This window comes from Cornus florida, unplaced genomic scaffold, assembly GCF_030987335.1.
Source record: "Cornus florida cultivar Cherokee Brave unplaced genomic scaffold, ASM3098733v1 CherokeeBrave_3.0.0_Hap2_Chr03, whole genome shotgun sequence".
Classification (NCBI taxonomy): domain Eukaryota; kingdom Viridiplantae; phylum Streptophyta; class Magnoliopsida; order Cornales; family Cornaceae; genus Cornus; species Cornus florida.
The window spans coordinates 24,480,802-24,552,890 of record NW_026775573.1 but is presented as its reverse complement, the minus strand read 5'-3'; the positions used below and the strand labels follow the sequence as shown (position 1 = coordinate 24,552,890).

The window sequence follows — 72,089 nt, the reverse complement described above, 5'->3', positions numbered from 1 at the left end:
GGGCTTTCCATTGATTTCCAAGCTTAACCTTGGGAATACATTTTGTTCCCCTCATCCTTCTCTTCATAACCCTAGAAGGGTTTACCATTTTGTGCTTGCTAGCCTTGGATTCAAAAGGAACAATCTTCTTATGAGGTAGGGGGTGTTATAATTTATTTTTCCAAGTGATTTTACTTGCTTTTGTATGAGATATAAGTTATATACATGTCTTATATTAATTCGAGAAATTAATGATGTATCTTAGTTTACTTATAACTCATTTTAGACTTGATATATGGCATAGCTATGACTTGATCTTTGTTGTATGTTAATTTGGGGTGATTTAAATGAATTTTCAAATCTAGAGATTAAATGGATTTAATTTGATTTAAATTCTAGTAAATTGTGTTTTACTTGTATTCCATTTTAGACTTGATATATAGTGTGACCATGACTTAGTGCTTGATATATATTAATTTGAGATAATTCGAATAACTTTTGAAATCTAGAGATTTATTTAAGTTTTATGTAATTAAATTCTATTTAATTACTCCATTGATGTAATTAAGTTTTGACTTGATATTGGTGATTATCATGATTTAATCTGTGCTATATATTAATTTGGGATTATTTGAATAACTTTTGAAAATTAGAGATTTAATTAATTAAAATTAATTAAATTCTACATGATGATGTCTTGTTCATTTTGCTCTTTTGATTTGATATATGTAATGAGCATGCTATGTTGTTTAACATATAAAAATTTGAGGTTATTTGAGTTTGATTTGAAATCTAGAGAATTTAATGATTTTTGTTTAATTAAATTTTATCTAATGGTTCCATGGGCCTAATTGTGTTTTAGAAGTTGTTTCTATATTCAAATTATGGACTTAGACTTGTTGTATATCCACTTGGTTATGTTTCGAGCATAGAATAACATTGGTGTTATATTTATATTCATGAGAGCATGCTTTCTTTATGGATTATATTGTTGCCTTATGTAATGAGTTGCACATTTTGTATTTGACATCTTTTCATGCCATAGTAGTTGTGGACTTAGAGCGTGTATTGTATGTGTTTCAAAATTCGGTTGTGCATGGTAGATAGTTGATTATCTTGTATATACATGTTGATATATATACGTTGTTGCATAACTTGTTGATTTTGGAAACTTGGGAATATCGTTGTTTGGTTATGGCTAGGACTTGGTTCTAGTACGGGGAATTGTCCCTCTATATAGTCTAGTGCGCACATAGGGAGGTTTACCATAGGCTAGTAACCCTAAAGTAACCAAGGTGTCGGCCTGATCCGACTGATGTCCAAGTGTCCACCTTGTTTGATTTCGCATTTTATTTCAAGTTGATAACTAGATGATATCGTAACTTGTTGTTCCTTATTTAATTTCCCATTTTAAGTTTCAAGATGTTAACTTTGAGAATTTGTGCTTTACGTGTTGTATTGTAAGTCCCAATGTTGGTTAAATTGCATTGATATTGTGATTTGTGTTTATTGTTCTAATGTAGCCTAGGACGATTCCTTAGACTCATTGGCACATAAACGCTAGGTGGCATGACCCACTTTAATTGTTTTTGTATCTTAGATTGCAAATTGATGATTTTGAGGATCTATATCTTGTTGCGTTGTATAGCATGCTTCTATATTATTTAATTGCGTAAATATTGTAGTTTATACTTGGAATGCTTTGAAGTAGCTGAGGATGATCCCTGAGTCTCACCCTTAACATAGACGTTAAGTGGCATGATCTTTTTGAACCGTTGCACGATAGTCTAAAAATCTGTAAGAAATCGATTCTATGCATGCTCATTCTCTACGAGTAAACTTGTTTACTCACCCCGAAGTTGCTGGGGGTATTGATCAGGTACAGGATTCAAGATTGGAGATTTGCACTTGCCTTGGGAGGTTTGAAGATTTGAAGTTTCTTTTAAAGCATTCTTGTTCACATGCAAGTGTTAGCATGTTTAAGTTTTACTTTTGATGTTGTAATACATAATTAGGTTTAATATGCCATTTTTGCCTTATAACATGTAAAGTGTACTTGGATACACTATTTGGGACCTATTTGATATGTATGACATGAGGCCAAGGGCCACAAACCTTAAAGTTTAGGTGTATGCATTTAAATTCCAAGCCTTACCTTTGAAATGTAATTATTCTAACTTTGAGGTTTAACATGTGAATTGGAGTAAATGTTATGTAATGAGGCTATAGGCCATTGTAACACATTTCAATACTTAAATTATGTTTATTGGCATGCTTACATAGCTTATAATCTTGTTTTTGGACCACATTCATGTTGGGGTTTGAGTCTTGGGTGAAGCCTCAACATTTCATGTTCATAACAGGTCATTCAGCAGCTTTTCGAGGAGTTTTGGTCGTTCGAAACTCCATTTTGGTCGACCAATGGCCTTAGTTCGGTCTACAAAACCAACCAACCCTTAAAAACTTGTTTTCAGAAAGCATTCTGCCCAGTTTTGTCGACCGAAACTCCACTTATGCACCCACCTTCCAGATTTTGTTCCAGCACTGAAGTTCCAACTTTAAACGGCCATATCTCCTTCATTTCTAACCCAAATAGGGTGATTCTTGAGCCTAAATTCATAGATTTTGAGTCAGATTTCCAATGGTACCAATGAAATTCTCAGATTCCAATCATAGTGAGAGTTATTCCTGTTTTAGTAAGGTAGGGTCAGTTTTTGCTTAAACAAGAAGACTTTTCGCGAGTCAAGACTGTGACGCTATATGCGTGGAAAGGAAACGAGATCAATAATAACACGAGTTATTATGATCGAATGCAACTCACAGTATGAATGTACCAAATAAGTAGCATGTCAATGTATGCAACATACGGTCATGCTAAAGCAATCAAAGAAAGTTGTTTAAATAATTAAGCATTTAAACAAATAAGCGTACATGTCAAACAAGAATGCTTTTAAACACATAAGCATATAAGTACAAAAAACATATCATCACACTGAGCATGTCATCAAAAGACACATAAACATGTTATCAAAAAGCATGAGAACACATCAAAGCCAATCAACAAAAGCATGAAATGCACCCAAAACCCATCATCCAATGTATTCAAACCTAGGAGTTTTGATACCACCTGTAACGAACCGGGTTTTTATTCAACCCGGTAGGTAAGTGATGAACCGAGGATTGACCCGTTAACGGATCCAGATGCAGAAGCAAAAGATGAAACCATTGTCCTTTGAGATATAAATCATCTATAAGACACCAATGTGACCTTCCATGAAGTCACAGAAGTGAAAGATATCAAAAGAAGAAACTAGAGTTAAAACGGGTTAAATCTGTCAATTAAGGGCAAAATGGTCAATTCACAATCAAAAAGAGAAAATTGACTCAAAGCAAGTCAAACAAGGTGAATACAACCTAATCTAACCATTTCACAACATTCCAAGAGGTTCTAAGAACTTCGTATAAGAATTCCCACAAAACGCCCTTCCCCGGTGAACGTAGGGTTGTAGTATCCGTTTGGCGAGATGAGACGTAGGCCACGGAGGCACTATTTCATCTCATTTGTTTTGTCTTTTTGTGATATGGTTATGATGGTGTTGGAGTTGTCGGTGTCATCTCTTAGGACTTTATAGTGGTCTTGACGCCATGATGTCATTGAGGTCTTTGTTTTTAGCGTCATGGGACGAAGAGTCAGGATTGATGCGAATCCTTCATTGGGGAGTCAAGAGTTGCTCTGTGAGCTTCAGGGCGAGGTTCTCATGTCTTGTTTTCTTAGGGCGATGGTTTCAGGATTTAGATAAGTGTGTTGTCTTAGGATCGTTCTTGTGTTGCCTCAGACAGCTCTTACGAGCTATGGTTGGGATGTGAGTGGTTTCGTGCAATTAATTACTCTCCCTTATCTTTGGAGACTTGGGGCGTTGTGTTAGGGTTTCGATAGAATCCTGCAGAGTTCCTATTGAACTCGTTGGCATCTTGGTTTAGGGATTTTCTTGTTGATGTCTCATAACGGTTAGTATTGGGGCTATCCATGTTGTTGTCTTGTTTCGTGTGGTGTTGGGATTTCATCAGGGTATGAACTGGTCTTGGGAAAAACTTGCTGACCCTATGTTTAGGAGACCTTAGTAGTTGTTTGGGGAGATGGTTCCTTTCCTCGTAATGAGAGATTGGACTCATCCAGGTTTTATGTTACGTTTTATGCGTGGTGTCTTTTGACAGGCATTCCATTCATTTATTTTGATTTTACGAACTTGCCATTTGTATGATCTTCTCTACATGTTTATAAGCCCCACTATTTTCGGGCATGCCTTCAAAACATGTTTAGGATTTATGACTATGTGGTAGTTATATGAGGATGTATATGATACGTTGCTTATACAGTATCTGCTTACCATGTTTATGCTATTGGTGGCGTATAGCGCGTCGCTATTTGTTTAACCTTTATGTGATAGGTGGTTTATTTGGTTTACCTTAAGTGTACTGTGTGTTTAGTACTATGATATTATTTGATCTATGTCATTTAATTTTGCGAGCATGCACTATGTGAGTATTTGGTTTATACTGTTTTATCTTTCCTACACTTATGTTGGGGTTTTTGTGACCTTGGTCGTCGGGATTGTCATGAGTGAGCTACGTAGAAGATTTGTGTTTTGAGGATTTTAGTTGTCCACAATAGGGATTTTGACCCAGCGTTTTGTTTTCTGTATGTAGCCTTACGGTAGGTCTACTTTAGATTTGTGCTTAAGGTTTCGGTTTTATAGGTCTAATCCATTGGCTTGAGGGCACAGACTCGTCAGGCTGTGGATTCGAGAATGGTGTTGTTGTTATTGCATTTTCAGATGTAGGGTTTGTTAGTACACTAGCGTCAGCGATCTAAAGCCTTAAGCGTAACGGTGTTAGTGACATTGTTGTTAGAGTTTTGGGATTTGCTACCCCAACTCTTGCGAATGCCTGGTTTCCGTAGTGCTCTTGGTAATGATCATTCTCGACATTGATGTCATTTGTGTTGAAAAGTTTCTTTCTAAGTTGATCTGTTAGGGCATGTTATGAACTAGTGCCTTATACTGTCATACTACTTTACTGACGAGTAAGTGTGGGCGAGTTTTGGTCATTATTCGTACTGCCATATCATTCTTAGCCATCTGTCATGATTTGAATTTTCGTTGTCTTGAGGATTCTCTCGGTGATTGACATTGAGTTAATATACCGATTCGTTTAGGAAGTGTCACTCAGTTCTTGGTTTTTACATTCCTTCGGATGACCTTCAGGCTTTCGAAGTTATCCTTTCACACCTTATGGTATGTCATTTGGTTTGATCTTGCTTTGATCTTGTCCAGTTTCCTTTTGTCTGTTCCTAATTTCGACGACGAAATCTCTTTAAAGAGGGTAGGTTGTAATGACCCAGTCATTTTTCTTCCTTTCATTTTCTCAGATTTTCACGGATATTTTTTGTTTCCGTTGATCTTTTCCTTTCTAAGTTCTGTTTCTTGTCACTTAGTATCATCTTAGGTGCTCGGGGATGGTTTCCAAGACTCTTTTCCTTGGATTGACAACTTCCTCTGAGGACCGAGTCATTTCCGCATTTTCACTTTTCGACACTATTCATCTTTCGTCTTTTTCTCGGTTGTCACTTTGTTGGCATAACCTCACTTTTCGTGTTCGGATTTGATTTCCATTTTGCATGCATCCACGATATTTAAATTCCATGCCATGTGTATTTTCACTTTTGTAGAAAAGCATGCTAAGTGTTTATTTTTCTTGTAAAGGGTATAGATGCATAACATTTTCGTAATATTATAAACTTTTGGGGTTTTAGTGTAATTAAATAAAGTAATTGTTTTTCGTCTTAGGGACCATTTTGTAATTTTATTTAGAAGATATTTTCAAAAAGGACCTTTTTGTAATTTCTGAAAAGTGTGACAAATGTCACACTCTCATTGGTCCACTTGTTGACATTTGTGTGGAAACACTTTGATGCCTTGGATGATGAATATGGAGGGTGGAGATTCACCCACTTGTTGGCCTAGGATTGGTGCACTTGTTGGCTTAGATGGTTGACAAGTGTAGACTTGAGATTAAGCCTAGGATGGAGCCTTGGATTTGTGACAAGTATAGGCTCACAATTAAGTCTTGCAATTATTTTTGGGCCACTTTGGGATTATGGTTTTAAAGGAGGGTTTTTGTGCAATTGACCAAGACTTGTGTATGTTGACTATGGTGTAAGATCACATAGTGAGTGGAGGATTTCTAATTCCTCCACTCATACTTCATCTCATTGTTTCATTTCCTTCCTCACCAAAAACCCTAGCCTCTATGGATGGAGCTTGAAGTCTTAGGCCTTGACCTTGATTTTTGAGGGCCTTTCATTGATTTCCAAGCTTAACCTTGGGAATACCTTTTTTTCCCCTCATCCTTCTCTTCATAACCTTAGAAAGGTTTACCATTCTGTGCTTGCTAGCCTTGGATTTAAAAAGAACAATCCTCTTGTGAGGTAGGGGGTGTTATAATTTATTTTTCCAAATGATTTTACTTACTTTTGTATGAGATATACGTTGGATTCAAGATGAACAATCCTCTTGTGAGGTAGGGGGTGTTATAATTTATTTTTCCAAGTGATTTTACTTGCTTTTGTATGAGATATAAGTTGTATACATGTCTTATGTTAATTTGAGAAATTAATGATGTATCTTAGTTTGCTTCTAACTCATTTTAGACTTGATATATGGCATAGCCATGACTTGATCTTTGTTGTATGTTAATTTGGGGCGACTTAAATGAGTTTTCAAATCTAGAGATTAAATAGATTTAATTTGATTTAAATTCTAGTAAATTGTGTTTTGTTTGTATTCCATTTTAGACTTGATATATGGTGTGACCATGACTTAGTGCTTGATATATATTAATTTGAGATCATTTAAATAACTTTTAAAATCTAGAGATTTATTTAAGTTTTATGTAATTAAATTCTATTTAATTACTCCATTGATGTAATTAAGTTTTGACTTGATATTCGTGATTATCATGATTTAATCTGTGCTATATATTAATTTGGGATTATTTGAATAATTTTTGAAAATTAGAGATTTAATTAATTAAAATTATATAAATTTTACATGATGATGTCTTGCTCATTTTGCTTTTTTGATTTGATATATGTAATGAACATGCTATGTTGTTTAACATATAAAAATTTGAGGTTATTTGATATTGATTTGAAATCTAAAGAATTTAATGATTTTTGTTTAATTAAATTCTATCTAATAGCTCCATGGGCCTAATTGTGCTTTAGAAGTTGTTTCTATATTCAAATTATGGACTTAGACTTGTTGTATATCCACTTAGTTATTTTTCGAGCATAGGATAACATTTTTGTTATATTTATATTCATGAGAGCATGTTTTTTTTATGGATTATATTGTTGTCTTGTTTAATGAGTTGCACATTTTGTATTTGACATCTTTTCATACCATAGTAGTTGTGGACTTAGAGCATGTATTGTATGTGTTTCCAAATTTGGTTGTGCATGGTAGATAGTTGATTATCTTGTATATACATGTTGATATATATACGTTGTTGTATAACTTGTTGATTTTGGAAACTTAGGAATGTCGTTATTTGGCTACGGCTAGGACTTGGTTCTAGTATGGGGGATTGTCCCTCTATATAGTCTAGTGCGCACATAAGGAGGTTTACCATGGGCTAGTAATCCTAAAGTAACCAAGGTGTTGGCCTGATTCGACTGATGTCCAAGTGTCCACCTTGTTTGATTTCGCATTTTATTTCAAGTTGATAACTAGATGATATCGTAACTTGTTGTTCCTTATTTGATTTCCTATTTTAAGTTTCAAGATGTAACTTTGAGAATTTGTGCTTTACGTGTTGTATTGGAAGTCCCAATGTTGGTTAAATTGCATTGATATTGTTATTTTTTGTTTTATTATTCTAATGTAGCCTAGGACGATTTCTTAGACTCATTGGCACATAGATGCTAGGTGGCATGACCCACTTTAATTGTTTTCATATCTTAGATTGCAAATTAATGATTTTGAGGATCTATATCTTGTTGCATTGTATAGTATGCTTCTATATTGTTTAATTGCGTAAATATTGTAGTTTATACTTGGAATGCTTTGAAGTAGCTTAGGATGATCCCTGAGTCTCACCCTTGACATAGACGTTAAGTGGCATGATCCTTTTGAACCGTTGCATGATAGTCTAAAAATCTGTAAGAAATCGAGTCTATGCATGCTCATTCTCTACGAGTAAACTTGTTTATTCACCCTGAAGTTACTGGGGGTATTGATTATGTACAGGATTCAAGATTGGAGATTTGCACATGCCTTGGGAGGTTTGGAGATTTGAAGTTTCTTTTAAAGCATTCTTGTTCACATGCAAGTGTTAGCATGTTTAAGTTTTACTTTTGATGTTGTAATACATAATTAGGTTCAATATGCCATTTTTGCCTTATGACATATAAAGTGTACTTGGATACACTATTTGGGACCTATTTGATATGTATGACGTGAGACCAATGGCCACAAACCTTAAAGTTTAGGTGTATGCATTTAAATTCTGAGCCTTACCTTTGAAATGTAATTATTCTAACTTTGAGGTTTAGCATGTGAATTGGAGTAAATGTTATGTAATGAGGCCATGGGCCATTGTAACACACTTCAATACTTAAATTACGTTTGTTGGCATGCTTACATAACTTAAAATCTTATTTTTGGACCACATTCATGTTGGGGTTTGAGTCTTGGGTGAAGCCTCAACATTTCATGTTCATAAGAGGTCATTTAGCAGTTTTTCGAGGAGTTTCGGTCGTCCGAATCTCCATTTCGGCCTACCGATGGCCTTAGTTCGGTCTACCGAACCAACCAACCCTTAAAAACTTGTTTTAAGAAAGCATTCTACCCAGTTCGGTCGACCGAAACTCCACTTATGCACCTACCTTCCAGATTTTGTTCTAGCACTGAAGTTCCAACTTCAAACGGCCATATCTCCTTTATTTATAACCCAAATGGGGTGATTCTTGAGCCTAAATTCATGGATTTTGAGTCAGCTTTCCAATGGTACCAAGGAAATTCTCATATTCCAATCATAGTGAGAGTTATTCATATTTTAGTAAGGTAGGGTCAGTTTTTGCTTAAACCGGGAAGGGACGTTTTGTGGGAATTCTTATCCGATGTTCTTAGAACCTCTTAGAATGTTGTGAAATGCTTAGATTAGGTTGTATTCACCTTGTTTGAATTGTTTGGAGTCAATTTTCTCCTTTTGATTGTGAATTGACCATTTTGCCCTTAATTGACGAATTTAGCCAGTTTTAACTCTAGTTTCCTCTTTTGATCTCTTTAACTTCCATGACTTCATGGAAGGTCACATTGGTGTCTTAGAGATTATTTATATCTCAAAGGACAATGGTTTCATCTTTTACTTCCGCATCTGGATCCGTTAACGGGTTAATCCTCTGTTCATCGCTTACCCATCGGGTTGAATAAAAACCCGGGTCGTTACATAATGCCTCCAAATACGTAAGGCAAAGACCATAGCTGCCAACTCTAAATCATATGTTGGATAATTAAGCTCATGAGGCTTAAGCTTTTGAGATCCATAGGAAATAGGTCGCTCTTCTTGCATCAAAACACATCCAAGACCTTATAAAGAAGCATCTGTATAAACAAGATACTCAATCACACTCTATGGAGTAAACAGAACTAGTGCAGAAGTCAACTTAGTCTTTAGTTCATCAAAAGCTTTCTGACAATGCTCATCCCACACGAACCGTACACCCTTTTTAATCAGATGAGTGAGTGGTCTTGCTATCTTTGAGAAACCCTGAATGAATCTCTGATAATATCCTGCCAATCCGAGAAAACTCCGAATCTTGATAGGTGAAATAGGCTGTCCCCACTCTACCACTGCTGAAACCTTGGATGGATCTACCGCTATTCCCCTTTCTGACACCACGAGACCCAGAAACTTCACTTCCCGCTGCCAAAATTCACACTTATTGAACTTGGCATATAACTGGTGCTCACGAAGCGTTTACAAGACTATGCGAAAATGTCTAGCATGATCGTCCTCTGACTTTGAATAAATCAAAATTTCATCTATAAAGACAATGACAAACTGATCTAAGTAAGCCCTGAAGACTCTGTTCCCCAAATCCATGAAAGCCGTTGGTGCATTAGTCAGTCCGAACAGCATGACACGAAACTCATAAGAACCATATCTCGTGAGAAACATTGTCTTCGGAACATCTTGCTCCCTAACCCGAAATTGATGATATCCAGAACGCAGATCAATCTTAGAGAAGTATGTAGCTCCATTCAACTGATCAAAAAGATTATCAATCCTGGGCAACGGGTACTTGTTCTGCACAGTAACCTTGTTCAACTCTCTATAATCTATACACAAGCAAAGTGAACCATCCTTCTTTTTCACAAATAGAACCGGCACTCCCCAGGGTGAAGTACTCATACGAATAAAAACCTGGCTGAGCAATTGCTGAATCTGATCCCTCAGCTATCTCATCTCCACTGGTGCCATCCTGTACAGTGCCCTAGCAATAAGTGTAGTACCCAGAGCCAAATCAACCACAAAATCGATCTCGCGACTAGGTGGCAATCCCGGAATCTCCTGAAAAATATCCGAAAAGTCTTGTACAATTGGTATGCGATCCAATGTCACAGTGACCTCCTCCTTCGCTTCCTTCTCCACATGGAATAAATAAGTGCTACTACCCCCATTAGAACGTGGCATAGTGATTACGTACATATCCTGACCAGGTATGGTAAACACAATAGACCTATCATAACAATTAACTTGGGTATGGTAGTAAGATAACCAATCCATCCCAAGTATCACGTCATAAGTGTGCATGTCCAGGCTCATTAGATTGGCTAGAAATCTGAGTCTACCAATATCTAGTGTCACAGGCCCATCACTCTCATGTACAATGGCAGTATTGCCCAAAGGTGTAGAAATCCCCTGAGGTCTATCACATACCCGCATGGTCATCCCAGATAATACAACAAAAGACTGAGATACAAATGAGTGTGTAGCACCCGTATCAAATAAAACACATCCCCGTAAACCACGAATAGGAAACTTACCCTCAACAGTCTAAGCTGCCTGCATATCCTGTGGCATGGGGTTGTATACCCTGCCATAATGCAATTGCTGCGGTGCCTATCCCTGAGGCTGCGGCGGTGCCGGTAAAGCAGGATAAGCCTGTCCCTGAATCCGTGGAACCTGTGGAGCGGGTAAAGGTACTGGCGCCCTTGGCCCTTGCTACACATGCTGTCCTGCTTTAGGACACTGCCTAGAAGTATGACCATACTCTCCATAAGTGTAGCAACTACCCTGGAAAGTTCCAAATGGCCTCCTCTGTCGGTTAGCCTGTGGCTGACGTTGTCCTGCCTATGATCACTCATTCTGTTGCCTCTGAATAGGTGCCCTATTCCTGTTAGCATCTGAACCGCCCTTGTGCTTCTTCCAAGGATGCTGTCCCTGGAACTTGCCCTTGTCATTCTGTCGGTGTCCATTGCCATTCCCTTTCTCAGCTGACTGATTAGCAGAGTCTCTGTCACCCTGCTTCTCACCCCGAGCCTGTTTGAAGTCCACGGTCAACTGATACTGCTGTAAAGCGGTGTCCACCACCTGAGCATAGGTAGTGTAGGCTGGATTACCTGTAATAGCTCGCTTAATAGACCACATCAGTCCCTGAATGAAACTATTGCGCTTCTTCTCCTCTATATCCACCTCTTCTGGAGCAAACAGAGATAAACGCGTGAACTGCTGCTTATACTCTGCCATTGTCATGTTCCACTGATCCAGATTGAGGAACTCTGTCTTCATAGCTGCTCTGACTGCATAAGGGAAGTACTTCTCATCAAAGCGAGTACTAAACTGATCATAAGTCAAAGCCATCATCTTCTCTGCGGTGGTAACTAACTCCCACCACTGTAGTGCAACCCCAACTAGCTTGAAGGTGGTAAGCATCTACTTCTGTACCTCCGTGCACTGAACCAGGCGAAGATACCGCTCGATATCCTGTTTCCACTGGTGAGCTGCTTTCGCATCGGTAGAGCCTTAGAACTCATGTGGGCTCCCCTTTGTGAAAGAACTCCTAGCCTTTCCCCAACTATCAATCTGAACCACTGGTGCTAATATAGGTGCCTGCTGAACCGGTGGTTGATTCCGAAGTGCAGTTGTTACCCCTACTTCTATAGCTCGAGCAATGAGGTCATTGAAGTGTGGAGGGTACTCTGGATCTTTGACCTGATCCTGAGCCTGCTGAACTCCCTCATGCTCTCTATAAAATTGACCATCATCATCCTGAAATTGCTTACGGGCCACTTCCCTTCGTTGCTGATTGTTCCGTCTGGTTCTAGCGTTAACCATTCTGTTAACATAGAAAGATAGATATCAGTACCATTAAAACGGACCATATAGGAATACAATGAATCCTAAACTTTAGCTCTAATAAAGAGAAAACGCTATGCGGAAGTCTTAATACGAAATACCCTAGAGACACTTGAACCTGGAGTGCTCTGATACCAACTATGACACCCCTTGGATCCGAGACACGGGTTGATCAGGCCCAGGCCCGAACCCGAGGGAAATATCAAATAATTAATATTTTAAAACGAACACAGAATACAAAATGGAATTAAAAATTAAAGCGAAAAAGAATTCTAATTATAAAATCCTCAAAAGTTGTTATTGATAAAACCAATAAATCCAAAACCTCCATTTATTTAACAACTCGGGAATCCATCTAGTGGACCCCTAATAAAATCCAAAACTGTAAATAAACAACTGAAGATAAAATCCAACTCTAAAACATGGAAAAGAATCCTACGTCATCGGTGGAGTGAATGACTGTATCTGCTCTGCACAACCAAGCTCTAACCCTGGAACTGACAAGCACATGAAAAATAAAAGAGTGGGTCAGGCCCACATGTAAGTCCTATCCTACTACGATCCAATCAGAAACCCGATACCCAGATACATCCTAGATAGCTCAACAATATCTAGAGTAGTCCATATATGTATAAGTACACACTATAGGACGCTCACTAGTCCAATAGGTCTGTCTCAGCCTGAATAGAGATACCATGTAAATCACACGTAATGTGGTCATGTGTATCTAGACATACCAGAGAACAACATCTATGTCCAGTTATCCATCCTAGGCGATATATGCATCCTAACTATGGTCCTGAGTCTCAAGCTCATACCATGGCACCATAACATAAATATGTAAAGTCCATATCTTCTTAATACAAAATATCATCCATATATTATAGTGGCCTGATATATGTATAACATTCCATCCAGAATCCAAAGTGTGCCATTCAAATATTTATTGACCTGACACCGATATGAGTAAGACTTAACCTTTATTGGTTAATCCATACCTCAATCTAGATTAGATAGGATTTAGTGTTTGAACTAATCCATACCTAGTATGCCATCGTCCCATATCGGTGCATACAATCATCCAAATAACACAAGTCCGTATAATTGACATTACAAGAAAAAACACCTACCAATTATACTCCGGAATAAGCATAAACAAAGTCTAATATGTGTATGACCAAATTATGCATCCAATATAAGATTTAGAAATCCTATTCCACTCCTTTAAATTGATAAAGTAACGCTATGCATTTAACTTCTCCAAACAGTATTACAATTAATGTAATATACAGTAGATTTAAACATCAATTAAATTCCATCTAAGCATACATATTTTTCCAGATAAACAACCATATGCTTATAACATAGCTGAGACATGATTAAAAATTTTAAATCATGTAAAGAAACCAAATTGCTTTAGAAAAACAGTAAGCAAATTCAATTAATTGTCCAACCTTCCACATGTTAGTTTACTGTTTAACCTTAGGTTGCTTCATGCCTCAACATATTAATACTAACATGCTTCCCAATCATTTTACCTCTCTAAAGCAGTTATATAGACCACCCACATCCACTGAACAAATTTAGAAAACTCCCTATAGGCCACACTGAACCCAGAACCACGAAAATACCAAAATAGAAGAGGGAGCCGCCTCCAAAACAATGGAGCCGGCTCTCCCCCTGGTGGAGTCGGCTCTACCCTTTGTGGGAGCCGGCTCTACCCTTGTAGAGCCAGCTCTACCCCTTTGTGGAGCCAGCTCTCCCTTCCGTAGAGCCGGCTCCTTCCTTTGGTGAGCCGGCTCCCTCCTTTGGTGAGCCGGCTCTCCTCCTCTGAGAGCCGTAAATCCATTCCGGTTGTCTTCTTCGCCTCAGGCTACATGCAGAATCCCTCTGTACTGTTTATGTACATTCCTAGGGTTCAATCTATATCCCCAAATTAATTTTAAGCATGCATCATAACTCAATGATATAAGAGATAAACAAGTATAACATCCATACAAACAGATTTTTAAAGCGAGACAACTTTCAAACACAAAAACAGTTTTATGCAACGACTTTAATTTAACTCAAACATGATTCAATGATCAAAATTAACTTTAATTTAAGTCCTAGAGCCTACCTAAGCATGCACAGAACACGAGTTAAAGGGAAAGAGTAGAACAGAAACTTGCTTTGAGTTTTAGTTTTGAAACTCTAAACCACCGTCTCTAAATTTTCCGACGAAATCCCCGACTGCTGTTTCACCTCTGTTACTCTTGGTTTCACCTATGAACAACCACTTCTTCCTCCTCCTTGGTCCAACCTTAGTCTAGACCAAATCCTAGCCTTCTTCTCCTATCCCTCTCTGTTTCTCTCTGTAACTCAATACTCTTTGTTCGTTTTACAGAACCACGTTTAAGTTATCTCAAACCCTAAACTACAGTAAAGTTATATTTATATGCTCAGGACAATAAACCCTAATCCGTGTATAACTAGAGAACCTAACTAAAATTTTAGTCGGCCTATCTATGTATTCAAACAGAAAAGAAACCCTAATGTTTAACATTAAAACCTACACACGTGAGAAAATTTAAATAAAAATAATATAATGCAACCAATTTCAAATTAAAAAGTAAAACATTTAATTCATTTAACGAAAAAAATACTATTAATTTCATTTAATTCAAATAAACCAAATATCAATTAATAAATTCAATAACAAATGCAATTAAACAATTAAACAAACAAAATTAGCAATAAAACCAATAAAAATCCAACAAAATAAAAATATAACATACCGAGACTATCCTTTTAAAATTAGGGGTATTACAGGTACCACCATATGAGCTTGAGTCTCAGAGTCGTTGGTTAGGGCGCATATATGCAGTGGATACGTAGCTGGTTAGATAGGTTGAGGTAAATCCCGTTAGGTCTAGGTACCCATGGCCACCTTTGGGTGCGTTTTTGCATGTTGCCTTCTATTCAGGTTGAGATCCCCTATATAGTCCAGTGAATGTCCCTTAGTGTGGATATTTATATATGTATGGACTAGATAGATATTGTTGAGATATCTAGGGTGTATCTGCGTATCGGGTCACTGTATGGATTACAGTTAGAATAGAATTTGTTCGTGGGCCTGACCCACTCTTATATTTTTCAGGTATCGAATGGTTTCAGTCTTAGGGCTTGTACAGCTGCGCAGAGACGGTCATTCATTCTACTAACGACGTAGGATTTCATTCTATGTTTTAAATTTGGATTTTAAATTTCAGTTGTTTATGTGCAGTTGGGATTTTGTTTAGAGGTCCACTAGATAGATTCCCGAGTTGTACTCTTGGAGGTTTTGGAGAGTTAGATTATTTTAATCTTTATTATTTGGAGGTTTTTATTTAGAAATTCTTTCAGCTTAAATATTTATTTCTTTAATTCATTTTGTAATCTATGTTCGTTTAAATATTAATTGTTTGATATTCCCTCGGGTTTGGGCTTGGGCCTGATCAACCCGTGTCTCGGATCCGAGGGGTATCACAGTTGGTATCAGAGCACTCCAGGTTCAAATGTCTCTAGGGTGTTTCGTATTAAGACTTCCGCGTAGCATTTTCTCTTGATTAGAGCTTAAGTTTAGCATTCATTGAATTCCTTTACAGTTCGTTTAGAAAGTACTAATGTCAGGTTTATTCTGTAATTTCAGAATTTTTAGCACTAGAAAAGGATATGATCGGCGATGAAAGTAAAGAAAGACCCAAGGAAGAAGAAGGTTACTCCGACGATTCCTCTACGAAGGCCGACCTTGGAGACTAAGGAATTGGTTCCAATAGGTGTTGCTTCGGAGTATAAGTCAAGGAAGATTTCTAGAGTGCGAGATTAGCCACCATACTGTGGACCTAACATAACTTCGGTGGTGCTCAAAGCTGAGCCAAGTGGAGAGGAAGACCTCGAAGAAGATCCGGATGGAGGAGATACCGGAGCATCCAAGATGGAGGGTACCGAAGTTCAAGGATGAATGCTCTTTTAAGAGTAATATGATTTTCATTACTAGTAGGAGTGGAAGTAGTATTTAAAGAATAGTACTGTTTAATTTTTCATACACTAGTAGTATTTTCAAGAATATATGACAAATATTCTTTTGGAGGTTTACGATTTAAAGGAGTTCGTAATAAAATAAACTAGTGGTTTTGGCTATCTCTTTTGTGTTTTATGATAGTATTGTTGTGATATATACATGAATGGTTTTATTAAACTATATTGCAATGTGTATGTTGCGATAATGAAGGAAAATCACAGTGGAGCGATTTGAATTTGAGCAAGCAAACAAAGCTTTGCTTATAGGTTCGTTGTGTTGAGATGAGACGATTACCAACGAGTTATAAAAGCAACTCGTGGGAATTAATTTGGTAAAATGGATTGTAGAGGAGTAGACAGTTTGGCACTTATAAGAGTGGTTGCTACACTTATGGAGAATATGGTTATACTTTTAGGCAGTGTCCTAAAGCAGGACAGGGACAACATGTGCAGCAGGGGCAGAGGGCGCCAGTACCTTTACTTGCTCCACAGGTTCCATGGACTCAGGGACAGGCCTATCTAGCTTTACCGGCACCGCCACAGCCTAAGGGATAGGCACCGTAGCAGTTACATTATGGCAGAGTGTATAACCCTATGCCACGGGATATGCAGGCACCTCAGGCTATTGAGGGTAAGTTTCATATTCATGGTTTACCAGGATGTGTTTTATTTGATACGGGTGCTACACACTCGTTTGTATCTCGGTTTTTTGTTATTTTGTCTGGGATAACGACGCGGGTATGCAGTAGACCTCAGGGTATTTCGACACCATTGGGCAATACAGCCATTTTACATGAGAGTGATGGGCCTGTGACACTAGATATTGGTAGACTCAGATTTCTAGCCAATCTACTAGTCCTAGACATACACACTTATGATGTAATACTTGGGATGGATTGGTTATCTCATTATCATGCCCAAGTAAATTGTTATGATAGGTCTATTATGGTCACCATACTTGGTCAGGATATGTACGTCGTTGCTATGCCACGTTTTAACGGGGTTACTAGCACTTATTTGTTTTATGTGGAAGAGGAAACGGAAGAGGAGGTTACTGTGTTATTGGATTATATACCAATTGTACAGGACTTCTCGGATGTTTTTCAAGAGATTCCAGGATTGCCACCTAGTCGAGAGACCGATTTTGTGATTGATTTGGCTCCAGGCACTACGCCTATTGCTAGAGCACCATACAGGATGGCACCAGTGGAGATGAGAGAGCTGAGGGATCAGATTCAACAATTACTCAGTTAGGGTTTTATTCATAGGAGTATTTCACCCTGGGGAGCACCGGTTTTGTTTGTGAAGAAGAAGGATAGTTCACTCCGCTTGTGTATAGATTATAAGGAGTTGAACAAGGTTACTGTTCGTAATAAGTATCCTCTACCCAGGATTAATGATCTTTTTGATCAATTGAAGGGAGTTACGTACTTCTCTAAGATTGATCTGCGTTCTAGATATCATCAACTCTAGGTTAAGGAGCAAGATATTCTTAAGACAGTGTTTCTCACTAGATATGGATCTTATGAGTTTCGTGTCATGCCATTTGGATTGACTAACGCACCAGCAGTCTTCATGGATCTAATGAACAGAGTCTTCAGGGCTTATTTGGATCAGTTTATCATTGTCTTCATTGATGATATCTTGATCTATTCTAAGTCGGAAGACGATCATGCTAGACATCTTTGTATAGTGTTGCAGACGCTTCGTGAACACCAGTTATATGCCAAGTTCGAGAAGTGTGAGTTTTGGCAGCGGGAAGTGAAATGTCTGGGTCACGTGGTGTCACAAAGGGGAATAGCGGTAGATCCAGCCAAAGTTTCAGTAGTGGTTGAGTGGGGATAGCCTACTTCACCTACCGGGATTTAGAGTTTTTCTCGGATTAGCAGGATATTATCGTTGATTCATACAGGGGTTCTCCAAGATAGCGGGACCACTCATTCATCTGACTAAAAAGGGTGTACGGTTCATGTGGGATGAACATTGTCAGAAAGTTTTTGATGAGCTAAAGACTAAGTTGACTTCTGCACCAATTCTGTCTACTCCACAGAGCGGGATAGTGTATCTTGTCTACACAGATGCTTCTTTGTAACGTCTTGGATGTGTTTTGATGCAGTAGGAGCGACCAATTTCATATGGATCTCGGAAGCTTAAGCCTCATGAGCTTAATTATCCAACACATGATTTGGAATTGGCGGCTGTGGTATTTGCCTTACGTACTTGGAGGTATTATCTGTTGGTTGAGTCCTTCAGATTATTTAGCGATCACAAGAGTCTACAATACTTGTTCACTCAGCAGAAGCTGAATATGAGATAGCGCAGATGGTTGGAGTTTGTAAAAGACTATCATTTTTCTATACAGTACCATCCAGGGATAGCAAATGTGGTGGTGGATGCACTCAGTCGCAGACCCGATGCTAGTCTTTCTGCTTTATTCACCACTGAGTGGAATGCTTTGAAGACGGTGGATGAGTTGTCGGATGCTTTCATGGCTTGCATGGTAGTTACACCTTTTATCATTCATAAGGTTTTGAGGGCACAACTCACGGATCAGCAGTGCATTGAGAAGGTTGTAGAGATAGCTTCCGGGGAGGTTCCATTTTACTATGTTGGAACTGATGGAGGTTTGAGGTACAAGGGATGTTTGGTGGTACCTTCTGCTGACTATTTGAGGAAGGATGTGATGACTGAAACTCATCACTCTGAGTTTTCTGTTCATCCAGGAAGGGATAAGATGTATCAGGATATGAAGCGGTAGTTTTGGTGGGCAGGTATGAAGAGGGACATTGCTCTTTTCGTTTCTCAGTGTAGTACTTGTCAGATGGTTAAGGTTGATCATCAGAGGCCGCCAAGAGCTCTACAGCCACTACTAATACCGGAGTGGAAATGGGAGAGCATTTCTATGGATTTTGTGGAGGGATTGCCTAATTCCTTTAAGGATCACAATTCCATTTGGGTCATCGTGGATAGGTTGACCAAATCAGCTCATTTCTTGCCTATTCGCACAGAGATTGTAAAGTTATATGGCATTCCGTTGTCTATTATATTGGACAGGGATTTGAGCTTTGTGTCAGGATTTTGGCAGAGTTTTCAGTAGGCTTTGGGTACAAAGTTGCATCTTAGCACTGCTTATCACCCTCTCAGACTGATGGATAGACTGAGAGGGTGAATCAGATCATGGAGGATATGCTTCGATTGTGTGTTCTTGACTTCAAGGGCCACTGGGAGGATTATTTGCTACTTGTGGAGTTTGCATATAACAATAATTTTCAGAAGACTATTGGTATGGCACCATTTGAGGTATTGTACGGTCGACTGTATCGATCGTCTGTTCGTTGGATTGAGGTTGGAGAGAGCAGACTTTTAGGTCCTGAGTTTATTAAGGATACTTCTGAGAAGATTGCTCTTATTAGGGATCGCATGCGCACTGCCCAGAGTAGGCAAAAGGGTTATGCGGATCGTTGTACACGTGCTTTGGAGTTTCAGGTTGGGGATCACGTTCTACTCAAAGTGTCACCTATGAAGGGTGTAATGCGCTTTGGGAAGAAAGGAAAGTTGTCTCCACGATTTGTCAGTCCATTCATGATTACGGATCGAGTTAGAGTTGTCACTTATCGGTTGGCACTTCCGGATAATCTGGATCGCGTACACAACGTGTTTTATATTTCCATGTTGCGGAAATTTCTGCGAGATGAGGATCGGTATCAGCATATCGATGTTGGGGAGATTGAGTTGCAGTCGGATGCAACTTATTTGGAGCCACCATGTCGTATTGTCGATTATCGAGATCAAATTCTTGGCAATAAGATTATCCATTTGGTTCGTGTTCAGTGGAGTCATCATAATGAGGCTGAGTCTATTTGGGAACGGGAGGATGTCATTCGCTCGTAGTTTCCTGAAATATTGGAAGAAGGTAAGAGCGAATTCCGAGGACGAAATTCCTTTTGTTAGGGGGAAGAATGTAATACCCCTAATTTTAGAAGGATAGTTCTGGCATTTTAATAAATTATTTAAGTGCAGTTTTTTGTGTTTATTATTTGACTTAATTGATTAATATTTGTTTAATTGTTTATTTGGGTTTACTATTTAAATTAATTGATTAATAGTTTTATTTAAATATTGTGTTTTTATTTTCTTTAATTGTCTATTTATATTTTCTATTTAGAATTCACGTTGTGGCCGACTAGGATTTAAATTAGGGTTCTGTCTCTAATTATACATGGCCTAGGGTTTTATTATTCGAAGCCTATAAATATATCATTATGGTGGTTTAGGGTTTTAAAACATAAACATAAACATAGCTGTGTTCATGTAAGAGAGGGTTCAGAGAACAGAGGCACCATAAGGGCTGTCAAGGAAGAAAACAGAGAGGACCAAGGAGGTTGATTATAGATTAGAGCCGGAGTAGTAAGAGGCTTGGCGGTATTCAGTATTGCCAGAAACTTAGAGACGACGCCGAGATTTCATAACTGAAATCACAGGCAAGTTCTCTTCTTTCTCTCTCCCGTTGGCCTGTGTTCTGTGCACCTAGATAGTCTCTAGGGTTTAATTGATCATTAACAGAAACTTACATGTTTATTATATGTTATATTGATGATCTGTATGCGTGGAATCAATTTTATTACAGTTCTTGCATGTCTGAGTTTCAATTTGTTTTTTAAGCATGTTAAATCAGTATGGTTGTAAGCACTGTAATTACTTTCAACTATTGTAAACAAACCATTGGGATGCTACTGGGATTAAAAAGGACTCTTAGGTTTAGTATTAAAGAGGAACAGAAGGATTGGAATGGCCAGAAATGAAGCTGAAAGTCAGAACGGAGCAAAACTAGACTGGAGGCTCTCAGAGAGGGAGAGAGTCGGCTCCATGGGAGAGGGAGCCGGCTCCCTCATCTTCAAAGCCGGCTCTAGGGAGTCCAGAGCCGGCTCTATGCACTAAAGAGCCTGCTCCCAAGTTCTGAGAGCAGGCTCTCCTATTTTGATGCGTACTGGAACGTTCTTGAGTACTGTTTGGACGACGGGTGTATTCTGGATTGTTGGGAATTATACTGGAAGGTCCTAAATACTAGTTTCACGTGCGATTAAAATCTTTTATGATCCAAATAATGCTTGTAGGCTAATAGATTAGTCAATATGAAAGTGAACCACTTTTTATGTTTTAACGGATGGAAGAAAATTAATTTGCTTAATTTAATTTTAGCAACTTAATGGGATATAGTATGATTATAAATCTTACTTTGGATGCATAACAGGGTTATTTATTTATCAAATTTGATCTGTGCATACTCGGGATGTTAAATGCTGAAATAATAAACTCTTTCTGCAATTACATGAGCTAAGGCTTGGATTTTAATTGCTGAAGTTTTAAACACTATTTTGTAATTATCTGGATTATGGTTTTGGTCGTTAATTACTGAACTGTTATTTATGTTCTATAATTTATATGGTTTTGAACTTTAATTGCTAAACTGTTATTGTGTTCAATAATTTAAATGGATGTTGTGGATTGTATGTATCAGTATGGGACGGTGGCATACTATGGATGGTTTAGCTCAAAATGCTAAGACCTACCCTATTGGATTAAAGGAAAGGATTGTAAAATTTGGAATCCTAATTTTGTTTAAGTCAGATCAACTGAGTAAGTTGAGTGACTACATAAATTAATGGTTATTTTGGGTTAAGTCAGATCGACTGAATAAGTTGAGTGACTAACCGGATTGATCTTATGCCAGTTCAATGAGTAATTGAATGACATACTCTGGTTTGGACGGACTTTAAATATATGATTATGGTACCACGATATGAGCTTGGTCTCAGAGTCGTTGGTTAGGACGCGTACATGCAGTGGATGCGTAACTGGCTTTGATAGGTTGAGGTGTACCCTGTTAGGTCTAGGTACTCATGCCCACCTTTGGGTGCGTTTTTGCATGCTGCCTTCTATTCAGGTTGAGACCCCCTCTATAGTCAAGTGAATGTCCCTTAGTGTGGATATTTATATATGTATGGACTAGATAGCTATTGTTGAGATATCTAGGGTGTATCTGCGTATCGGTTCACTGTATGGATTGCAGTTAGAATAGAACTTGTTCGTGGGCCTGACCCACTCTTAAATTTTTCAGGTATCGGACGGTTCCAGTCTTAAGGCTTGTACAGCTGCGCAGAGACGGTCATTCATTCTACTGACGATGTAGGATTTCATTCTATGTTTTAAATTTGGATTTTAAATTTCAGTTGTTTATGTATAGTTGGGATTTTGTTTAGGGGTCCACTAGATGGATTCCCGAGTTGTACTCTTGGAGGTTTTGGAGAGTTGGATTATTTTAATCTTTATTATTTGGAGGTTTTTATTTAGAAATTCTTTCAGCTTTAATATTTATTTCTTTAATTTATTTTGTAATCTGTGTTCGTTTAAATATTAATTGTTTGATATTCCCTCGGGTTTGGGCTTGGGCCTGATCAACCTGTGTCTCGGATCCGAGGGGTATCACAACAGGTCGTTTGGGGTTGTCTTCTATACAAAAGATGACAACTGCAATACGTATACTCGCATATGGTTGTGCTGCCGATCATTGTGACGAGTATATTAAAATCGGCGAGGGCACAACTATTGAAGCCCTGATGACATTTTGTAAGGCTGTTATTGGTGTGTATGGGGAAGAGTACATGCGCCCACCCAACGTAGCCGACATAGCACGACCACTTGAAGAAAGGGAGGAGGGAGGATTCTAGGGTATGCTTGGTTCTATCGACTGTATGCACTGGGAGTGGAAGAATTATCCGGTGGCGTGGCATGGCACGCACAAAGGACGCTATCATACGCCTATGCTCATATTGGAGGCGGTTGCTTTAAAAGATTTGTGGATCTGGTATGCATTATTTGGAATGCCTGGTTCACACAATGATATTAATGTGCTGGATCATTCTTCGGTATTCGACAGTATTGTTACTGATCAAATTCCTCTAGTTAATTTCGTTGTGAATGGCCATTACCATACAATGGGGTATTACCTATCTGATGGTATATACCCTAACTGGACAACTTTGATGCAGACTATCCCGCACCCAACAATAGCAAAAGAATAACTTTTTGCTCAAAGACAGGAGGCCTGTTGGAAAGATGTGGAACGGCTTTTTGGGGTCTTGCAGAGCAAGTGGGCAATAACACAAGGACCAGTGCGTTTTTAGGATAAAGGGGACTTGTGCCTTATAATGAAAACGTGCATCATCCTTCATAACATGATCATTGAAGATGAGCCCCATGCCAATGTTGGAAGATAGACTCCGCCACCGGAGGAGATAATCTCGATTCCCACTTTAATTCAAAATCGATCAGTCTTAGCGGCACATATATACTCTTGCCAAGTCTAAATTCGCAACAAAGAGACAAACACGCGGTTGAGGAAATATTTAATTGAAAATTTGTGGAACCGCTTTGGTGAAGCACGTGTTTAATTTATGTTTCATTATTTTATTTTTAAATTGTTATAAAGTTTATGTAATGCAATATTTATTGTGTAATGTTTTATTTTGAAATAAATAATTAAATTGTTTGTTGATTAAATTATTTAGCCAATATGTATGAAATCTTGATTAATATCATTTGATTTATTAATTTATAGTGAAAACAAAGACATATTTTTTTTAATAAAAAAATCATATTTGAACTAAACAATGAAAGGTTTCTAATATCATTTGACATAAACAATGAAAGGTTTTTTTAAAAAAAGAAAAAAATAAATATGTATATAATTATTTTTTTAAAAAATTCAAAAAATAGGTTTTTGTACCAATATAGTCGTTAAGACACTGTTTGGGTCAGTCAAACAGTGCCTAAAATGGTTATATGTCAATAGGAATATTTTAGAAAGCAAATTTTTTAAAAAAGAACACTTTTATCTATTTTTTTTAACTTTTTTGGTCCAAAAATGCCTTTAAGGCACTGTTTGTGTTAGCCAAACAGTGCCTTAACAGCTCTTTGGTTCAATTATTTTGAGGAAATTTTTTTTTAAAAAAAGACCAAAATCTGCCAAAAAAACTAATTTTTTCCTCTTTATTTATTTATTATTATTATTTTTCTAGCCAAACAGGCCTTACCAAACAGTGTCTAGCCCAGAACACTGTTTGGGCCAGAATTAAAAAAGAAAAAGAAAAATGATGCGGGCCCGCATGTCAGGCCCGTAATTCGCCAAACCAATTTTGGTTTTTGGCGACTTGGATCAAGATTGTCTTAATGGGGCCCACTTTTTGAAGAGTCCACTAGGGCAGCCCAGTCTTCAAAATTCACCCAAAATCACCGAATCACTCACCATTGGACCTGCTCTTAACATGACACCATATTAATGATTGAATTTGACTTTGATACCATTTATAACCATAAATATCTACTCATTTATTTAAAAATTTAAGTTATTAAATCATATTAAGAACCCACTCATTTATATACAATTGACCTAAGACTAAGTATCACTTAGTAACAAAGACTAAGACCGCATATCCCAATAATTCAATTCAAACTAGTAATAGTAGTAATTGTAATAATAATAATATGTGGACATTCACTCCCTCCCTAGTAACAACGATCCAACGCATGCCTTGAGTTATTAAGTCCATAATTAATTAATTAATTACTGCCAAGAGTTTTTAAGTCCATAATTAATAAAAGCCAACATAACAATTAATTATTTATATTAGCAGTCTAATTTTTATTGTATGTCCATATTTCCTTTTTTTAAAAATTTGGAAAACTAGTGGTTACATTTGAAAAATAGTATGTAATACAGTAATACTATATTTAAACTTAAGAGTGGGTAATTTTTAAAGGGAACATGCTTTCCGAACAAATATAATATATATATATATATATATATATATATATATATATATATATATTACTACATTTAAGAAAACTATTATTATAGAGATATTTGTCCCACGTCGAATTTGGATGGAAAGTGAAATGATATAAATTTACACTTGATTGCGAGTGGTAATATGTTTAATTTCAAAAACTCTCAATTTTTATGGTTATTTGTGAATTTGTGATAAGACCACATGTGAGTAAGTCATCCTTACTCACCGGTAAATAAGCAAGTTTTATCCTTATTTTAGTGGATCATCACTAATAAAGTTAAGTAAACAAAATAATAATTTCATTTATAATATTTTTTTATACATAAATATATTATTATATTATTTTTATTTTTGACATGTCGAACCTTGATCAATTTTTTTAAAAAAATTTGCTATATAATCTATAGTAGTAATTCTCCACTTATATGCTATTTATAAAAAAAAATAATAATAATAATAAATAAAGAAATAAATACTGAAAAAGCTCATTTTCTCTCTCTATAGTCTAAGCTAAACCAATCACAGGAAAGCATTCTCTCTCTCTCAATCACCATTATTCTTCTGCCTTTTACACTTTTACGCATGATCACAAAATCCAATAAAAGCATTCCCTCTCTCCCTATGAAAAATCTTTTGAGAGCAAGTGGTGTGGTGATTCAAGTTATCTATCTATTTTTTAAAAAGTAGTGTGGCACATAAGCTAAAAAATGATGATGTGGTATTCTATTTTTTTTTATCCATATGTTTCATGGTGTGGAACCCAATTATCTCATTCTCTATTTATTATTTTATTAATATATTTTAAAAATTAAAATAAAAATTTTGAATTTGAATTTAATAATTTTTTGTCTTCTTCCCAACACCTATATTCCCAACGGCTATATTTCAATTTCTATATAAACCACTCATTCTATCTTCTTTCAATTATGAAGTCCACTTCTTTACATTCTCAAGTCCATTATTTGTTCTTTCAATTTCTATATAAACCACTCATTCTATCCTTTTCAATTCTATCTTCTTTCAATTATCAAGTCCACTTCTTTACATTCTCAAACCCATTCTCTATTCTTTGAGTCTTCATATTTCTTATACAAAAAAATAATGGCTTCATTGTCACGAGATATACCTGTCTCTGAGTCTATTTCTCCATTGAATTTGTCAGATTTAGATGGGGAAGATATTTTTGAAATCCAACAAAAAAGGATGAATGATGTGAGCAAATTATTATCGCCTGATAGGGTGCGGGCATTCTTTCAAACTCGTAAGAGAAAGTATATTAAATGTGATCGAGAGGAGGCAGCACAACAGCTATTCCGAGATTACTTTGCTGAAAATCCGATTTATCCACCAAACATATTTCGTAGAAGGTTTCGGATGCGACGAGAGTTGTTTCTTCGCATTTTGAACAGTGTTACAACATATGACAAATGGTTCATCCAGAAACCCGATGCCCTCGGTCATATGGGGTTCACTCCTATATAGAAGATGACTGCTGCAATCCGTATACTCGCATATGGAATTTTAGCTGATCTTTGTGACGAGTATATAAAGATTTCTGAGTGCATTGCGATCGAAAGCTTGAAAAGGTTTTGTGATGCTATAATTGTTGTGTATGCGGAGCAGTACCAATGCTAACCAAATGCAGACGATATTGCACGTCTACTTCAAGAAAGGGAAGAGAGAGGTTTTCCAGGTATGCTTGGCTCTATAGATTGTATGCATTGGGAATGGAAGAACTGCCCCACAGTATGGCATGGCACTCACACGGGAAGAAGCCATAAACCTACCATCATATTAGAGGCCGTTGCATCGAAAAATCTGTGGATCTGGCATGCTTTCTTTAGTATAGTTGGTTCACACAATAACTTGAATGTTCTCGATCATTCCCTAGTATTCAAGAGCATGATCAATGGTTCAATGCCTCTAGTTAATTACGTGGTGAATGGGCATCGGCGTACAATGAGGTATTACCTATCTGATGGTATATATCCTAAGTCGGCAACTTTGATGCAGACCATGCCACACCCAACAACTGTCAAAGAGAAATTATTTGCTAACAAACAAAAAGCTGTAAGGAAGGATATAGAATGGGCGTTCGACGTGTTGCAGATGGGGTGGGCTATAACGCATCAACAGGTACTTTTTTGGAATACAGAAGATCTAAATAAGATATTGAGAACGTGCATCATATTACACAATATGATCATTGAAGACGAGGGTGAAAATATTTTGCAATGGACACCTCCGACAGATGACCCAATCTCCCTTCCACATTACGTTCGAAACACTTCAATGTTGGCGGCACACATTTCCTCTCGCCTAAGTAGGATTCGCAATAGATCAGACAATGCCGATCTTAGGAGAGATCTCATGGAACATTTGTGGAATCAATTTGGTGATGAAGATGCTTAAATTTGTTGTAGTGGAATAAAATGTAATTTTCATATTGCTGATGAATAAACAATATTTTAAAAATTATTTGTTTCGATTAGATTTGTTAAAGAAATTATGATTTAAAGAAATATCCATTACATATATAAATAAAAATTGCATTAGCTTCCCACAGATAGAAAAAGAAAATTACATTACATTAACTTCCCACAGATAGAAAAAGAAAATTACATTACATAGCTTCACAAACTACCCCTTTGATAGAAACGTGTATAAATTTCATTTTGTTGATCAATGATCTATGCTTTTATTGTTGCTGTTGGAGCATCATTTGGATTTTTAAGCATCATTTCTCTTTTGAAATCAAGTTGCTTCTGCTCAAATTCCAACTTTTTCATTTATTTTTGCGCCTCAATCTCTATTCTTTTTGTATGCTCTTGCTCCAAGCCTAAATCGAATGTAGCTTTCAATTTTATTTTTTGAGATTCGACTGCTAAGGCATTCATCAACTCACTTTGATGGGTAAAATCTTTAAATTGTTCTAGAAATAAGTTATGTTGTACCTCCTCTTTACTTTTTTTACAACCCTTCTTAGATGTTTTTCGTCTAGGAGGTCGTACAATGCCATGCGAACTTTCAACACTAATTGCAGGCTAATCGTCATCGCCAAGGTTTACTGAAGCTGGTATTGATACTGTAGGTGTTGACGGAGTAAATGGATTGGTTTAGATTGTTGACGAAGTAGGTTGAACAGTTTCTGGCCAATCCCTAGGCTCATTCATATCGATCTCCACTACTCTTTTGTTTTTCCCTTTGTCATTGCTGTTGGAATTGGAATTCTATTTTAACGAATTCTTTAAAATACACCAACAGTGGTCCAACTTAAATGGCTCATTTTCTAACGCTTTAAATAAATTTCTTGCTTCATTGAGCTATAAAAAATACAAAAATAAATGAAATTAGTTAGATTGCCAATTAAAAAAAAATTAAAAAATTTACAAAGTAAAGAACTTACTGCATCTTCAACGTTGAAGCCACTAGGAGTATGATGTTGGATCTGTTTGTAATATCCAGAAAATTTTCCCACAAATTTTTTTAAGTGTGAGAAACGATTTTGCAAACCTTGTACATTTCGGAACGTCGTGCCCCCTGGTTGCCGAATAAAATTTTCATGGACTCGTCCCCAATACGTGATTTGCTTCTGATCCGAACCCGTTATTGGATCTTCCCCAATGTCAACCCATGCTTTGCATAATGCTCCATCTTCTTCAATGGACCAATTTGTTTTCGAACGCCTAGAATTACGTTGGGTTTTAGATGGTTGGGATTGAGAAGGTTGGGATTGAGACCGGTATTGAGAAGGTTGGTATGAGAAATAAGAGTATTAGGGTTGAGATGGATTTTCGGATTGAAAAAAAATTGAAAAATCCAAATTATAATTGGATTGCAGTGGTAATTCGGAGTTGTGAGATTGGTTGAAATAGGGGCAATAAAATGGAGGTTGGGGATCTATAGAGATGAATGTTTTAAAAAAAATATTAAGAGAGAGAATTATTGAAGTTAAAAATTATTGAATATAGAATTAGTATTTATAAGCTAAATAATATAGCCATTTATTACTGTTTAAAAATAGTCGTTTATTACCCTATCCGGAGTTGTACAATTCAGCACAAAATAAGTGAATAAAGAAAGCCAAAAAATGAATGGCGGTACTCCAAACGATGCTCTATTTGCAAAGAAGGCAATAGATAATCTGATGTGGGGGCCACAAAAAGCACATTGATGGTAAGCTGCACACCGCCCCTCTTTCTACTTTTCACAGATATTCTCTACTTTGTCTACCGCCCCAGATGCTCTGAGTCCTATACAAGAAATCACATGCGTATGCAGAATTTTTACAATCTTATCTCTTGTGTACGTGTTTCAATAATTACATCCAGTGCCGCAAGTTTTAGTGGTAAATGTTGTAAAATACAAAAGTGTTAAAAAAAAGCCAATTGAAGTTTTATCGGCTGAGCACAATATCCTCTTGTGACATATAGTTTCAACAGTGAACAACTTTGTCCATTACATTTCACTTCTGGTCACTTTTCGTTCATATTATGATGCATATAATTGATATATTTTTTTATTAATCCCGAAAGCACCATCTAATATGACAAATATACACATCTTTTCTTTTTTTTTTGTTACAAGTGTAAAGATTCTGCATTGGAGTGATGATGAGAGAGAGAATGCTCTCTCTCAATTCTTCCCAGAGGCTTTTGCATTCATTTGTTCCAATCAAACCTAATTATACACTCTTCTTTCCATTTGTATATGTTCTCTATGTTTTACCTCTAAGGTCACTTTATTTAAACATTTAAATATATATATATATATATATATATATATCATTATTGTTGGACCATATATCTGTTCATGTGCATTCTTTTGAACCCTCAACAACATTGGATGGAAAGTGGACATTTGAGATATTTTGTCTTATATATATGATGATGCAGGATTTCGCGGCAACCCAAAGTGACGTCGTACCTGAAAAAGGAAGAGAAAGGTGAACGGATACCGGTGTGGTACAAGCCTAAGAGTCTCTGATGATCAAGTCAGTGCTAGATCAGAAGGGGAAGAAAGGTTAAGAGCTTTCTTAGGGATTTTGTGTCGCACCTTTTATGTGAACCCGAAAGCCCTCTTTATAGGGGTGTCACGTTGTATTGAAGGAGGAGTAGTATTTCTCATACTTTTCCAACACGGAAGGGAGAACATATTCTTATCCTTATCCAAGATAGTGGAGTTTATCTTGATTTACAGCTTTGTGTGACGGTTAAACTTCCTGGCTGAAGACTTCTCATCAATTGCCCCCCATTCTCGGGTTTGTATGTCGAACGTAGAGAATGTAAAGATTTATTCCTTAACTTATTCTTCATCATGCCATATATATATTACATATATATTATTATATATATATTTTTTATTTTTGTCCAACAAGTAAAGATAACACATATATACTTTACTTGCTGGAGAAATGCACATGGGCTCATGTAGCCCACATGGTTAAAACCCTCTAGCTTGTTGCCAGGGATCATGGGTTCAAAACTTTCCTCAAGCGCCAAAATACTCTTTTTAATTAAAGGTAGCTTATGTGGAAGGAGGCCGCTACATGCAGCTGGAGAGGAGGAGAGAGGCTGCCACATGATAGGCTGTACAGGAAGCTGCCACGTGGCAAGTGGCTGTACAGGAGGCTGCCACGTGGCAGACGGCTGTAGAATGTAGAAGAGGCTGTAGAGGAGGCTGCCACGTGGCAGGCGACTGTAGAATGTAGCCTCTAAGAAAGGTGTATGGCTGCCACGTAGCGTCGGAGGCTACTACGTGGCACATCTTGTAACATGGTGTCTGCCGTGGCACCAACGCTTAAAAAAGTGCACTAAGGTGAAGGGCCAAATTTTACATTTATAATTGCCACTACTACCTTTCACTAAAAATATAGTTAGGGCGAGTAGGGATCATCCCAAGGGATTGGAGGGTCGTATAAGGTTATGGAATCGAGATTAGGGTTAGTAGTTCAAGTGATCAAAAGATTGGTAGGTGATTGAATTATACTAAGATGCAATTTAAATTAAAGTAAACAATTAAATGTAATAGAGAGAGAATAAGAGAGAGAGAGAGATCTTGGGGTTTAGAGATCACCATCCCCCCAAGCCTGTCTTCCATGGCTTCGTATTTTGTCGAAAAATGGTTTACAGCGATCTGACAACTTAGAAATGAACCGGCTTAATACAGCTATCCGACCTGTTAAGGCCTGTACTTCTTTGACTGTCTTTGGTTCGGCATTCTTGGTCAGAGCTTCTGCTTGTGATGGGCTAGCTTTTATTCCTCTATGATTAACCACATGCCCCAGGAATTGACCAAAGCTCACACCAAATGAGCATTTGGTTGGATTAAGCTTCATACCGTATTTCCTTAATACATTAAACACGTCTTGCAGATGCTTAAGATGGTCAACTTTCCTCCTACTTTTCACGACCATGTCGTCAATGTAGGCTTCTATAGTCTTCCCCATCTGACCCTTGAAAATCTTGCTGATCAGCCTCTGATAAGTCACCCCGACATTCTTTAGTTCGAACGGCATAACTTTGTAGCAGAAGGTCCCTCATTCGATAATGAAATAAGTTTTTTCTTCATTAGCAGGTCCATGGGGATTTGATTGTAGCCTAAATAAGCATCCAGGAAAGTTAAACGTTCATACCCAGTAGTGGCGTCCACCATTTGATCAATCTTTGGCAACAGGAAGCTGTCTTTTGGACAAGCTATGTTCAAATTGGTTAAATCAATACACATTCGCCATTTGCCATTTTTCTTTTGCACAACGACAACAGTTGAGAGCCAGTCTGGGTATTGCACTTCTCTAATGAACCTTGCCTCAAGCAACCTATCAACCTCCTCGGCTATGATCTAGTTGCGTTCTGGAGCGAACCTTCTCTGTTTCTGCCTTACAGGTTTTACGTTCGGATTAACGTTAAGGGAATGATAGGATACAGAGGGGCTGATTCCAGGCATGTCTAGGTGGCTCCATGCAAACACATCAGCGTTCTGAGACAAGAAATCGATTAACTCTTGTTTCTCCCCCTCGGCAAGTCTTACTCCCACTCTGGTTGTTCGCTCTGGCCTGCCATGGTCGATCTGCACCTCAACAAGAGGCTCTTTGGTCAACTCCACAGGCTCCTCCTCCCCATTCTATTTGGGTGGAGGCTCCTGTAATTGCTATCTCAGGTTTGCCGAGCGGATGGGTGCCTTTCCTTTGCCAGCTGATTTCATCGTCACAGAATAACATTCCTTAGCTGCAACTTGGTCCCCATGAATGTCAATCACCTTGGTTCCGTCTGGCCCGAGGCATCTCATTACTTAGTGCAAAGTTGAAGGAACGCCTTAAACTCTGTGAATCCACCCTCTACCCATCAAGAGGTTGTACGACGGATGGATTTCGACCACAACAAAGCTCTCTGTCAGAATTCTTTCTGCAGCATGCACTGTTACTTCCACCATACCGATGGGTTCCACCCGCTTTCCATCGAACCCTAGCAAGGGATTTCCAGTGGGCTTGAGCTGTTCTAGCTTAATCTTAAGCCGATCAAATGTGTCCCTCGGCATGACATTAGCATTGCTTCCAGGATCGATCAAAACTCTTCGTACCAGGCATTCCACCACTGTCAGACTGACGACCAACGGATCCTCGTGAGGAATTTGAATGCGTAACAGGTCGGTTCTGTAGAACTTTATTTGCACTGAAGCATTCTACTGATGCAGAGTGTTTACAATGCCTATCCTCCTCTTCATTTGCGCCTGGCGGAGGCGTGTTCGAAGCAGTTCATCCGACTCTTTAGCGGGTTCTGGCCGACCGTGAATTGCATTGATTATCCGAACTGGCTGCGAGTTGTGGGAGCTCGGCTTCTGACTCCTCTTCACTTGCTCCGTCGGTCGGTTCTGTTCTACTGTCGGGCCTTGAATATAGGTTGCGAACTCCCCTCTTGCTATCAGCATCTCTACCTGCCTCCTTAAGTTCCTGTATTCGTTGGTCTGATGGCCAAAGTTAGAATGGAAAGCGCAATGCTTAGACTGGTCTCTCTGCTCGAGGGGCAGTCTGATTGGTAAAGGAGGTCGGAACTTATCTTGTTTTCTTGGTACAGCCTTGCAAGAATGAATTTCAATGGAGTGATCAGATCCTTCTCTCTATGCCTCTTTTCTACTTTCCAAGGGGTCTGCTGCTGTGATGGAGCTGGTTTTTGCCGGATCTTGGCCTTGGACTTTTCCTCCGTTGAGATAATGGACGTCTTTCTTGCATTAACTGCCTCTTCCTTTTCCAGATCGACAAAACCGTCAGCTCTTTCGTTCAGCTCGTCCATGGTCTGTGGTGTATTCACCACCAGACTTGTGTGGAATGGTGTCCCACAAGTTATTGCCAGCTTGAATGCCTGAACCGCCGTGGACGGATGGCATTCAATCACCATGCTCTTAGTTAAGTTGAATCTGGTAAGAAAGGCTTGGAGACGCTCATCCTCATGCTGCTTCATCGTGAACAGACTGGAGACATCTTTTGCCGGGCGTTTATTCCCATAGTACTGGCTTATGAACCGATCACAGAGGCTTCGAAAATTATCAATTGAGCCCCTTGGCAAGTTTTTGAACCAGTTAAGTGTTGGTTCAGCTAAGCCTGTTGGAAAACACTTGCACATTAAGGAGTCCTTCTCCATGTTTAGGGCCATTTTCAACTGGATATGGTATACATAATCGATCGGATCGATTGTTTCGTCAAACAGAATGAAAACAGGCATAAAAAATTTCCTCGGATTCGAAGTATTCAGAATTTCATCGGTAAATGGCGAGTCAACTGTCCAAGCCGCTGAGCAGAGGGCTTCATTCTCCCTCTGGAACCCCGCGGTAGATCTTTGATCTATAGATCTCTTTTCTGGGCTTCGGTAATCGAACGTAGCCATGGAAGGCCGATAAAAGGGATCGAGTGATCTTTCCTCTACGAAGTCCTTCTGCCAGATTGGTGTAACTTTGTGGCGTCCAAACTCCACAGTTTCTTCTCAGATGAACCTTTCTTGATTTGGACCGAAAGTCATGGCCTCATTCCGCCTAATCTGTTCACGTCGTGGATCCATGTGAATCGATCCTTCACGATTATCAACATGACGAGGATTTGGTGGCAAATCGTCTGGCCTAACCTCCTCGTGGTGAAGATCCATCATATTGTTCCCCACTTCTTCACCGTGATGTGCAACACCGGGATGTAGAACTTCCTCACTTGCCGGAAGCGGTCGCGGAATCGCCGGAACTTAATGACGCTGCATTCCAGCTCTTAGCTCCGCATTCTTTCTTCTAAGAGCTTCGATTGTGTTCATCAAGTCATCAAGTTTCACCTGCTGGACATTCTCCATTGGATTGGAGTTCTCATCTCCGATCATCATTCTGGAACGGAGCAAAGGCATGAATCATGAATTCTAGGCCAGATCTGAATGTTGCTAATGCGGATCACGTCAGATCTGGACTCAAATTCACTGAATTGCGCTCACCGTTTGCTAGATCCGAGCTTTCCTAGCTTTGAACTTGCCATATTTAGCCACGATAGAATAAATCACCGATGTGTAAATCTGACGCCAATTTCTCAGAATCGACAGGAATCAAGAACTTATGCAGAACAAACTGCAACCACTCAGATCTGGATTCAACTTCTAGAAATCTAGCTTCGTCTTCACGAATTAGTCTGAATCAACATGATGTTAATCAAACATGAATCAATCTTCAACGATTCCCACAGACGGCGCCAATTGAAGATGCAAGAAAATATCTCTATTGATCTTGACAGAATTTCATTACATTTCCCAAATTAATTCCCTTTAATTCTCTATCATTCTGGTCTATTTATAGGCCATTACAAGCATCATTGAAATGTCACACTTGACTTCCTCCGTTGGGCTCCCAGCCTCGGGCCTTCTTACTAATGGGCCTGACTTTTCTAGGTAGATCCCAGAAATTGGGCCCATCCTATTCCTTTTCAGCTTGGGCTTATACCTACTGCCTAACCCGATGTTCCTCTCGCGGGTCAGATCCGGCCCACTCTACCATCGATATCCTCACCTCTCTTACACACCTATCCATCTATAAATGCCCTTGGCTCTAGTCCTTGCCAAAAGAGGGGCTGCCTAACTCCCTCTCTTACCTGTGGATATCCAAATGTCCATTTCTGAAACCACGTTGCCAAAGGGAAAAAGGGGAAGATTGGTCCAAGATTTCCCGAATCCGCCATATTAAACTCGATGGTGAAGACATCATAAACTTAGAGTGACAATCATTCTCTGCTTTGTAATCGTCCAAAAAAACCCAATCAGGTACTTATTCTACACTCCCTGCAACTCAACCAAACTTGTTTCTTTCTTCTATCCATTGATTCACCATTCCTTGTTGCTTTCTATCCAAAGTTGTTTTCTTATAATTTATTGAAGTCCTCTTCTTTTTTTCCTTCATATTTTATTTTCCATACAATTTTCCATTACAACCAAACCAGGCAAAAAATAATGGAATTCTCTTTACTTCCTTTTCAATAAAGTAATTGATCAGAAACATCTATAGTAAGATTCATGAACTTCTCTCTGTATGTCGGAATTCTAGTTTGCTTTAGTTATTAATAACTTTAAATATTTAAAAAAGTCATAACTTGTGGTATCTTTTGCCAGCACTAAGCTATGGGACACGTATTCATTCTGTTTGGATTTATGGAGCAACCAAATCCTCAATGTTCTATCAGTTGCAGTACATAATATATACATGCCGGAAGAGAAGCAAAACAAGATTCATGTGCCTATAGAGCTCATATGGACCTGGCATTACCTCAACTTTTGAACTCACTCAATACCATGATAAGGTATGCAAAATTGAGTAGCATCTCTTTGGAACGTATGCAGAATTTTATTTGAATCAGCATCTCGTTAGGGTCATTGTTGAATTCAATGCTAAAACGCATTGTTGCCAGTGGAGATACATTTATATCAGGTATTTTCTGTATAAATAAGATTAATATATTAATTCCTCGATTAAATGTATGGATAAGACATAAGATGGTTATTTGGTATTCACCTTAATTTTGATAATAATTTTGTTTAATTATATATCCTATACATGAGCAATTCCAATCACTCTAGCATTCCCAATAGGCAATACCCATTTCATTGTCATTCACCAATTAAGTAAGTTTGTGGTGTATGACAGTTTAAAATTGGAGTATCATCTGCCATTCACCAATCTTTGCCAAATATAATTTTGACGTGCGTCTTTGGATCAAATTTCTAATTAAATTGAAGTATTTTGAGGATCTCTGTATATAGGTTAAGAACTGGCTAAGTTACACGATGCATTGCTGAACTAATATCTTTTCTTATATCCCCTAAATTACGAAAGTGAAAGTCAGCTGGGAATTCGTAGTGAACTAAGAATCTGTTTTCATCCTTGCACAACAAGGTTTTATGTCTAATATGATGTGTTCAACATGAACGTGAGCATTTTAGACAAAATATCGTGCTAGGTGTGTTGATCACGTGGTGGTTTCATGTCAAACATGGGTATTTTAGGCTTTTTAAAATGTCCATTGATCAGAGGCATGCATTTTAAAGTGATGAATAGCTCATTGTCACGGGCCTAAAGATTTGGCGCAACGGCATGGCCCGTGCGGCAATAAAGCGTTGCTTCAACTTGCGTAACCGCCCTGGTCAGCCACCACGACTTGCCCTCCCAATGATATATGTTGACTGGTTTCGGCTTGCCTTGGCCTCTTTAGGGGAACGCCTCCAACTCCCAACCAGTTTGTGCAGGGATGGCCAACTCCCTTTTTCATAGTCAAGTCCACGACCAGCGACAAGCTCCTCGAACCGAACTGAGTCGACCTGCCTGAACTCTGAAGAGGTACCATCATGTGGTCCTGCACGTCCCTTCCTTGAAACCATTCCCAATCAATTTCTGTTCTTTGCCAATCAACATGCGTGTCTTCCATACTCCATGCGTCTTAGGAATTCGTCCGTGACATCATGCTCAGGTTCATGAACAGGCAACAGCTTGGTTGACCTAACTTAAACAAGTTTAAATGGCACTAGTTGAACTTGGTCTAAGCAGTTCAACAAAACCAAAGTTCAGCACATCATTCACCACCTTTGCATGTGAATTAGCAATAGATGATTCAACTGACAGAGTGTGCTTTTTGGACAATCCTATGCTATTATTTTATATGTATCATGATGAATTCTGTTTTCTCTTTTCAATCAATAATTACTGTCACAACTTCTTTTCTATCACTGGGTAGCTCATGAACAGAATCTGTGTAAAGACAAAAGTATAGAGAAATGTTGGAGATCGACTTTGCATTTGCAGTGATACTAGTTCTGCTGAACAAAAGGGATTGGAATATTTGTTCACTAAATGTTCAGTAGATCTAGCTCTAGACTCTCCTATAACAATGATGAATTTTAGACCTAGGCATTTGTTGTTTTTGTTCTCTTAAATATTATACTATTTGACTGAAATTAAAAAATAAAAATATTTACTATTTAGGGCACTTCGAACTGAATCTAATGCATGGACAATATTTCAACCATCATTTTCATTGTTTCCTAGCTTAACCGAAGCTATTGCATCGTTTGCCCCAATGATGGCCTTTTTGATCTCATTCGTATTTCGATCAAAGAAAAAATGTTCTGTTTCATGGCTTCATTTGGTTAGATGGAATCAACTAGAAATGAAAGAAAAGAGAAAAATTTTAAATTTTTTTAGAGTTTGAATAGATGGAAAAAGAATCGTAATAGAAAATATAGTTTCCTGCATTAGACTAATTTCTTCCAAAACTTTTCTCACACAAAACACAGGGAAATACTCCCTCCGTTCCAAAATAGTTCGGATGTATTGAGATTCTAACTTTTTATTGAATTGTAGTTGACAATGAGTGAAATTCCATTTTTAACCTTGTAAGGTGCTAAACAACCAAAAGAAGTAAAGGAAAAAGGGGTAGTATTTTTTCGTGAAAACTGCTTCTTTTTATTTGAAAGTCCTATTTTATCTAACAACTGAATCATGTTAAACAATTAACTTCTTTATTTTCTAATTGAGTTTGTTTTCTAATAAGTTTCAAAGAGGCAAGTTCTCTAACAATTTCTATTTTAGTGGATTTCTAGAAGGCAACTTCTCTCTAAACATGTTCTCTTGCAATACTATTTGGACGATTTTTTTTTTTTTTTTTGGGTTCCAAATATATACATTGTATAAGATATATTATACACCTCTATTATATATAGAGAATAATATATATATATTTTTCTCTTTTTGTGTTCTCTGTTTGAAAGCCCATGAGTCCATGAAACCAAATTTTTAAATTTTATTTTATTTTTAAGCTTTCTTATTTCTTTTAAATGAATAGATAGTTCTACAACTTCTACTTCTACAGTTATACCTAGGAAGTCATGAAGTATTATTTTAATTTAAACAATATAAATAATTATATTATTAAAATTTAATAATTCACCATTCTATTAAAACTTTGATAAAAATAGATATCATCAAACAAAAATTTATTTAAATTTATTTATTTTTTTAGTATTTGAAATCATAAGGGTAATTTTGATATGCACAATCACTTTCTTTTCATTTTCATGCTATCCAAACTAACAAACTAATATTGTCATACAATTTTCCTGAATAAATTTTCATATTAACCAAATGCTTGATATGTAATACCCCTAATTTTCAAAAGGATAAAAATGGGAATTTAAAATTTATTTTTATGTGAAATTTTATGTTGATTGTGTGGCTAGGTGCTTATGTGTCAAATTGGTTATGTGTTTGATTTTATTTTAATTAATTGTTTGTCTTATTTTGTTGATTTAAATAGATTGTTTTCTTTACTTGTATTTTTAATTGATTTAATTGATAAATTGTTATTTAACTGGCTTGTATGTTTAAATGGTTTATTTTTAGTAATTATTAATTTTGATATAAATAAGTTAAATGAGTTTTTGGTTCTTACATTAGTTAACTAGGGTCTCTAGGAAAACAGTTTGTTTAACCGACATAGATAAATCTTGGTTGCTTTATGGGCCGACTTGGGGTAACATTAAGGCTCTGTCTCTAATATTATAAGGATTAGGGTTTTAGGATTAAGCTTATAAATACAACCATTATGCTGTAACCTAGGGTTTACGCTCATAACTCATAGCATAAGAACGTGAAGATAATTCTGTAAAAACAGAGGGTAGAAGGAACAAAACACTGTAAGGGTGGCAAAGAGAAGAACAGAGGGGACCAAGGTAGGATTTTGGTGGATTATTCCAGAGCACTAGGAGGCTTTATAGTGGTTCGTGTTGCCAGAACAGTGGACACGACGCCGAGATTTCATAATTGAAATCACAGGCAAGTTATTTCCTTTCTCTCTCTCATTGCCTGTGTTCTGTGCATTCTTAGACTATCTCTAGGGTTTTAATTGATCAATAATTAAATTATACATGTTTGTTATAGGCTAACAAACAATAGTGGTTCGTGTTGCCAGAACAGTGGACACGACGCCGAGATTTCATAATTGAAATCACAGGCAAGTTATTTCCTTTCTCTCTCCCATTGCCTGTGTTCTGTGCATTCTTAGACTATCTCTAGGGTTTTAATTGATCAATAATTAAATTATACATGTTTGTTATATGCTAAATTAGATGTCTATATGTGTGGAATTATTCTGTTAAAGTTCTTGTACCTCTGGTTTGCAGTTTAAAGTGGAAGCATGTTTAATCAGTTAAGGTTTTAAACACTGTAATTGAATTGAACTATTATGAACAAGTCATGGGGATGATATTGGGTGTAAATAGGATTCTTAAACTCAGCATTAAAGATGAACCGAAGGTTGGGAATAGCCGGAGACAAAGCTAATAGTCAAAACGGAGCAACAGAGTAAGAAAAGTGGGCAGAGAAGGCTCTCAGAGAAGGAGAGCCGGCTCTGGGAGCAAAGAGCCGGCTCCCACTCTATTAGAGCCGGCTCCAAGGGTTGTAGGAGCCGGCTCTAGGTAGGTTAGAGCCTGCTCTTTGATTCTAAGAGCAGGCTCTATGATCTTTAATGTGTTTTGAAGCAGTTTGGGGCTTGTTTGGTTCAACTGTGGGTTTCAGAACTGTGTTTAGGCTACTGTGATGGTCTTAAACACTAAACTATAGAATATTAATGCCCTAGGATGTATAAACTTATTTATATGCTAAGGTTTTAAACTGTAGGAAAAATCTAGGGCAAGTCGCAACAGTTTACGGACTTGACGGACCGGAAGGATTTAATGGTGCAAACGGTGTCTAAAAATTAAAAAGGGATAGAACATGGATTCTAATCATTGTAACATGCTACATTAGAGTCACACTTGATAAATTAATGTCTCTGAACTCATGGATTTAACCGTAGGAATGTATACAGCAGTGCAGGTTGTTAACGGATGGAAGAGGTTTAATTGCTTAATTTAGTTTTAGCAATTTAATGGAGTATGTATATATTTATAAATATGGTTGTAGGTGCATGCTAGTATCATTTAATTAACAAGTGTGATCTATGCAAATCCTAGATGTTAATTGTTGAAATATATAATACTTTTCTGCAATGCATGGATTTAAGCTTGGAACTTTAGTTGTGGTAATTTTAAGCATTACACTGCAATTATTTGGATTAGAGTTTGGACTTAAATTGCTGAACTAGTACTTAGGTTCTGTCAATCTAATTGGATGTTGGCTTGGAATTAATTGAAGAATTAAATATATATTTTCTGTCAACTACCTGGATGGATGCTGGAATATAACTTGACGATTTTTACATGGATGGATTCTGGATTTTTAGTTGATGACTTGTTTAAATTCTGTGTTTATCAACTGTATGGATAATGTGGACTTTATTTGATGTACTGCTTATAATGTTGCATCATTTACGGATCATTTGCATATATGCACCGGTATGGGACGGTGTCATACGGAGGGATAGATTAGGTCACAACGCTAATTCCTACCCATTCATACATACGGAATGGATTAACTAAAATTGTTAAATCCTACATGGTTTCATGTCCTGTCAACTAAAACAGTTGAACGACATACTGGATGATTGTTTATATTTCTGTATTAGAAAGGATAGGGTTTTAACTAAAACGTTTAAATCCTGATAACATGTTGTGTCTTGAGTAATGAACTGTTGACCGGCACAACATTGTACTTGGAGGGAACTTATATATACAATTGGGATAGGGATTTAATTAAAACATTTAAATCATAATTTTATGTCGTGTCATGGCAACGAACAGTTGAGCAGCACTACATTGGTTTGGATGGGAATTTATATATATAAATTATGGTACCGCGATCTGAGCTTGAGTCTCATAGTCGACGGTTAGGGTGCGTATATGCAGTAGGATGCGTAACTAGCTATGTTGGTTGAAGTATACCCTGTTAGGCTTAGGTAGTCATGCCTACTCAGGTGCGTATTGCATGTTGCCTTCTATTCAGGTTGAGACCCTCAGCATAGTTTAGTGAGAGTCCTGTAGTGTGAATATATATTTATATATTACGGACTATATAGATATGGTTGAGACATCTAGTATGTATCTGCGTATCGGGTCTCTGTTTGGATTGTAGTTAGGATAGAACTTGTTTGTGGGCCTGACCCACTATTATTTTTCAGGTAACGTACGGTTCCAGGTCTTAGATCTTGTTCATGCTGAGCAGAGACGGCTTCTCATTCTTCCGAAGACGTAGGAGCTTCTTCATGATTTAGCAGTGGAGTTCTTCAATTGATGATTTCAGTGTTGGAGTTTTTAGGGGTCCACCAGATGGATTCCCGAGTTGTGTTAGAAATGGAGAATTTGGATGTATCAGAATAATTCTTTATTGATTTAATTTTATTATGAGATTTCAGTATTTGGATTATCATTCTAATTTCTTTTCAGCAAATTTTTATTTATTCTTGTTTCCTTATTTGTATTCTGTGTTCGTTTATTACTAATTGGTTTGATATCCTCGGGTAATCGGGCGTGGGCCTGGCCAACCCGCATTCGAAAATCTGGGGGTATCACAGTTGATAGAAAATAACTTTTCTTTTCATTAACTTCACTTTTCTTTCATTTTCTATTTCTTTTCTTTTCTTGCTTATTTTTATCTAACCAAACAGAGCCTAGGGTCTTTCATTCAAAGGGGAAAAAAAGAGGGGCAGGGCTTTGTTCTAGGGGCCGCCTTGCGCAGCTTTGGAAGGAATTTTGACTATTTAAAGGCTATCGTCCTTCTATATGAATCAGAAACTCTATCATGGCTTCAGGGATCTCCATTGCTTATCATTATGCTTTGTCTTGACGAGGAAACAAAAGCACAAATCAAATGATGGAAAAAGCGATCCTGGAAAAGTGGCTACAAAGGTGGTAAAATTTGATTCATAACGAAAGTCTCCTTTACAAAAAAAATGTGTTATGGAGCTTATCCAAATGTTATAAAGTATATACATGCTAACACCACATTAAAATTTGATTTTTTATTTTTATTTTTTTATACTTAATTGTTTATATCTATTTTTAACAAATAATAATAATAATAATAATAATAATAATAATAATAATAATAATAATATTTATTATTAAAAATAATAATATACCAAAAATAATAATATACCAACAGGCAACAGGTACAAGGCTCCTACTTTCCAAAGGGAGGTTAGGGATTCGAACCTAAGTGAAGGCCTGTAAATACCAACTAAGAAAAAATAATATAAAATAATAATAATATAATATAATTATTTCTATTAATATGTAAATTGTATCTTTAATGAACACAATAATTATAAAACTCAAATTTAGAGATTTTAAGTTTCCAATCAAACTAAGAATCCGAATGGCCTACAACACCAATACTAATCCTAATTTTCCAATAAAACTAAAAAACTTGTATGTATACCATTTGTAGGTGCAAAATTTCTCTCAACCAATAACAATTAAAAGAAAAAATACAACTCACTCAAATAAAATAATAATGAACAAGAATTGTATATAGAGAAGCGTAAATTGCTTGATCTTTTTATTGGAGGTCCAGACCTCTATTTATACACAAAAAGTGGTAGAATTATGGTAGAACTCGCAATGCTTGTCCTCCAATTCTTTTCATATACAACATTCTTTATAAATAGAGTTCTTTCCTTTTTCTAATTCTTTCCATGTCAAACTTTCTTTGCACAGAACTTGCCTTCTTTGTTGAATCCTTTGCCTAGTAGGATTATTCTATCTTTAAATGTACTTAGACCGGATGTAACTTGGTTTAATTGACTTTGTTAACGAGCCAAAATTTAAACATTAGTGATGTTGGGCTGTTAATGCCTTTACCCGGGCTTGAACGAAGTTGGAGGTTCAATATTAATGATATTGGGCTAAGGAGTAATGTAATTTGGGCCTGACCCAGATGGCATCTAAAATCTATCAAAGATAGATTTATATTGCGGTGACGTGGACAATTCTTATTGGAGGGGGATTTTTTCCCTCCACACTTTGCCCCCAATTCCCTTTTTAACTGGACTACGGCTCCTAATTAAAAGGGAATTGAATTTGCATATTTGCCACTTTTGCAAGAGGCATTTCTAATAATGTCTATTGTTATTCTAACTCAAGGTCTTCCTCAAGATTTGTTTTTGTCTTCACTGCGCTCATTTCGTTCATTGCGTTCTTCACTTCGTCATATCACCAGGTTAATTCTTTATCTTCTTTTTTCGATCTTGCATCATGAGCACTTCAACTACTCTTAACCACGTAGAAATTATAGATTCTGAATCCACGCCGTTGTCTTCCCCTATTCTTATTAAGATTCCTCCCCTTAGGGTTTCTAAACCCCTTGAACCCCACAAATGATTCGACCAACCAGTTTGATGATTCCCTAATTCAGGCTGAGGCATCTACCTCTGGGTCGAATAACATTTTTACTAAAGAAGCGAGAGAAGTAATTTTGTTTGTTCGACGTATTAAGTTCTCCATTGAATCCGTAATGGAAGAATTTGAGATTCCCAAGGGAGTAAAAATTGTCGAATACCCCAAGGGTGCTGATTTTAGTTCCGGTGAGGGTGTCAGAAAGAACGAATTGCTCATTTTGTTAGGCATGTTAACGCTCTTCGATTCCCTCTTCACCCTTTCTACCATCTAGTTTTTAATAAGTTAGGTCTTGCACCACTTCAAGTAAACCCTAACTTTCTTCGAATAGTTTCGGCACTCCTGGTCCGCTGAAGGCTAGAGAGTCTTGATTTGACTCTTGTTAACTTGCTGATCACTTATTCTATTTCTAAGCACAGGACCGAGCCTGGTCGTTTTTATTTTACCTCCTCTAAACAACAGAGGATATGTACAGACCTCCCTTCCTCCGAGAAGAAATGAAAGGAGAGGATGATAATCGTTAGGGGAAACTGGTTTGTGCCCCAGCCGAGTAAGCTCCCTATTCATTGCAAATTTGGGAAACCAGGTATAGAGCATTCTCCCTCTCTTCATAAGAAGTGCTCTGGTTGTTTTCTATGTCAAGTTTTATTCATTCGTCAAACTTATGAATTTCTTGGTGTTTTTTTAGCAACTTTTCCTTCCTCTGCTGCTAGGAACAGGCTCTCTTTCCTTGAAGAACAAATTTGGAGTGAACCCCCACCTGTTGAGGAGCTGCTTACCTCTTCCAACCTTAAAGAAATTACTTCTTATGCCATAGCTGCAGACCTTATGGATCTGTCACTTCCATCTTTTGACAGCTTTCCAATGACCGAGGAAGAAAAACAGAGGGCTGAAGCTTTAAAGAAGAGAGTTGTTGAAGACCAACCTTTGGCAGTTATCAGGTCGACTGAACATGAGAAGAAAGTTGATGAACCTCCTCTAAAGAAAACAAGGTCAAATCCTCCTTCCACCAGCAAGGGCAAGAATGTCCCCAAAAGTAAAGGGAAGAAGGTTGAAGAAAATGACCCAGAGGAAGAAGTTCAGGCTTATGTCCAAGCTGAATCTGGCGAACCTTGGAGACCAGTCTTCTCAAGGGCTGATAAGTCAGTTCTTCATTCTGGGGATTCAATAGTCTCTGACCCCTCTGCTGCTTTGGCAGTAGTTCGGAGATGTGGCTACCCAAGGATAAAGAGGATCATTGGGAATATGGGGTTAGACCAGCTATTACCGTCTGCCCCAGTTCAAGCTGTAAAGGTTTGAACTTTCGCTTATCTCTAATATTTGTTTAATCTTCTTCTAATGTTAACCCTGCCACTGCTTTTTGTGTAGAATATGTACCATACCATGGCACTGTGCGCTACTGTTAAGGCTCAGTCTCTTTCCATCAAAAAACTGGAAAAATACCTTAGCAACTCTGAAAAGAAGGCCTCACACGCATCCCTGAATGCAAAGATTGCATCTGAGGCGAGGGATGTTTACAAGAAACGCTTGACTGCGTCTGAAGCTAAGGTAGAGACATTGGAGGTTGAGGTCCAGCGCTTGAATGATGCAATTGGCACTTGCATTATTGCTGGGAGACAGATACAAGGACGGTACTCTACTTTAGTGTGCTTATCCAGTGTAAAGGCCTTTAGGTTCAGCTTCAACCATGGCTCTGGTGACAAGACGAAAGATCCAGATGCCTTTGATGCTGACATGGAAGTGTCCTTCCCTCATGCTGAGGGTCCACAAGCCCAAGAAGCTGAAGTGTTCTTTGCTGAGATGGTGAAGGCTCATCCAGAGGACCCACCAGCTCCAAGTTCTTCAAGTCCACCAGCTCTAAGGCCTTTGCTTCCTTCAGAAGCCTCTTCCAACCCGAATGTGGTTGATGTTTTCAACTTTACTCCTTTTGATCCAAAAAGGAAGTAGGGTCGTGTAATTTCTTATTCTGAACTGATGAATGTTTGAGACAATATATTTTTGTTCCTGGGGCTTTAACGATTAAATTTATTTTTGATGTGATTCGCATGTCTTTGAGTGTTTCTGAGTTTCACACTACCACTAAGTAGTAATGTTTTCTTATCTTTGAGGGAAACTCATTATCTGAGGGCTTCATACTTCTTATGGTCCAAAGCAAAAATAAGAAGGATGGGAAGAAGGGAATCTCTTTGACAGTTCGATTGATATCTGAGGATTATTTCCTCATCTAGTGATCTAACCGTCAAGGGAACCCTTCTTGCCATTGATTTGTAGGGAGTAAATATATCAATACTTGTTGTTTATTGTATTTTTTCGATGTGGGACAAAATACTTGTCCTATAGAAATGTTTTGATGTCCTCGGACTCAAAAGATCCGAAGCATGTATCTGACTGGCATCTTCAAACACCTGAGATTCGTAATGTATATCCCCTTGGCCTTTGTATGTGCCTAGAATAAATATTGTTGATACCTTTGAATTTTTAATTTTTGGAGTATTCATAGTACCATGATCTGAGGATTTTGAAAAATGAAGGCTCAAGAAAGAGGGTTCTTTGATAGTTAGGTTTTGAAGTCCTGTTTTATCAAGTGACATCTTTCTTGGTGACTAACATTTATAAGATTGTACAATATATAGCAATCTTAGTTTTTATTTGATTTTGATATGGGACAAACTTATAATGGGACTCACACTATTGGGCCCAGTGAGGGGGCTTGTGAGTGTAATATCCATAAAGAGTATTTTCCCTTATTTGGGTTTTAACCTGTTGGATTGCCTCTGGACCCATGAATTCGAGGTGTTGAATTCTATAGTGATTGTGAATGTCTCTGACCTCTTGGGGGTCCGAAGAGCAAAGTTCCTCGGTTAAGATCCGAATAGGAATTGAATGATAATTTCAGACACTTGAGGTCTGAAATGAATAGTTCCTTGGCGCTGGGCCTGAGAGGAAGTGTGCTGAACCAGACACTTAGCGTCCGAAGCGAGTAGTTCCTCGGCGCTGAGCCTGAGAGGAAGTGTGCTGAACTGGACACGTAGTGTCCGAAATGAGTAGTTCCTCGGCACTGAGCCTGAGAGGAAGTGAGCTGAACCGAACACTTTGGATCCAAAGCGAGTAGTTCCTCGGCGCTGAGCCTGAGAAGAAGTGTGCTGAACCAGAAACTTAGGGTCCGAAGGGAGTAGTTCCTCGGCGCTGAGCCTGAAAAGAAGTGTGCTGAAGTGACTAGTTCCTCGGTGCTGAGCCTGAGAGGAAGTGCACTAAATCTGACACTTTGGGTCCGAAGCGAGTAGTTCCTCGGCGCTAAGCTTAAGAGGAAGTGCACTGAACCAGACACTTTGGGTTCGAAGCGAGTAGTTGGAAAAACTCTAGTATTGTAGAATAATTCAAGGCCGAAGATTTCAAAATCGATATGAGGCCAAGAAAGAGAGTAATTGTGGCTTGGAAGTCTCTCATTTTGTTTAAGAGACTATCTTCCACATAGACTCTCTTCGTGGCGTCTAGATATATTGTTCTATCAATATATTAACTACACAATCTTTTTATTTCTAGTTGATGTGGGACAAAGACTAGAGTTTAAAAATGTGGGTAAAAAACTTAGGCTTTTTTAAAAAGGGTTTATTGTAAGGAATGCCCGTTGGTATCAGGACTTTGAACAGAATTTGGGCTGGGTCGTTTCTATTACCAGCGGGCCCTCCTTACAATGCACTCCATTACTTTAATATGTCCCTCTTTAAAGGAATGTAAATAGTATTTTTTTATCGATGTGGGACAAACTTATAATGAAATATGAGTTACTATGAAAAGAAACTCCAAACAAAACAATCGTTGAGATTTTATTTTGTCGGTTTGTCTATTTTGTCATATTTTTGTCGTTTCATAAAATCATTTCATAAAATCGAAACTATGTAGGGTACTAGTATTGCCCTCATTTTATGAAAAGAAAGATAGATACAAAGCGAAAATTGCATCCCACATCAAATATGACAAGAAATACTTTAAATTTGAAAAAAGAGGATGTACTCAATAAACTAGATTTATATGGGCTATAAGCAGCCTTATTTGCATAAAGAAATTCTTGTAAAATTGACAAATTTTCCTAATGGTAGTACCTTTTAAGGTGTATCGCATTCCAAGGACATGCAATTGGACGTCCATCAACTTCGGCTAACCAATAAGCTCTCTTCCCTACCACTTCTGTAACTCTATAAGGTCCGGTCCAATTGGGTTGTAACTTCTTTACATGAGATGTTTCCTGTTTCAGCACCCAATCGTCTACTACAAAGCTTCTGAACTTGACGCGCTTGTTATAATTGTTGCACAACTGTTGTTGGTATGAGATGAGCCTAATTGCTGCATCATCTCTTTTTTCTTTCAAAAGGTCTAGGCTATGCTCAAGTTGCTGTTCATTGTTCCCTTCGAGTAGCAAGGATGTCTGAAGGGTTGGAATTGCTGATTCGGTAGGGATGACTGCTTTAGAACCATAAGCCATAGCAAAGGGACTTTCTCCCATTGGCTGCCTTGGGGTAGTTCGATATGCCCAAAGCACCTGAGGTAGATTCTCGTACCACTTTGATTTGAGCTTCTCCAACTTTTTCTTCAGACAGCTGAAAATGGTTCGGTTAGTTATTTCAGCTTACCCATTTCCCTGCGGATGGCTAACTGCGGCTAACTTCTGCCTGATCCCATACTCGGCGAAGAATTTTGTTGTGCTTCTGTTATCCAAGTTCGGACCATTATCCATTATGATAACATTTGACACCCCAAATCGGCAAATTATGTTATTCCATAGGAAACTCTTTACTTGCTCATGGGTTATACTTGAATAAGCCTCAGCCTTAACCCATTTTGTGAAGTAATATGTGGCTAGTAACGTGTATTCCTTTTGTTCCACAGTTTTGGGTAAAGGGCCTATTGATCAGTGCTTAAATGTTGCACATTTCAGCACCTAAACTAGGGTATTTTAGTCATTGCACCTATCTTATTTTCATGTTTTAGTTCTAATTTATGTTTTTGTCAATTTCAGGTCAATAAGGTTCAAACGGACTAATTTTGGTTCACTAAAGCCTTTTTGGAGTCAAGCAAAGACATTCAGAAAAAATCAGAAAATGACAAAAAGAGGTCGCAGCCCATTGCTCGTATAGTGTGTTTATTCTTCAAAAATGGTCAATCTCGGGCCTTTGATGATGTTCCCAAAGATGAAGAAACAAACCAATTAGCCCGGGGCCAAAATGGAGCTAAATAAGGCTTAAAAGAAATTTCCAACTATGGGGGATCGATCCCCCACTATTCACAGAACTAAAAATGCCCTTGGGGGATCAATCCCCAAGGCTGTGAGATCAATCCCCCAGTACCTGGCAGCATTACGGGATTTTCTTATTTTGGGCTTATTTTTGTAACTTATGGGCTTTAATAGGGTTTGTTACTTAAGGCCCAGTAAGCTATTAGTTTAGGATTAGTTTTTATTTTATTTAAGGAGTTTTTAATTTATTAATGAGGGAAGGATTTTAGGTTTTTATTATTTTTCTGTACCGTGATATTACGTTCTCTATGGAAAAAGGAGAAAGCTAGGGTTGGAAGAGCATTATACGGAGGCTCTGTCTACAATTGAAGGAAGAAGAAGAAGGAGCCAAAAGATGGGGATTGGGCTTGTTGACACCATGATCATCTCCTCCATGAGCTAGTTCTTCACTTAGGGCTTGGATGAGCCCTAAGTTCATATAACCTATACATTTGTATTTCTTTTCTTGGGGAATTAATATGTTGTAATTAATTGTATGGCTTTGTGATTTTTTATATATACATGCTTGATTTGACAAATTAGGGCTTGTATTGATAAATTCTTCCATTAAAATCTCTAGTTGATTGTATGTCTATATATGATTAATTAGGTATTTTAGTCTTCATTAGATGATTGAAAATTAATTCTTCCATTGATTCTAAATGAAAATTGCATGTCTATGTGTGATTGATTTAGAATTATACTCTACACAAGATACTTCTTTTAGTTGTGTTTAGTGATGGCCATAGCATGATACTTAGTTGATACAATTGTCAATTAATTTGATGGATAAAGGTTTAATCTTGATGGGTTGTTCTACAAATTAGCTTATTGTCATTAGTTAACTGTAGTAAAGTAAGCAATTTGTGCTTGATTATGTTAATCCATACTTCTAATTACAATTAGTATTATCTTCTTGAATGATGTGTGCTCTTATCGGATACATTTTTGAATGTGTATGGTGGGTTATGACGTAGTCTTGAATGGGTTCTACACTTTAGTTTAATTTTCATTAGGTAGACAATTCATTCTTGATATTGATAATCTATGCTTACAATTGTGATTTGTGATGATAATGTGACCACATCTATAATTACACTAATGAATTCCCCATTAATTGAAAGCATATGGTTAATTTCATGAACTTAGTAGTGAATCCTAACCCTAAGACTCTCTTCATATCTCTTTAATCCCTTAGTTTAATTTAGTTTAATTTACTGGCATTGCAATTTATTTAATCACTTCACCAAACTCTTTTTCTCTCAACACACACACTCTCTCTCTTTCTCTCTTGTGCAATTTAATTAGCACTAAAATCAAGTTTAATCCCAACATGTGTTCAATCCTTTATGAACGATCCCTTCTCACTTCATACTTGACGGTATAAGTGTCAAGTGGCTTTTATATAAATTTAAAGTATGATGTCCGTTTGATACCATTTCTAAAACCAAAGTGTTGTGCATTATTTTGTGCCCATGCTAACTACGGCCAACTTCTGCCTAATCCCATGCTCGGCGAATAAATTTGTTGTGCTGCTGTTATCCAAGTTCAGACCATTATCCATCATGATAACATTTGACACCCCAAATCGGCAAATTATGTTGTTCGATAGGAAACTCTTTACTTATTCATGGGTCACACTTGAACAAGCCTCAGCCTTCACCCATTTTGTGAAGTAATATGTGGCTAGTAACGCGTATTCCTTTTGTTCCACAGTTTTAGGTAAAGGGCCTACCATATCAATTCTCCATTGTGCGAATGGCCATGGATTTGCCATTGCGTGTAAGTCTTCAGCAGACTGATGTTTCATTGGACCATAACGTTGGCATTTATCACATCTCCTGGCATACTCTTCAGCATTCCAAGCCAAGTATGGCCAGAAGTAGCCTTGAGTTAGAACCTTATGTGCGAGGGATCTGCCACTAGAGTGGTTGCCACAATCCCCGTCATGGATTTGCTTCAATATCACGAGAGCCTTAGTGGGGCTTAAACATTTCAGGTAAGGACCTGAAAATGACTTCCGATATAATTGGTTATTGATGATTGAATATTTAGCTGCAGTGAGTTTGAGCTTCCTTGCCTCGGCTTTCTGGTTCGGACGAGTTCCATGCTTAAGGTAAGCTTCCAACAGATCAATCTAGCATGGCTCTCGCGGAATATTTGGAATCACCATTACCTCCTGCTGAGGGCTTATGCTAGGTTTGTCCAGGATGTCGATTGGTACAATCCGAATCAAGTCTTCGTCTGAAGAAGATGCGGCTAATTGGTCTATTTCAGCATTCTCATCACGAGGTACTTGGTAAAATTCGATTTGATCGAATCCTCGTGTAGCACTCTCTACAGCTTCTTTGTGTGCTTTCATTCTTTTTTCTTTGGGCTGATATTTGCCTGTCACCTGATTTATAATAAGTTGTGAGTCACTAAAAATTTTTAAACATCGTACCTGAAGTTGGTTAGCCAACCGAAGCCCAGCGAGTAAAGCCTCATATTCAGCTTCGTTGTTAGTAGCAGGGAAATTTAAGCAGATTGACTGTTGCAGCTTGGTGCCTTCAGGTGTTGAAATAATGATTCCAACTCCTGCACTAGCTTGATTAGAGGAGCCATCCACCCGGAGCTCCCAATGTGGTTCAGGAAGCTCTGTCTCTTCGGGCTTATCCTCATATTCTAAGAGAAAATTAGCTAACACATGTCCTTAGTGGGATACCTTCGGCTTATAAGTTATGTCAAAGGAATTGAGCTCGATGGCCCACTTGGTAATTCTTCCAAATAAATCTGGCTTAGAGAGTATAGCTTGTATAGGGTAGTTGGTGAGTTCCATGATGTTATGGATTCGAAGTAATGCCGAAACTTTCTCTTTGTATAAACCAATGCTAGTATGATCTTCTCTGCTTTGTTGTACCGCGTCTCGACATCTGTCATCGTCTTACTGGTGTAAAAGACTGGGTATTGACTCTTTCTTTCCTCTTTGATTAATACAGCACTTGTGGCTATCTGGAGACTGCTAAGTACATGATAAGGGTTTCGCCAGGTTGCGGAGCGGACAAGATTAGAGGTTCAACCATGTAACACTTCAATTGATTGAGAGTCATTTGCTGCTGAGGTCCCCATATATCTTTGTTCTTAAACTTTATTACATCGAAGAATGGTTTGCACTTATCTGATAGTTGAGATATGAAACGGCTGAGAGCTGCAACTCGACCAATTAGAACCTGTACTTCCCTGCGAGTTTTTGGTTCTTGATTTGTATGAGGGCCTGAGCCTGAGCCGGGCTTACCTCTATCCCTCTTTTATTGACGATATGGCCAAGGAATTGGCCTAAAAAGACTGCAAAGGAACACTTAAAATGATTTAGCTTCATGTTGTACTTCTTGAGAGTGTTAAAGACTTCCTGGAGGTGCTTCAGATGATCCTCCTTTTTACACTTTTAACCACGATGTCATCAATGTAGGCTTCAACTGTCTTTCCCAGCATTTCATTGAAGATCTTGTTAACAAGACACTGGTAAGTGGCTCTAGCATTCTTCAGTTCAAAGGGCATGACTCTATAACAGTAAGTGCCCTTCTCTGTGATAAAGACTGTTTTTTCTTCATCCTCTGGATTCATTGGGATCTGATTATACCCGGAGTATGCATCGAGGAATGTAAGTCTCTCGTATCCAGTAGTAGCACTAACCATCTGATCTATCTTGGGTAGGGGAAAGCTATTTTTAGGGTAAACTTTATTAAGATTTGTGAAATCTATGCAAACCCTCCACTTCCCATTCTTCTTCCAAACTACCACTACATTCGAAAGCCATTGTGGGTAGTGCATTTCTTGGATAAAGCATGCTTGAAGTAGTTTGTTTACTTCTTCAGCAATAATTCGATTGTGCTCAGTAGCAAACCTTCTGTGTCTTTGCTTAACTAGTGTGAACTCTGGATCCATTTTCAGGCTATGGCAAGAGATTGAAGGGTTGATTCCTACCATGTCCGAATGATCCCAAACAAACGCATCTGTATTATGTCGAATGACATTAATTAGTGCTTCTTTCTCTTCGGCTGTGGGGGAAGAGCCCATATAAGCGATTTTCTGAGGATCATCGAGGACAACTTCTATGGTTCCGAGGGATTCCTCGGTAGGTTTCATAGCTTCGGTTTCCACCTCTGCTTTAAGATACTTAGGTAGAGGGCTCTGTAATTGCTATTTGGACGTGCCTCTGGGAATTGCATCTGGCTGAGGCTGTTTAGTCATCTTCTTTGCTTCATTCAGTGTCAACATGTAGCATTCTTTTGCAGTGACCTGATCTCCCCAAAGATTAATAACCTCCTTACCGTCCGGAGACAGGCATCGCATCACTTGATGAAGGGTAGATGGAACTCCGTTCATTCGGTGGATCCAGCCTCTTCCCATAATGAGATTATAAAAAGGATGGATCTCTGTTAGGACAAAGTTCTCCTTCAGTGTCCTTTTTGCCGCAGTGACGGATAAATTAATCACTCCAAAGGGGTCCACCTTTGTGCCATCAAACCCCATCAAGGGACTAGAGGTGGGTCGAATTGATGATGACGGGATCTCCAGCTGCTCAAAGACCGCCTTTGTGATAATATTGGCGTTACTACCTGGGTCAATCAAAACCCTTTTGATCATGTAATTTGCCACAAGAAGGTTGATGACTAACGGGTCCTCGTGGGGGAGTTGAACTCTAGATAAATCTTCATCACCGAATCCAATACTGATACTGCCCGAAGCAATAGTGTTCACCGAGGATAACTTTCTTAGCTTATGAGGCGTCCTCAGTCTGGATCTATACACTTCTTCCGACTCTTGGTCGTCCTCTGATCTCCTATGTATTACATGGATGACCTTTATTTGATTACATTCTACTTTCCGAGGGTTGACCTCTCGAGGCTTCACGTACTCCTTTGTTGTGAGGTAGTCTGCCAACTCACCCCTGATTAACATGTTCTCCACTTGCCGCCTAAGGGATCTGCAATCATTGGTTGTATGCCCTTAATCTCTATGGTAAGCACAGTGTTTGCTCTTGTCCCTCTGCTCCAGAGGTTACCTCATTGGCTGAAGGGCTGCGAAATTCATCTTGTTTTCATGGAATAGCCGAGCCAAGGTGGTACGAAGAGGTGTGAATCTTTCCTCTGTTTTCTGCCTCTTCTCAGGTGTCTAAGCAACCGGTGTTGAAGCGTGCTGGCTTTTCTGACTTTTTGAATTTGAAACTCTTTCTCGAGGTTTGTTCTCCACAGTGACGAGGGTGGCATGCTGCGCATGGTGGGCTACATTCTCCTCAAGTCTGATATAAACCTGTTCCCTAACATTGACAGTCTGCATATTCGGAGGGGAATATTTGACTAGGGAGGTATGAAACTTGGTTCCTTGAATCATTGCAAGCTTGAACGTTTCTATTGCAGTTGTAGGATGGCATTCTGCTATTTCTGAGGCCTCCATGTTAAACCTGGACAAGAAATCCTGTAACGTTTCTCCTTTTTTTTTGCCTTATAGTGAAAAGGCTAGCGATACTCTTCTTTTGCTTCTTGTTTCCACAGTACTGTGCTAGGAACATAGTGCACAGAGTTTCGTAGTCCAAGATGGACTTGTGTAGCCTATTCCTGAACCATTCCAATGCAGCTCCTGTTAAGCTTGTCGAAAAAACCTTACACATGAATTAATTGTTGTGATCATCCAGGGCCATCTTTTGTGCGTAGTGATCAAGATGACGAGATAGATCTCTGGTATCATCAAATTGAGTAAAGGAAGGCATAGTGAATTTCTTAGGTCTGTCAACATGGTATATATCATCTGTGAACAGAGTCTTCACTAGAGAGTTCTTATGCTCTCTGGCTATCTCAGCTGGCGTCTGAATTCTCAGGAATCTTTTTTCATCATAGGCCTCCTGTACACCTGCACCATCCGGAATTCCATTAGACCATACCGTAAGCTTATGGCTGGATTCGGCCTGTTTGTTCTGCGTGCAACAAGGAAGATTATCCGAAGCTAACGCCTCGGTCCTTGTCTTCTGCTCTTGCTGAACTTCGTTCGACCGAGCCTCATTGGGCCGTGCCCTATTAGCTTGAGGCTCGTTAACTGGAGGAATGTTTTGATTAGTGGGAGGTGCTACTGTATCACCTGGCGGTGGCTGTGGTGTCAACTGAGCCATCACCGTTTGAAGAGTGTTGTTTGGCTGTTGAAGCAATGCAATCTAGGCTACGCTAGCTTCGTTCGCCTGACGAAGCGTTTCGAATTGGTGTAAGAATTCTTCTCGCATCTTCTGCATCAACTCCATTTGCTGATCCACCGCTTTTGCAGATCCTCCGTTCGACATTCCAGATTGTAATAGCAGGATCGATTTGAAAAAAAAAATTGGGACTATATTTCTATATGTTCCCACAGACGGCGCCAAAATGTAGGTGCAAAATTTCTCTAAACCAATAACAATTAAAAGAAAAATTACAACTCACTCAAATAAAATAACAATGAACAAGAATTGTATATAGAGAAGCGTAAATTGTTTGATCCTTTTATTGGAGGTCCATACTTCTATTTATACACAAAAAGTGGTAGAATTATGGTAGGACTCGCATTGCTTGTCCTCCAATTCTTTCCATATACAACATTCTTTATAAATAGAGTTCTTTCCTTTTTTTTTCTAATTCTTTCCATGTCAAACTTTCCTTGCACAGAACTTGCCTTCTTTGTTGAATCCTTTGCCTAGTAGGACTGGTCGATCTTTAAATGTACTTGGGGCGGATGTAACTTGGTTTAATTGACTTTGTTAACGGGCTGGAATTTCAACATTAGTGATGTTGGGCTGTTAATGCCTTTACCCGGGCTTGAACGAAGTTGGAGGTCCAATATTGATGATATTGGGCTAAGGAGTAATGTAATTTGGGCATGACCCTGGCATTTGAAATCTATCAAAGATAGATTTATATTGCGGTGACGTGGACAACTCTTATTGGAGGGGGATTTTTTTCCTCCACACCATTCGATCTCAATCATTATTAATTATGGAATCCAAAATAATTGAAATAAAAAATTATAGAAGAAAGTTTACCTCTGTATGAAGTTTGTGGAGAAACTGAAGAGTGGAGAGAAACAAGAAGAAAGTGAAGAAGAGTAAATGGAGAAACTATTGACTGGGGCACGAGAGAAAATAAAGTCTCTTCCTCTTCCTTCCCTGTGAAATAGACGAGATACTGGACTACAAAACTTTAGGTACATTAAAATTTAGTAAGCTAATTTTATTATCCCTTAAAAAAAAAATAGAGATAAAAAAATAATGCTAGCATTTTTAATAACGTTCCCACTAGATCTCAAATACCAAGGTGCAAAAGAGTTTTGAGATTTGTAATCTCTCTATATGATTCTGAACAATCCTTTTAGATATCACGTTTGCTTGATTCTTAAAAAAAAAAAAAATTTAATTTAAATTTATTAAAATAATTTCCTTTATTCATTCCTTTCTTTTCTCTGGTAATTATTGTAATCTTTTCTTTCCTTTTTTCGCGTAGCCCTTGGGTTTTTGCTCTCCCTTCAGTTCGCGTGCACATTGTCTACTTGTACCTCTGTGTAGCTAATTGCAGCAGCCAAGTAAAGGACAGAAGGTATAAGAATATGTTTTCTGGGAACTCTGGACGCATTGCATCCGAACTCGCTTCCTCAAAGGTTGATGCTGCTGCCTTTTCTCTTTCGTTTTGGATCTCGATAGATTGACGATGGTAGGAGCCTCGTTCAACAAATTTATGGTAAGGCACATGTCTACTTATGTAGCTTGATTCTATGTTATATATATGATATACATATATGCTTGTTTTTATGTATATATATTGAGTTAAAATCACAAAATCGTAGTACATGTTTCTCATATAACCCCTTCTAGGGTTGTATAAGCACTTGAACTATTGAAGAGATGATCAATCTCTATTTACCTAAAAAAAAAAAATAATAAATGAAGAAGATTCAATCTCTTTTAATTGGGTCTTCTGATTTTGAACAGCTTTTCTTCATCTTCTAATTTAATTTAATTTAATTTCTCTAGTCTTCCATTTGATTTAGTTTCTATCATCTCAATGATTTGATCTTTAATTGTATTATATTTTCAATCAGTGTCAACTTGGGGATAACTCAATATTGACACCCATTTTGGTAATTGGGTTTGGGCTTCAATTGGACTTGATGATCAATGATATAGTAATATGGGCCAAGAACATAAAGCCTGGTCAGTGATGATGTGCTAGGAGTTTGGGCCGAGAAGGATATCTGGGTCATGGAAGGTGATTGGATTGAAGGTGGTTTGGAATAGCATTTTAGTTGGAATAAAATCCATTAGTGCTATACATGAACAGTGACGTGGCAGTTCTCATACAAAATAACGCTATATGCAAGGATGCTACATGGATAGAATGTTCTTGAACTTTATGTTAGATAAGATTTATGTGTTTACTTGATTTTTGAATTAGTATTTATCTAGGAATGTTTAGTTTGAATTTATTTTTAGTTGGTTTATCGATAGGATTAGATTTTATTTGGAATTAGTATTTAGTTAGGATTAGTTTAATTTGAATAATTATGTGGTTGTATTAGAATATAACTAGGATGCTTGTATTTAGGAATTTGTTTTACCATTTATTCTATAAATAAACCAAGAGGGTCCAGCACCCTCAGAATCTTTATTATTATTTGTTTGCTTCTTCAAGCATTTCTAAGAATAGCATCCTTGCTATTTCTTCATCATCTCTATTTCTCTATCTCAATCTCTCAGTATCTCTCTCTTTCTCTCTCTCTCTCTCTCTTCTTCTCTCCTTATTCTTTCCTCTTCTTTTCTTGCTATATCCATTATCTTCCCCTTTCTATTCTCTTGTTACGTTACTATAATTTGTTTACAGAAAGTCCTTTTAATTAGGGCAATATTGAACTCATTTAGGAGTTTATTTGTTCTCTATCTCCTATGATCGCCTGAAGTCAACATTCCCTAAGAGACTAAAAGTTGACAATTCACAATTGAACCATATATTTGGTTCTGGCACGCCCGTTTTCCATCAATTTAAGATCGGCTCTAGCCAGCCGATTTTAGGGTCAACATTTTTGGCACGCCCGGTGGGACCCCATCAGGTGAGCAAGTTATAGTAAAGATGCCTCCAAAGCTAAGAGGCTCGAAATGCGTGAATATAGGAGATAATACTGACGAAGAAAATCCACGGATCGGCGTAGGCGATAATGCCGACTCTTCTATTCCATCCGACATTCCTTTAGGTCGGGTACTGGAATCGATTATGCAAAAATTCGATGCCCAGCAAGCACAGATCGGTGAGGTGAGATCTCAAATGGGAGAATCAAATCAGCTTTTGGTTTCTCAAATTCATGAGATGAGATCGATGACAGGAAAGTTAAACCAAATGATGTACGCCCAGTTGGAGAAGATGAGTCAGAAACTTGAAACAAATGTACCAGCAAATCAAAGCCGAGAAAATCGGCATGATCACGCTGAAGCATCTCATGTCAATGAGTCTATATTCCAACGTATGACAGCACCATTGATACATACATCCCAAGGGCCTCGAACAGGCATCATACCGCCAAGTGCAGGACTTGGTATTACAATCGGCAATGTGCCAAATCATACCAGTATATCAGCAAATCAAAGCCGAGACTATCGGCATGATCAAGCTGAAGTATCGTATATCAATGAGTCCATATTCCAGCGTATGTCAGCACCATTGATACATATATCCGAAGGGCCTCGAACAGGCATCATACCGCCAAGTACAGGACTTGGTATTACAATTGGCAATGTGCCGAATCATACACTCGGCATGCCGATTGGGAATCCATCAATCTTATCAGATCCGCCGGCAGTAACTACTGTGCCGGTATATCATCCACCAGTGAATAATCAGTATAATCAAAATGTGCAGCATCCACATGTGCAGCCGATTCCACCAGTGAGAGATCAACAAGAAGTGGTAGGAAACCTAAACCAAGATAGTGCTAATCCATTGATACCTCCAGCGGCTGCCGGGGGGCAAGTAAATGCCGATCCACAAAGAAAGTGGGTTAATCTATTCATCCCGCGGCACCCAAATGATCCTCCAGGAAGAAATGCAGGGATCGATAGGTCTCAGATTTTGGCTTTAATACAGGCCGAAGTGGCACAGGGTCGCAGACGTGCTCGGCCAATATACAGAAAGCCCTATCCTGATCATGTCGATGCTCATGAGTTGCTTAGAAATTATCGGTATCCTGATTTTTCTATATACAGTGGTGAAGAGAATTTTTCTACGGTGCAACATATTGCGAGGTTCACAGCACAATGTGGTGAAGCAGGCCCAAGTCCTTGGTTGAGGATGAGATTATTCTCTAGTTCTCTTACCGGGGCGGCGTTTGAATGGTATAGCAACTTACCAGCCAACTCTATTCAGACTTGGGATGAAATGGAGGAAGCCTTCCATACCTAATTCTACTGAACAGAGACAGAGGCTACGCTGGCAGACATATCCCGTTTATCTCAGTTGCCGAGCGAATCGGTTGAAACTTTCATGGCCAGGTTCAGAAAAGCTAAACTCAAATGCCGAGTAAGTTTGCTAGAACCAGAATGCATCAAGTTGGCATTAAACGGTTTAGACATTGAACTTCGCAAGAGGTTTGATGGGGTCGAGTTTCAAGATCTTTTCGATTTGGCAGACAGAGCTTCTCGGTATGAGGTTCAACTAAAGAAGAAAAGAATTATTGAGTGGCTTACCTTCCCAATTAAGCCTGGTGAAGAGTCTCGGTAGGATTATTCTAGCAATAGTCATGTAAAGGCAGAAAAACAAAATCGGCTAGAATATATATCTAGCCGATTCTATTCCCAAAATCGGCATCCCTCAAAAATAAAAATTATAGAAGAGGTCTTCGCTACTGATGTTGCCGAGTTAGATGATGATTGGAGGATTCCTTACATCTTATTCTTACCACATCCAACTCCAAAAGCCGATCGAAAAATAAAAAGAAGTGCAGTCGATTATGTACTTATGGATGGAGATCTTTATAGAAGATCAGCTGATGATGGTCTACTATTTCAATGTTTTAGCAAGTTTGAAGGTTTAAAAATTATGGCAGAGGTACACGAAGGAATATGTGGAGCTCACCAAGCCGGCATCAAAATGAAATGGTTGATACGCCGATATGGATATTATTGGCCTGGAATGAGGAAAGATTGTATGACCTATGCAAAGGGTTGTACAGATTGTCAAAAGCATGGCCCAATGCAGTGGATTACAGCAATAGAGATGCAATTATTAGTTAAACCATGGCCCTTCAGAGGTTGCGCCATAGACTTAATCGGCAAGATTAATCCTCCTTCATCAAAGGGTCATCATTGGATTATTTTAGCTACCGATTATTTCACCAAAAGGGTAGAAGCTGAGGAATATGTATCAGTAACTAGTAATACTGTTATACAGTTTTAGAGAGACATATCTTTTACCGATTTGGTTTATCAGAAACAATTGTTGCCGATAATGGATTTGTGTTTCGAGCAGGAGAAGTATTGCAACTCGGTTGTGATATGCAAGTAAAAATAGTAACTTCAACACCCTATTATGCTCAAGGGAATGGCCAGGCTAAGGCTTCGAATAAAGTTGTAATTGAAATCATTGAAAAAATAATAAAGGACAAGTCGAGGTGTTGGCATTGAACCTTTTCAGAAGCCTTGTGGTCTTATAGAAATTCAAAGCAAACAAGTACACAAACAACTCCTTATCGGTTAACCTTTGGCCATGATGCTGTGTTACCAATGGAGTTAAATGTAAAATCAACAAAGGTAATGAAGGCTTACGACAAAAGGGTGAAGTTCAAGTCATTTGCAGAGGGTGATATGGTTTGGCAAACAATTCTCCCACCTGGAAAAGTAGACAGAACTTATGGCAAGTGGTCACCTACATGGAATGGACCATATATAGTTCATCAGGTGTTGCATGGAGGTGCATATAAGTTGAAGGATTTGGATGGTGAGGTGCATGAAAGACCAATAAATGGAAGGTATTTGAAGAAGTATCAACCCACTATTTTTGAACTTTTGGAGGAAAAGAAAACCTCTAATAAGTCAAATATAGAGGGTGAGTGTTCAACTTAAGCCATTTATGAACCTGGAATAATGATGACAGTGGGTGGTTCTATGGTGTGTATATCAACTTGATACAATGGGTGTAATTTAAATTTTGGAAGCCGAAGGGTTAAAACGGCTACCAAAATTGGGGGGCATTGTTGACACCCATTTTGGTAATTGGGTCTGGGCTTCAATTGGACTTGATGATCAATGATATAGTAATATGGGCCAAGAACATAAAGCCTGGTCAGTGATGATGTGCTAGGAGTTTGGGCCGAGAAGGATATCTGGGTCATGGAAGGTGATTGGATTGAAGGTGGTTTGGAATAGCATTTTAGTTGGAATAAAATCCATTAGTGCTATACATGAACAGTGACGTGGCAGTTCTCATACAAAATAACGCTATATGCAAGGATGCTACATGGATAGAATGTTTTTGAACTTTATGTTAGATAAGAATTATGTGTTTACTTGATTTTTGAATTAGTATTTATCTAGGAATGTTTAGTTTGAATTTATTTTTAGTTGGTTTATCGATAGGATTAGATTTTATTTGGAATTAGTATTTAGTTAGGATTAGTTTAATTTGAATAATTATGTGGTTGTATTAGAATATAACTAGGATGCTTGTATTTAGGAATTTGTTTTACCATTTATTCTATAAATAAACAGAGAGGCACTCTATACAAGAGGGTCCAGCACCCTCAGAATCCTTATTATTATTTGTTTGCTTCTTTAAGCATTTCTAAGAATAGCATCCTTGCTATTTCTTCTTCATCTCTATTTCTCTATCTCAATCTCTCAGTATCTCTCTCTTTCTCTCTTTCTCTCTCTCTCTTCTTCTCTCCTTATTCTTTCCTCTTCTTTTCTAGCTATATCCATTATCTTCCCCTTTCTATTCTCTTGTTACGTTACTATAATTTGTTTACAGAAAGTCCTTTTAACTAGGGCAATATTGAACTCATTTAGGAGTTTATTTGTTCTCTATCTCCTATAATCGCCTGAAGTCAACATTCCCTAAGAGACTAAAAGTTGACAATTCACAATTGAACCATATATTTGGTTCTGGCACGCCCGTTTTCCATCAATTTAAGATCGGCTCTAGCCAGCCGATTTTAGGGTCAACACTCAGTTAGAAATTGTCAGATTTTTTATGAAAATTTTGTTTTAACTTTATTCAATATTAAAAAATTTCCTTCTTCTTCAATTTTTTTTTTTTTTTTTGGGTTTTTGTTTTACTTAATTCAATATGTTATTATAGCCTATTGCAATGCTATTACCTAGGATTAAGGCTTTGTTTATATTAATTTAGAGCATTTCCTTTTACTTGCAAGCAACAACTCCTTATAAGTTTATTATTGGAGGTGTGCGCTTTTGCTTGTTATGTATTTTAATTAATTTAATTAGCAATCTGAAATGCTTAGGAATGCCTTTTGAATTAAACCAACGACATAAAATTTAATGACAATACTTTTTGCAGCTTTGTAACCAGAAAAAGGTGAAAAAAAAATTGAAGCATAATGACCAAAAAAGGGTAGGTGAACTATTGCAGCTTACATCTTTTCCAGAACCACTGCCCCGATTGGATTGTGTGGTAAAATCCCCAATGGTGATGCCTGCGGTTCTAAGAGTGATTTGTTTATATAACGAGCCAAATCTGTCTCACCCATGGATGGTCAAACAGCGCCGGCGAGTAAGTAGTGGTGTCGTTATTGAAGGGCGAAAGGTTTTGACAAGTGCTGATGCTGTTAAGAACCAAATCAGTGTCATACTCGAGAAACATAGCATTGGTGGAAGGTATTCTGCAACAGTTCTGGCAATTGGAACTGAGTGCAATGCTGGTCAGTAGATTTCTTTTTATGTTCTGAATTATTTTTTATTATATGTTTAAAAGGTTAGTTTTTTTTTTTTTTTTCCTAAGTAAATTTGGGCCTTTGGAAATCTGCAGCTGTAAAAAATCCTTTCAGAAGTTTTAGTTCACTGAAATAAGTATTGATAGTGCATACTAATTTTCATTTTAATATTTCATTTGATACCTTATTTATTTGTTTAGGAGTCACATTTTTTCCTTTGTGAATTCCACAGCATTGCTGACTGTCAGTGATGATGAATTCTGGGAAGGAGTTAAACCTGTAAACTTTGGAGATTTGCCTTCTCTTGGGGACAGAGTAATTGTTGCAGACTGCGCGAGAGGCCTTAGTGTGGCACGTGGATCTGTATCACACATTGTTGAGCTACCTTATCCTAAAGGCTTACTCATGGGACTGCATGTGCAGGTTATTAAATTTCGGGATGTGTTTCCTCCATATGTTAGCTTCATTTGCTTACTAATTCTTATAATCTAAATGATTTATGTCCTGTGAATAATATACTTGTACAGATATTTGTTTTTCCATATATATGTTATAGGGTAAATTGCAAAAAAAAAAAAAAAAAATGGAGATGAACATACAAATACAACATTGAAACTGACGATACATAGAATGTGAAAGATCTCTGTATCTCTCTCTGTCTCTTAATAGTTAATTGCAACCCAATTGAAATCCAAGTTTGACCTCATAATAAATTGGGCTGGGGCTGAGGCACTCTGCAGTTGCTCAGCTTAGAGCAGATTTGTTTTGCCTTTCTTTTTGGAGGGCTGATGTAGTAGTAATAGCAGTAATAATAATATTGATGATCGTATATTTTTAGACACTTTACCATTCACAGTGATATGAGTATACAAGTCTTAATTGCTAACCTTGACCCTTTTCCAAATTTTGCCTCATATGTGTTAGTATAGTTGTTCTTGTTATACAACTCAAATCTCCTCTATAGTAATGTTTGGAGGCAATAGTGTTAGGTGGTCGTCTTACACTAAAAGATTTAGAAAGCCCAATGATAGCACTACATGTACAAAAACAACTGATATTTTGTTTGAAGAACTATGAAATCTTCTAATCTGAGTTTTCATGCTTTCAGTTTTACCTCAACACCCTATTTTGGAAGTTGTTTATGCTCCGTTTCATTATCATTTTGTGCAGAACTTTCTCCTATCTTTTTGTTTTGATTAATGAGTGTATAGGTACAGCATTAAGACTGATGACTATGCAGAATGTTTAAGGTTCTTTTTTTTTTCCCTTCCTTCAAGCTAATAGAAACCTAACCTAAAGAACTAGCCAACCTATAAACTGAGCTTGCTTAAATGACTCGAGATTCGGTTGGACTTTATAAAAGAAAAGTTTGAGTAATGAGCAGAGCTGCAGCAAAATTTGTATTGATATCTCGTCTTCCAAATGTTTTGTAGGTAAGAATACCTATAAGCAGAGGAAGTAGTGCTAGCCCTGTTTTCGATGACAAGGACAGGTGCATTGGTATCGCATTTCAGTCCAAGAATGGTGTTACTGTCATTCCAACGCCAATTCTTCGACACTTCTTCTGTGATTATGAGCGTAATGGAGCATATACAGGTGCATGAAGTATTTTGTAACCATTGGTGGTACTTTAATTATGTAACTGCCCTATTGTAGCATGTGCTTACCCAATGTCGTCTCTCCTCTCATGTCCTTCCACTCCTTGAGAGAGCTATTGTTTGCAATGGGATTCAGTTGTCCCTATTCCTTGTCCTGTTTGGGGATTTTATGTTACTGGGAAACTTACAGTCCCTCATTCGTCATTCATTTTACTCCTATTTATTGTCTTGTGATGACAGTTTTAATCAACATTTGTTTATGGAAAATGGACTATGAATTTGTACAATTACCTTTCTGTAGGAGTGCCATGATAATTTCTCATTGTGTATTTGAATGACAATTGCAAAACAATGGTTTGGTCAGCATTAGTTAGGACCAAAAAGAATTGGTAATTGTTGTGTGTGCCTATCGTGCTTTGTCAGCTGATGTGGAATTTGGAGTCTTCTCATGGGTTAGCTAGCTGTCTAGTGTAGGTTCTAGGGCTAGGGGTTCAGGAATTATTCTTTCTTTGCCTTTGTAGCCAGTTGTTGGCAATTTCTTCCTCTAATAAATTAAGATGTTTGAGTGTTATATATCTCTCTCTCTGTGGTTAAATTCTAGGTGGTTGTCTGTACGGTGAGGGTTCATGCCTTTCTTTTTGGGGGCCTTTGGACATGCTTGCTCCTTTTGATTTTCTTACAGGCATTTTCCACTTGCCAGGTTTCCCCGTGATTTCGCTTGAATGGATGAAGTCAAGTGAAGATCTACGCATTATGATGGGGATGAGACACGGCCAGCAGGGGGTACTTATTACGAGGATTGAGCCCACAGCTCCTCCAGAATATCAGGTTTTGAAGCTGCATGATGTTATCCTAAGCTTTGCGGGCATTGACGTTGCTAATGACGGAACAGGTAAGAATTTCATTTTTCATGTTTCAATCTGCTTTTCTTTCTTTCTGCTTCCTGTGTGTGAAATACTTTTGGGGTGCCAACTGTCCTTGATTTTTGGTTTGTCAACTTTTCTTTACTTGCCTCTTAAAAGACTCCAATGAGACACAGTTAAGTACTTTGTAGATAAGTGAGTTTAAAAGAACCTATAATTTCTGCTTGGTTGCCAACTTGACGATGGAGCAGGCCTACATTGGTTTTCCAAATTGAGTTCCATTTGTGTGGAACTTTGAAATTTTGCTTTGATGTCGATTTGTCTTTTCAGTTCTATAATGGTATGCTTAGATTAAGGGCCTTAAAATTGGGCTGGATTGGGCTGGGGATCTACCCAAGCTCAATTAATTACTACGAGACAAACTCTTTTTCCTTCATTGTTACCACCTTGCTTTTGAATAACCAAATTTTAAGAAAGATTTTTGAAAATCAGTTGCAGGGATTTACTTCATTTGGATCAAGTACAATGCAAGTCAATTGTATTCTCGTATGTTTTATCCCTACCCTTTGAAACATACACCAACCATTTGTTCACTTTGATTAGATTCATTAGTAGACCTAGGAATTTGACTGGTTCTGAGTTCACTCCAAAAGAGGCCTTGCTTATTTGGATCAGGACTCTTTTGAGTCTTAATATTTATGTTTCCAATGCTTCAAGTGTTCTTTTAAGGCCATACAAGTCTAGGTGCAGATCAGAGGCATCACTATAATTGCCTCCTACAAACTGTATTAAACATTGTCAAATCATATTCAAATCTCTCTCAACTTTGAATGCTTTTTTCATGTCCAATGAGCTCAAAAAGAAATCCGAAATTTGAACAGGACCGGCCTCCCCGAAATCCCCCGAAAGGGTTCCTTTTAGTTGCATTACATTGAATATGATTTGACAATGTTTAATTTAGAATACACCATGAAGAGCCAAGAAACCCTAGTAAATCTAGATTTTTTTCTCTGGCACATTAAAATTGTCAAAAGAGTAAAAGATTTTTTATTGTAGAACTATACTAGTGCAGCAACTTAAAATAAATGCTTCTGCAACTATAGTTGTGTAAAGCCCTTGAAACTACATCATCCCACATTGCTCTTCAATAACTAGCGAGATTACTTCTTAAGACTATGGTCCCTTAGTCCCTCCAACCTCTTTAAGGACACAAACTGAATTCTGTGGTATTGAGACAATAGATGAAGACCAAGTCTTGCTGCTATCTGGAATATCATCTATTGTTTTAATACGTAGCATTTGACTGCTTAGGATCTCCATTGAAGAGATTTTGAGCATGCATTCGAGTCTTCTTTGATGTTCCTTTGAGATATTAAATGCCTAAGATAAGGGAATTCTCCCATGCTTTGCTGTTTAAAAACAAGGTGACATTTCTATCTTATTTAATCTCTTGTTTTCTATTTTCATTCAGTTCTTGCCTTCTCTCTGGCTATATCTTAACCTTTTTTCTTTGCATTAAGCCTATATGATTCATGTATAAACTCCCTTCATCAAACCTAACATGGTATTCAGCAGTTATAGTTGTGCAGTGGTAATGCTATCATGAGGTCGACCTCATGGTAGTTGTCCTTTTGTCACGATCGTATACACATATTGAGGCACGCATCTAACCGTTTAAAAGAGGATTCTATGGAGATTATACTTTCAAAATTTCATATCAAAATTCATTTAAATTAGATCACATGAATCGATCAAACTTTTATATCCTCTTTCGTCGTTTGACTTCATTTGACAAAATTAAACTATCATCTTTGACCGTCTTGTATAATTTTATATTATGGTACTTTGAGCTCATTTTTTTATTTGGCTATGTGATGATGTAATGTTTGCAATTTTTTTTTTTTTTAATAAAAAATTTCAAAATGTGCTAATTTATTTCATGGGGTCAACCTCATGGCCGTATTACTCTATGTAATTAGAGCTGTGATGAGGAGATGAAGATAGGGTGTCCATTTGCCCAAAAACTAAATAAATAAATAATTCAATGTAGTCTCCATGGGTTCCCACGAGTTTCTTTTTCTTATGTTTCTATTGCTTGCTTTCCATCATGGACTACCACCATGTTTCTGCCTTAAGTTCTATTATTAGACAAGAAATACAACCAAAAACCCTTGAGAAGCATAATATTGTTATGCAGGATGATTTGGGAGATATGTCCTAACTATGATTTGGTAATTTCAGTACCATTTGGGGACGCAGGAGGGCGCATCGATCTCAGATGCCTTATTTCTTCTGAATATTATGTTGGCGAATGTGCATTGCTTAAAATTCTTCACAACTTTCAAGTAGAAGAGGTCACCATTAAACTCACGACTTGTAACCCACCCCTTCCTGCTGATGCGGGCAGACCTTCATATTATATCATTGGGGGACTTGTGTTCACGTCAGCGGGTGAACCATTTCATAATGGCTCAGAGGTTTGTATCTTATCGTTGTGAGGTTAATAATATTTGTAGAATCTTAATTGATACTGAATTTAACATTTGCGCTCGTGTCCTAGTGTGGAGAGGACCCTGAATATGTGGATTGGCTCAAGCGAATTCCTTCTAATCAGTTTGTCGTGTTATCTAATGTATCTCTCCCTCTTACAGATCATTCAATTGTCATTCATCTTTAGTGTAAACTAATTAATTGGTAATTTTTGTTAGGTGCTTTCTGCCGAGGTAAATTTTTTATATGAAGACATTGGAGACATAAAATGCGACAAGGTAAGAAGAAATTGATCTCACAATGAAGCATCAGTGACATAAAATGCGACAAATGCATTGAAACTGAAGGATCTTTTGTATGTTCTGTAGGTGTTGGCTTTCAATGGGAAGCCTGTGGAGAATCTGAAGCACTTGGCCAACATGGTCGAAAGCTGTGATGAGAAATTTTTTAAGTTTATGCTCGAAGGAAACAAGGTCCTCCTCCTCCTCCTCCTCTCTCTCTCTCCCTCTCTCTCTCTCTCTGTGTTTTTGTAAATATAACTAATATTTTCTCCTTATTCATTGCAGAAGGTGGTTTTAGAAGCCAGGGCTGCCAGAAATTCGACTCCAGACATTCTTAGAAAATACAATGTTTCTTCGGCTATGTCTTCTGATCTGTCTGCTAATTAGATAGGCTCAGAAATCCAAGACTGAATGTCTTAAATTTACATGTTGGCTGTGGGGGTGCATGTGTGCCCGGTGGTGAATTATTAGGTGCTCTAAAACCCGGGCACCAGCATCATGGACTAAAAAAAATAGAGACTGATTTATAGTACTATTTAATGTGTTGAAGTTGACTTCTTGTTCAAAAGAGTTTAGGATGATTTATGTAAATTCATCTTTTTTCAATCACATCCAGTTTTTTATTATTTTGTGGTTAATAATATTTGTAGAATCTTAATCGATACTTATTTTACTGATCAAAAACTAATTTATACTAATTTTAACATTTGCACTGTGTCCTAGTGAATCGTCTCTTATAGATCATTCAATAACCATTCATGTTTTAGTAGGTAAATTTTGTTTGGTGCTTTCTGTCGTGGTAAATTTTGTTCGGTGCTTTCTGTCGTTGTAAATTTTGCAGTTAAACATGTCTTAACTTGCAGCGATGCTATACATATATTTAGATTCTAAAATTATAATTTTTGTCGTCTTGTCAAGGCTCCAACTAACTTAATGTGACAAAGTTGACCTTCAAAAGGCTTATCAGGTGAAATTATGTGAAGTCGACCCTTTTAGTTTTACTTAATTCATCCTTTTCTTAAAAAAAAAGGTTTTGAAAAAGAAATTCAAAAGACTTTAATATTGGCTTTATGTATTTTGTCATTTGAGTTAACATGATTACTATTAGTCTCTCTTTAACTTTTTCCCAAATGCTACACAATTATTAAATAGGTGAAACCATATGATATGCATAACATATTTAATAAATGGTTCAAGATTTAATATGACATATCAAGATAAGAGGGAATTAAGAATTTTGTTAAATGGGTCATTTTAATTAAATTTTTTATTAAATGGGTCATTTGAAATTTAACAGCCACTCCTCCTTTGAAGCAAAGGAAAACACGAAACATGTATTGTTTGTTGCAAGGTCATTTTTGAAGAAGAGTTCAAAATTTTTAATCACTTCTAGTTGTTGTACCCAAAAAAGAAAAGAATTTTTTTTTTTTTGATTTTTAACAGACCATTTTATTTTTTAAACTTGTATTTTTACCGAGCTTGTTTTCGTGTTTTCAAACTCAATATATCATATGTCTTACAAAAGTATACGTGTATATAATCTCAATATATACATATATACGTTTAAGTAGATTAGATGGATGGGGAAAACAGAAAGAGGCAAAGAAATGTGACCGTTGTTGGTCATAGCTGGCCTTCATCTGTGGGTTATTGGGGTCTATGAAGATAACGAACGACACTGGTAGCAACGTAATGGGGGTTATTCTATGAAAGTAACATCTAATAGTGATAGGTGGAGATCATATGTTAATTTTTTAACAACTAGGACTGCAATTTGGGTGGGTCAACTCGGTCCAACCCGAACCTAGCCCGAAAATTTTGAAATTTGAGCTTCTAAATTTACTTCCGTTTTTTTTATCAAAACCTAGTCGTGTTCGGGTTGGTTTCAGGTTCAACCGAAACCCAAAAAAATAAAAAATCCCAAATCATTATTTATTTTTTTATTTTTTATTTACACCTTCCAAGTGGAATGATATAACTAAGCAGTGCTAGATTTCATAAATAAAAAAATTAAGATTGTATTACAAATGGTAAATACGATGTGGTGTTTCTCCCGTCAGGTCACTCTCTTCTCTTTCTTAGGTTAGTTTTTCTTCCTCAATATTCTCTTTTCAAAAGTATAAAGATGTAAAGTCCATACTAGTCATCAACGTCAAAATTAATGCATTAGACGATTGTCTATAACTAATTTCTTTTATAGGTGCCTTGATTTTTTTTTTTTTTTTTTTGAGCAATCATCCATATAATATTACATAGATAGTATTAATATTTCACTAATTTCGTTTTATGGGTGCCTTCATTTTTTTTTTGGAGTAATCATCCATGGAATATTACATAGATAGTATTAATATTTCTTGTTTAATCTGGAATGTTTACATTAATGAGGATAAGATTAATATGTTTTGTTGACCTCATTCAATTTCACTCTCAGTGGCCCACGGAGTATACTTCTATATGACACTATGTGCTAGACTTTTGCTCCGGAAATGGCACGTCGATGGTTTCATTCTTACTCCTCTTCGAATCACCTTCCGTCTATCAATGCAATGATAGAAATGGCCTCCTTCCTCGTCTTGGGTCCCACCCAACAAATTTTTTTTAATGGTAATTTTAAGATCTAATCCTACTAATCTAACAACAATTAGTTAATTAATTTTTCTTTTATTTATTTTAAAAAACTTACTCTTAAAAGTGAATCTATAAAGTTAATAAACTTGTCTTATTTTATTTTAAAATTAAAAATAAAAAATTCCTTTTGTTTCTTATTGAATAAACTTTTAATTCCTTTTGTTCAAAATATTTTGGTTTGGTCTCTGGCTTGTGCTAGGGTTTCCTTATCAATATATGTATAAGTTGTGTTAGAGTTTCCTTTTAGAATAATTTGGAAATAAAAGTTTATTCAATAACAAACAAAAGGAATTTTTTATTTTAAAATAAAACAAGACAAGTTTTATTTTTATTACATTAATGAAAATAAATTAGAGTTGGAAGCACACAAAAACTAATAATTGAATAGTAATATATTGATAAATAAAAAATAAAAATAAAAAAACAAAAGAGTAGTAATGAATTGGAAATTATAATTTTCTCGGGAAAAAAATAACAAAAGAGTAGTTAAAATAGATGTAATTTGCAAAGTTTTTGCATACCAACCCACCCGAAATTATTCGGGTTGGGCTTACATGGAGCCTAGTTCTGGATTGACATTGGGCCGGCCCAACCCATCCCGGCTTTGGGTTGAGTTTGGGTTCGGACTGGGCAGCTTGCACTCTATATTTGTTTCAAAATTATTCAGATCCTCAAATAATTCGGGAAAAAATATATATAAACGTACTTGCGAGGATCTGAATTAGTTTGATATGAGCTCAAGTTATGTTATTGGTTTACGGTCTTCAAATTTCTACCACATTTCAAAGAGATATTATTCGCTCGTTCAAAATTTTGCTAATTTACCCTATAATCATCTCTTGCATGAGTTAATTGTTGTTTGAAATTGTTGGCACCAAAACTTGGTAGCCACTTCAGTGGTGACGTGGA

General features: G+C 37.5%; 4 protein-coding genes across 6 annotated transcripts; 2 read left to right on the top strand and 2 right to left on the bottom strand.

The window, feature by feature from the left end:
• Positions 1–26,777: 26,777 nt before the first annotated feature.
• Positions 26,778–27,704, top strand: LOC132301293 (uncharacterized). The gene is made up of 3 exons (XM_059798561.1): positions 26,778–26,833; positions 26,916–26,985; positions 27,306–27,704. The coding sequence occupies exons 1-3, from the start codon at positions 26,778–26,780 to the stop codon at positions 27,702–27,704; spliced, it is 525 nt and encodes a 174-aa protein (XP_059654544.1).
• A 23,314-nt stretch (positions 27,705–51,018) lies between these two features.
• LOC132301292 (uncharacterized) lies at positions 51,019–52,313 on the bottom strand. Its single transcript, XM_059798560.1, has 4 exons — positions 52,145–52,313; positions 51,838–52,058; positions 51,571–51,789; positions 51,019–51,483 (listed from the first exon to the last, which is right to left on the bottom strand). The coding sequence occupies exons 1-4, from the start codon at positions 52,311–52,313 to the stop codon at positions 51,019–51,021; spliced, it is 1,074 nt and encodes a 357-aa protein (XP_059654543.1).
• A 1,260-nt stretch (positions 52,314–53,573) lies between these two features.
• On the bottom strand, positions 53,574–54,335 carry LOC132301291 (uncharacterized). Its single transcript, XM_059798559.1, has one exon. The coding sequence runs from the start codon at positions 54,333–54,335 to the stop codon at positions 53,574–53,576; it is 762 nt and encodes a 253-aa protein (XP_059654542.1).
• A 2,346-nt stretch (positions 54,336–56,681) lies between these two features.
• On the top strand, positions 56,682–69,193 carry LOC132299974 (protease Do-like 9). Of its 3 annotated transcripts, XM_059796898.1 has the most exons (11): positions 56,682–56,729; positions 56,894–57,127; positions 62,948–63,308; positions 63,553–63,743; positions 64,754–64,916; positions 65,619–65,810; positions 68,023–68,258; positions 68,342–68,413; positions 68,490–68,549; positions 68,640–68,744; positions 68,838–69,193. In XM_059796898.1, exons 2-11 carry the CDS (start codon positions 57,098–57,100, stop codon positions 68,937–68,939), a joined length of 1,512 nt encoding a protein of 503 aa, XP_059652881.1. In that variant the 5' UTR covers positions 56,682–56,729; positions 56,894–57,097; the 3' UTR covers positions 68,940–69,193. The 3 variants fall into 3 exon arrangements, with proteins under 3 accessions (XP_059652881.1, XP_059652882.1, XP_059652880.1); XM_059796897.1 differs by lacking the exon at positions 56,682–56,729 and having other exon boundaries at positions 56,756–57,127; XM_059796899.1 differs by lacking the exons at positions 56,682–56,729; positions 68,342–68,413 and having other exon boundaries at positions 56,754–57,127.
• Positions 69,194–72,089: the final 2,896 nt, after the last annotated feature.

What these genes read in the sequence shown, in the direction of transcription:
- LOC132301293 (XM_059798561.1), top strand. Translation starts at nt 26,778, where the DNA reads ATGACTGCTGCAATCCGTATACTCGCATATGGAATTTTAGCTGATCTT. An exon ending in TTAGCTGATCTTTGTGACGA is followed by an intron (nt 26,834 to 26,915) that starts GTATATAAAGAT and finishes TATGCGGAGCAG; the next exon opens with TACCAATGCTAACCAAATGC. An exon ending in GGAAGAGAGAGGTTTTCCAG is followed by an intron (nt 26,986 to 27,305) that starts GTATGCTTGGCT and finishes ACTTTGATGCAG; the next exon opens with ACCATGCCACACCCAACAAC.
- LOC132301292 (XM_059798560.1), bottom strand. Translation starts at nt 52,313, where the DNA reads ATGACAGATGTCGAGACGCGGTACAACAAAGCAGAGAAGATCATACTA. An exon ending in TTATTTGGAAGAATTACCAA is followed by an intron (nt 52,059 to 52,144) that starts GTGGGCCATCGA and finishes ATTTTCTCTTAG; the next exon opens with AATATGAGGATAAGCCCGAA. An exon ending in GGTTGGCTAACCAACTTCAG is followed by an intron (nt 51,790 to 51,837) that starts GTACGATGTTTA and finishes ATTATAAATCAG; the next exon opens with GTGACAGGCAAATATCAGCC.
- LOC132301291 (XM_059798559.1), bottom strand. Translation starts at nt 54,335, where the DNA reads ATGTTAATCAGGGGTGAGTTGGCAGACTACCTCACAACAAAGGAGTAC.
- LOC132299974 (XM_059796898.1), top strand. Translation starts at nt 57,098, where the DNA reads ATGGTAGGAGCCTCGTTCAACAAATTTATG. An exon ending in TGGAACTGAGTGCAATGCTG is followed by an intron (nt 63,309 to 63,552) that starts GTCAGTAGATTT and finishes TGAATTCCACAG; the next exon opens with CATTGCTGACTGTCAGTGAT. An exon ending in TCATGGGACTGCATGTGCAG is followed by an intron (nt 63,744 to 64,753) that starts GTTATTAAATTT and finishes AATGTTTTGTAG; the next exon opens with GTAAGAATACCTATAAGCAG.